The following is a 70,572-nucleotide window of genomic DNA, read 5'->3' on the forward strand; positions in this document are numbered from 1 at the left end:
AGATTTAAAAAAAAAAAATAAAGAGTGAATTTGTGTACACAAGTTGAGGAATGGTAAGCTTTTTACCCCCACCCAGTCACCCACCATTTATTGCTTTATTTGATTTCCTTTGATGACAGAAAAATCTGATCAATATTTTCTTTTTCACATGGATTATGCAGTTGTAGAGAGTTAATACAAAAGTTGCCCAAAAAAAAAAAGCGATTACGTTGCAGGATTTCGGTGGACATACAGAAGAAGACAACGATTTTTCTGTCATTTTGTTTCATACTGTAATTACATATCATTTTTTTATTAAATTTTTATCTTATGTTGGTAATGTCTCTGTAATCTGTATGCATAAATAACCTTGGAATACGACACTTCATCACGGGTTGCAATTTGCATACTTTTCTTTCCTTTCCTTTTTCCCTTCTTTTTATTAAATTTTTTTCTGTTTGTTTGTGAATCAAATTCATACATGACCTACTTGTTACTTCTCTATTTATTATATTTATTTATATTATTGCTATTAAGCCTTCCAAATTCAACTCCATTTTACAACTTTCTTCCTACAACCAACTATGAAATGGACCTCTCAGCAGAACACTTAAAGAAAAAATAAAAAAATAAAAAACAAGGACCTCTGAACTGAGCTGAACATTAGAAAACAAGGACTTAAAATGGAGTTTTGCTTTGTGTGTCGGTGGAGGCAGTCTCTATTATTTTTCATTAGGGAAGCTGTTAGAGGGTTATTTCACGGAAATCCATACTTATGGTGACAAATAGCACTGTATTAATGAAAAAGAAAATAGTTGTTGGATTATTTATTTCATGAATAAGACACCCTTCATGTTCTTACATAGCGGGGCCTCCCAAGGTGTCGGTCACTATATAATACTCACATTATTCTTTTCTTTTGTGGTTTTCTTTTTTTCTTTTGGTTTTAAGGGGGGTGTTTCGGCAGTGACTAATATTGAATAAAGTCTCTTATGTCACGTTTATGCCTTATTACTAGAAATAGTGGTATTTGCTATATAAAAGCTGGCCCCAACTGTAGTATCATTCCTTGATTGCCCAACAAATTATTCTCCCTCATCACTTCATATTTTTTTCTCAAGGGAAACAAAAGTCGTAGAACCTAACAACCCCACATTGAAACCGAGAGAATAAGACGTAACAAAATCATCACTTGAGACAGAAAGACCAACAAACAAAATACAGCACTAATAACTATTCAAGCTATTGTTCATTCGATCACAATCATATAGCAAGGGTTTATTAAATTTTCGATTCTTTCGAGTTAACTTGCTTGTAAGCTCAAACCTAAGTAAATTCAGGTGATCTGAGCTTAATAACGTTGGAAAATTTGCAAAAATCCTATGTGAAAATTAGTCACAAAATCAACTACTATGTATTTGTGTATAAATATATATTTAGTTTAATTTATTTTTAATATAAATTTTATATTTTAATATATCTTTCATACGAATAATTAATTTAATGACTGATTTTTTTGTGTACCCTAAATATAGTTGGAAAAATTTACTACTTCAAAACAAACCACCCCCCCCCCAAAATATCGATCTACTATGTCAAAACATGGAATAAACTAGAGAATTTTTTAATTAGATTTTTCTTTAAAAAATTGCTATATATTCATTTTATCAGGAATTTATTTTATAATACATAGTTAGATGCTACAACTAGTTTTAAGTTTTGTATCATTGTTTTTTTCCTACTAAACCCTATGACTTTGTGATTATTTGTCTAAACTTCTCGAATTTAGATATAAACTGTCGATTTTAATTACCTTTAACACGAGATTTTTTATTTAATAAAAACTAGCTTTTATTATTTGTGACGATCATAAAATTACTTTTTTTCAAAAATTTAAATTAATAGGATGAGATACATAAGTGATTGATGATATCTCTAATACACTTTCTTACAAAAAAGCTTCTTTTTGGAATCTTTCAGTCATAAAAATTTTTGATATTTTATCAAAAAATTATTTTTTCTAAAAATTTAAATTAATAGGATGAATAGTTATATCTTTATCGGTGACAGTTACCCAAAGCTTGCAATATAGAACTATTTTGTGGACATGTGGTTCTGATTATTCTTGGCTTCTAGTATTTACAGCAAAGGCACGTTTTACACTGCTTGAACAAAAGAAGGGAATGCTGTCATCCTTAGTTTTAAAGTCTAGCTTTGCGGGTTCCTCAAGTAACAGGATCCATGGCCAAATTAAATATCAAGTCACAATTTGTGAAGAAAACTATATATATGACCAAGTCTTAGATTTGATGTTGTAAAGAAAATTGCCACTCATCTCATGGATGCATGGTTCTTCTCCTATAAGCATGGTTGTTGCCTTGCACTTTGCTTGCTTCAAAAGGACATAATAAGAAGCAAAAGTTTATTTTATATAACTTTTATCACATATACTTTATAAATTTTAATTGTTCATATAGTACAATACTAATTGAAAGTAAGCTAAAGCCTAAAGGCGATTTTTTTTTTCATCATTTATCATGCATTAATGAATATATCAAAGCATTTTATTCTACCTTTTTTTTTCTTTCTTAATTTATAGTATTCCTCACTAACTCATCAAGCAATGTCACAAAGGCAAAGAATTGTGGCACGGTAGATAGCCATAGATTTTGGGAGAGTGATTTTTCAATCACAATTGACAACATATGTTATATAAAGTAAGGTCACTTATTGGTACGGGTGTACATGGACCGAGCCACATCGAATTTGGCTTAACTCAGACCCGACTCAAAATATAAACCGGCCCTAATTTTTAGATCCTAACTCGATTCTTGACTTGATGAAACCTACGCACCTTCGGGGCGGGTGAAAACCGGGTAAAAACCGGGTGAAAATTGGGTCTTTAGCATGTAAAAATCACCTAATCTCCAACCATTATTTCACAATTCACATAGTAAAATTCACTTAAAAAATATAACAAGAACCAACCCTTCTCTAAAATTAAAGCATAACCATAATCAATACTAATATTGTCTAATAAAACCAAATATTTAAATAATTACAAATAACACAATATTATGCATTCGTGTAAAGTCTTATGCATTTTAAATATAAAACATTAACTTATAATCTTATAATGACTAATAACATAAAATATTAAGGTTTACAATATTTAAATTCCACGTAAGAATAGCCATCATCCATCACTAATAATACAAAATATTAATTGTGTATGATGACCGAGTCACCGGACCGAATTCGAGTGACCCAAGCTATGGTCCGGATCGGACTCAAAATAATGACCGGATCTATTTTTGAGACCCTTACCCGATCTTAAACCCGATAAAATTACACTAAATTAACCCCTAAAGTATTTGGGGCCGAACCGGACCATATACACCCCTACTTATTGGCATCAAATATGTTGATGCAAATATCTACCATTCATTTTGTATACCTTCACGTAGGGACATACAATTGCAGGTTGAGAAATAATATCATTAGAAAGTAATGATATACTACATGCACATAAAAAAATCAGTTACTAATACTAATTAGTCATTATGTATAGAAATACATATTTAGTATTTTATAAAAAGTATTTATCATTGTACTGTAAATAAATTTCATTATTCGTCTATTTGATGATTTGATTATTATAATATAACAAATTTGATTATTTTGGTGACTAATTATTTAATTAAAAAATGTGTAAATTGATATATGTAAATAATAAATAAAAAATATTAGGTGAATAAGTTATTTTTATAATCAAGTTTAACGAAAATTTTTTTCTTCTTATGTGTCTCTTTTAATTAATTTTGATTATACCAATAAATTATAAGACCAACTTGGTCGAATTTAATTACCAAAGTAATTTGATCATGTAACATCATTTTATATAAATATATAATAGTTAATTTTAGTGGTTAATTTTAATATTTTTGTTCACACAAATAAAAATTAGTTGGTCGCTGATTAGTTGCCATTGGACAAAAAATTCTTAGAATAAATATTCAAAAGTCCTCTAAAATTATTTCTATATTATTTTAAAGGGAGACTAAGTTGTTTTAAAGTATATATTTTTGAGAATTTAATTATTTTATAATAACATTTGTTAATGACTTATTTATTCAACATACATGTTAGAAAATTGGTTAAAAGTAACAGAAAAACTAATTTATCTGACAAAAATAATTCTCAAAAATTTTTTAAAAATAAAAATTTATTAAAAACCAAAAGGTCCTATGTAAAATTTATTAAGGACTAATATGGGTATTCATTATTCAATCAAACTCTTCAAACCAAATAACTCGTCAAGGACAAAAGGGAGACCACCGTATGAATGATTAAATTGTACATTCTGACAAAATAAATAAATAAATTATTAATAAATAAATAAACTGAATGTACTGGAAAATCACTTATTTTTGTTGTCTCGGTTGTCACCTAGCACAGATCTTAATATTTGATGTAAGATTCGGTTATGTTATTTTCTCGATGGAATTACACAGGTTAAGAACGAAGCTATGTCACTTTGAATTAGAAACCCCCACGTACAGTAATTGTGTTTAATCACATGTGCAAGTTCATTTCATGGTGTGTGTGTTTTCAGTCTTTTATTATTATTATTATTATTATTATTATTATTATTATTATTATTATTATTATTGGTTGTGTTGTGTACTTCACTCCTTTGGTGTCTTTCTGTGTATTTTTATCTTTTATTTTCCGAAAATATGTGCTAGTAATGGAGGAAGACCTTATTCTATTCCTTTAATAACGAAAAGGAATAGGAAAAAGAATGGTGGAAGAAAATGTAACTAAAATATGATAATATGATTGGTTCAAAACCAAAAATTATTATTTTTTAAGCGGAACTGGATTCCCATCAAATTTTTTTGTACTAGATTCTTTTAGAAATTGTTTTTTCTTTTGAAGTTTAGTCTATTTCAGTAGCTTTGTCTACAATTTATCATCTTTGTTAATATTCGATCTTAAGTCTCAGATCTAAAATATCATGCTAATATAACTAATTGCTTTAACTCAATGTTGGAATAACAATTTATTTATTTAACAACTTTTTTATCTTAGTGATTTTAATCGTTTGGGGTAAAAAAGACTCCTCTATTTTTATCTCGAAGTTTTTTTCGGTTAAAATTTATCATAAAGAAAAAAAAAAATTGAAAAGTAAAAACGGAGTAATCAAATTGGGGGAAGAAAAGAAAAATACTACAGCTTAAAGGATCTAATACCTTTAAGTTTGGACTTTGGAGGGAATGAAGGATGTTATGTTAGGCCAATTTCTCTTTGTCAAAATTTAAAAGTAGAATAAATGGAGTTTATTTAGGTTTTATGTTTGCAGAATTTTATTTTTTTAAATTTATTATTCTAATATTTATTCCATTAACTTCATATGTTGAGCCATAATTTAATTATCAGAAACTAAATAAATAAATAATGGAGTCTTTTTCTTTGGACATAAATATTGATGATTTCAGACATGATGTATCTTTTTGGTGGGTACGGATTCGATTTGCTAACTTCTTTTGGACACTAAAACGCCAAAAATTTGTTTAACTTATTGATGCACCTAAATATCTACAAATGAAAATTTTACTTTTTATTGGGATTTATTTGGTAATCATATTAAAAAAGAGGGGTCATATTATAATTTTTTAACTTACACCTTTAGTTTTAGTTTTACCGTTTACTCATTAGATGATAGGGTCCGGATAACTGAACCTTATGCTTCTCATCTCCATTTCTGCTTCTCCCAATCTGAAAATAAGATTTAGGATGCTAAATGAAAAAAAAAAACGTGAAAAACACTAAAGTTAAAATGAGAGAAAAGAAACTGAGGTCTTTAACCTTTGAGACTCTCTTGAATCATGTTCTGACACTCTTTTATGGTTGTGCTGCCATTGTTGGATGAGTCAGTGCCAGTAAATAGTTTGTCATTCGAAGTGGTTGTGTTACTTTCACATGGAGGTATTTAATGAATGCTTTATATATAGTTACGTGAGAGTAAGGCAGGAAAGGCACCGCACGGATTTAGACGGTACAGATCTGGGCAAATGAAAAGGTCGCCTAGTAGTTGATGATAAGAGCACTACGATGGCGGCCGCAACGCAGATCTGGATTGTTTTTCTTTTCTGTTTGGTTGTTTTAATTTTGTTACCAAAAAAATTTAATAAAATTAACCTTGTTCCTCATGAGCCTGGCAACACCGAAATATCCAGCTCCCAAATCCTTTACAGCCTCGTATTTGTCCATAGTGATCACAATTAACCATCGAAACCCTCAATTGGATCCTCAACAGAGACACTAACGGAATTAAAATAAAATCAGAGGGTCATTCTGTCTATCAATTCGATCAAAAGGGTACCTAAAACTGGTCGCTTTTCACTAAATAGAAATTTGTTTGTTAATCTGTTTTGATTTTGTATAAAATTAGGGATAGAAAGAGAGAGAAAGAGAATACGATTAGAAAAATGATGGAGAAGAGAGAGGAATGAAATTGGAATCCATAGCTGCCGGCACCCTCAATCTATCTCTCCCTCTCTCTCAACCGTCCGATGGATTCGATCTTGGGCGCGATCAACGCCTGAGGTCTATCTCCTCTCGACGCACGACCTCTCCGATCCAACAATACCACTCTCCACACTGAATCTCCGCCTCCTCATCCAGCGACTAGAATCGCATTCCCTTCAGATCCGATCCAAGGTCTAATGCTACATCCTCTCCTACTGCAACAACTTTGAGTCACTCTTTTCTCTCGCCAATGACCTCGTTTTTCAGTCCCAGCTTTTCTCCGACGACCTCGCTGGAGTCCTCAAACTCATCTCCGACAAGATGGTTGATGCTGGGGTGCGCGAGATTGTAGCGAAGATTAGGGAGAAGAGGATGAAGAGAGGGCTGAAGGTGGCATTTAACATAACATGAGATACTTAATTCTAATTAATTTAAATTTACATATTTTTAATCTTTTGATATAAACCCACATATATTTCTGATATAATAACAATAACTATAAAAAAAATAATTTTTAAAGTAATTCCACTAACACAAAAGCTGCAAAATATACTAATTAGCCAATTATATTAAATTACATTTAGGATGATCTTCACTCTTGGACTAAAAAAATATAAAAAATCTAATGACTATTCAATAAAAATGCACACCAATAAACCAAACAAGTTTTTGGCGTTTTGGTGCACAAACCTGTTGGGCGTACTGAATTCGTGCCTCTCTTTGGTATCAATTTTTATTTTTGGTCAGATCTCTTTGGTAATTTCTGTATGAATTTAAGATTTTTCTTTTGATAATTTTTGTTTTTTTGATAATTGAATTTAAGGTTTCTATATACTATAGACCCACTTAATTTATTTTTGGTCATAGGCCCATTAAAGAATACTTAGATATTTTGCTTCAACATGGATTGTTAGGTGGCCCAAAAATGGTGTCTATCCAACAGAGGCTACACGCCTACACCAAAATTTTAAAGATAATATACATTAGTATGCATCTTAATACGTTGCATTGGAGGCGAGCTTTTGTACCGATGGCCTATTTGTTGGCTTCGTATAGCTACATTCTAGGTTCGATTCTCAATTGTAGTTGGGTGTGATAGAACCTGAATTGTGTGTGGGAGTGTGGTGTGTGTGAGTGGGTAATGTCTAGGATTGGAGACGGTTAAATCCATCAATAAAAAAAAAAAATACGTTGCATTGCATCGGATTCCAACCTTGGCAATGCCAAATAATTGATAAGAACCCTTAAGCATGTGAGGCGTGTGAGTGGATAGTATATGAGTTTGTGATATAATACCTAGAATTAAAATTTATCTTTTTGTAATATTTATTATAGGATATTATGTCTTTATTATTTTGATTTCTTAGTACTTATTAATACTCTTTTATATTGTATAATTTTTTATACAACCACACAGACCTTTTTTCCAATGCTGTCTCTTTCCCTTTCTAACACTCTAAATGAAACACAATCACAAAAAGCATTGGCGAGGAGTACATGCTTGAAAGATTCCTATTTGCTACAGATCCAAACCCAAATGTGATGCACATTTCATAACATAAAAGCAATAACTATCTCTTATTCATATAGCAGCTAAAAATGAATAATGTCTTGCTAAATATAACGAATTAATTACATTCTAATATACATAAATGTCAAAAGGATAATATAAAACAGCTCTTATTTGCATTACACAATCAAGAAGCAAATTAAACTCCATTATTCACATTAACAATGAAATAAATAACTATATTACTACACTCCCACGGTAACCACATATGATACAACTTCAGGTGCAGTCGAATTCAATATCACTGCACCATTCTGTGCAACATCTGTTTCAGATTTCAGCTCCATGTTATTATTTACATCTTGGTTTTGGCATTCTTCACTGCTTCCTTTGGTACCTTTGATTTCCCGAGACTGCACCTTGCTTTGTGTTCTTGTGATTGCTTTCTTTGAGATCACTTCTTTGTTAGTGTGACCCTTTCCCTTTGACTTGTTTGAATTTGAATCATTCTGTTGCTGCTGCTTCTCTTTCACTTTGGATTTTTCTTCTTCTGAGTTGTTGTTCTTCATAGTAGACTCTTTGTTCCTTCCAAGCTTCGGCGATCTTGGCCGTGTTGTTGGAATCTAATTCGCACACCAAATATAAACTCATAAGTAAGAGGATTCTCTAGAAAGAGTTAGAATCTAGAAGAAATGGTGATAAATTGTGTCATGAAACTCTTGAGTTTTACCAAATATAAAAGTTTAAGTTGATCACTTTTGGTTTTACCAAAGATCAAACTCTGGAGTTTTTGGACATAAAACTTTAATACCATATCATGAATACAGTCATCCCAAAAGTTTAAGCTGATAGGAGAAAGTAACATTAATAGTTATAACTCTTAACATTGGTTAACATCTAACCTTCTTGAGTTCAACTTTTGGAGGTGGTTCCTTATAGAAGATTGGCATTGGAGTGGCTTTGAATACCATGGTCTTCCTCAATTGCTTGATCTCTGCCTCTTGATTCTCCTTTGATTTTGCTTGCTGATTAGTCTTCTCTGCTTCCTTTGCTTGAATCTTCTCCTCTAACTTGGTGAAAAACTAAGCAAGAAAGACAAAGTTTAGTGATTCAGTATCTGGCAGTTAGTTATGATAATGGTAACAACATCATATCAATAAGGTTAAAGCAAGAACCTCCTTTCGCTTTTCGGCTCTTTCTTCTAATCTGAAGGAAAATCCAGAACCACTGGTCTTCTGACTAGGAGTAGCACTTCTGATAAACAATTACATGAACAAGAATGAGAAATTCAAGAACAAACATGACATAAAGTTTTCTCATTTCTCATGGTAATAGAGTACTACAACACATACGAAGTTGTGGAATGAGAATCATCATCCTCTTTGTTTGGTTTTGGTGTTTTCTCCGGATTTGAAATCTCATCAACGGGTCTGCAATAAAGTTAAAGAAAAGGAGTAATAGTCAATTAGTCTAATCTGTATAGTAATTAATGCAAAGCAATCTCATGAATAATTTTCATAATGTAAAGATTACAGTGCTGCCTCAGTTGTATGGTTCTTCTTGCTAACTGGAATAGTCCTTCCAAACTGTTATACAGAAAACAGAACGATGCAAGATCATGAAAATGAACAATTAAAGAAGGAAATCATGTTGGAAAGAAAAGAAGAAAAAGAAACTACCACAGAGGTTTTTGAATTAGGCATGGATGCCAATGAGGCCCTCCGGTTAGTTTTCGGCTTTTCGTCCTTCGCTTTAATTCCATGTTTTGGTTTTGTCCTAGTGTTTGAGGGATATCCATCAAAGCTTTTGAGCATGCCTTCTTCGCGGCCGAGTTTGGCTTTGGCCGGGAAAGAAAGGCTCTGAGAAAGGGTTGGCCTTTGTTTCTGAGAGATTGAAGTTGGAAGCTTCTTCAAGATTGGTTTATCCTTGGAAGATTTTTTGTTCTTGGAACCAACACTAGCTCTTCCACCACTTGCTTCCTTAGTATGTTTTGAAGCTTTACTTGCAGAACAAGTTATAGAGGCCTCAACAGCATCATTAGAATTGGGGCAATCTGATTCTGCTTCTATGGTTTTGGATAATTCATTTCCAACTTGGTTCTTTGTATTCTCCTTATTAGTTGTCATCCCAATTATGCGTTTCTCTATCTCCACAGCAACACCGTTTTCAGATTCCATTGAAGTAGTTGAAGGATGACCAACTGTTAATCTAAAATGTAAAAATAGTTTACATTACACTATAAGAATCAAGGCATTAAATGGAACTGTAGACACACTATGCTATTGCAATTCAACAAAATCTCAGAATTCAGAAATACAAGTTTAAGGATAACTTTCTCAGAACACCCCTACATATTATATTCACAATAATTTCAACTATAATGTAAATTCTTTAGCATCTGAATTAAGAAATACTGCAGCTGTTTTCATGAAAAGATCTAGCAGAAATCTGATAGGAATGTGAGGTATAAAAGGCTGGTTGATCTAATGTTTAAAAGCTCACATAATTGAATAAAAACAAGCATTCGATGGATCAAATCAGAACATAATACAAGACAAAATGTAACAAGAAGAAGAAAGTAATGATGAATATTGTAGAATACATACATTGGTGAATGGGGATTAGTAGAGAGAAGAGAGTAGAATATGATGATGCGGTTTGGTTCAAGAGCAAGAGAGGAAGTGGTTTGGTTTTGTGAACGAAGAGAAGAGAGAGAATGGATTTGTGTAATGAAGTGAAAGTGAAGTGGAACAGACACACAGGTTCAAGTGAGTGAGACATAATAATATGTAATTTAATTTAATTATTAGCTTAAGACGAAATGAATATTATACCCCTCCCCTATAGAATATGTCCTTTACTTTCCTCTGGTTTAACTGTCATTTCTCAGCCTCAATTTGGAAAGGCAACCCACACAAGCTCTTGTTCCTTATCCTTTTCCTTCATATTATTACCAACTTAATTTATACACTTACTTTCATGTATTTTTTTTTTTTTTTGAATATATCTACTTTTAATATTAAAATTATTGATACATAATGAGAGAAGATAAAAAATTTATCTTTTATAGAAATTATACAAAGAAAATATAATGTAAATATTATTTCTCTGATTTAAATACACTCTTGTCATAACTGTTATCCATCATAACTTTTGTCATGTCCATTATATGCCTTTAAATTTCACTTTTACTACTTTTAATTTATCATTATTATTGATTAAAAGAGTTAGTTTCTCAGCAAAATTCCAATATTTAAAACATGGAAAAAAGTCTGACTCAGAGAAAATTGATCGACAATGTCGGCATATGATGTTTTTGTACTAAGTGGAGAGAAGTATATATATATATATATATATATATATATATATATATATATATATATATATATATATATATATATATATATATATATATATATATATATTTGGAGGCATTAAATAAGTTGGTGAATTAAATAATCAATCATTCCATCCATTAATTCATTGATTGCTCTTATGGGTTTCTGAAACCAACTTTCTACAGGAGTGCGTTACTGGCAGCAGGCACCCTAAAGGCCTAATCATAAAATTGAGTGAAGATTACTGAACAATAATCATCCCCGGGGAGTCGGGGACTAGGGATGAACGCAGATCGAATCGAATCGGATCGGATCTAATATCCGCAGTTTTTAAATTTAAATCCGATTCGCACGTTTTTAAATTTGGATCTGATCTGCATATTTGCGGATCGAATTGAATATCGGATATATCCGCAAAATATAAAAATATTTTTAAAATTTTATTTTTACTAAAAAAATATCAATAAAATTCATTTTTTATATTTTTTAAATATGTTTACTTTTAAAATAATATTAAACATACTTTTTTTAAATAATACATTAAAATAATACAATATATATGATAATTATTGGTTGAAATAAAACATAAAAAAGAATATTTACTTATTTATTTCTTTAGTTTTTGGAGATACGCGGATATACGGATACCTACACAAAATCCGCAATCTAATCCTATTAGTATGCGGATCGGATCAATATCCACAATTTTCAGATCGAATTCGAATAAATACCGATCATCCAATCCATGAACATCCCTAAAAATGAACCTCTCCTCTATGATCTCTTTTATACTATGACTAATTCTCCCATGTGACCAACAGAAAAAAATCACAATAGTTAAGTAATGGTGTGTAATATCAGTCAGTCATAAACTACATGTTAAATTATTATATATATAAAATATTAAATTTTAAATTAATATTATAATTATTATAGATTAAACAAAATATTTATAAAATATAGAAAAAATGCTTTTAATTATACAATTTTTTTTATTCATTTAAATATATGAATGTAAATATATATTTAATTTGATTTCGAATAATTTTTATTAAAAAACAAAGAGGAAAAAAAATAATTCCTTCCGACTAAAGAGTAAAAGGAGGAATTCGTCCAAAAAAAAAATTTGTGTCTGATTAACTAGTTGGTGAGATAATAATTTATTAACGCGTGGTTCGAGAGAATGACAGTCGCACTGGGTGGTGCATGGCAATCGTCAGCTGGTGTCATAAGATGTTGGGTTAAGTTCTACAACAACGACAACTCTGTATCAATATTCTTAAAATATTAAAATTTTTAATTATATTACATATATAATTAGTTTTTATGAATTACTAATATTTAAAAAAATTATATAAATAATCAATTGTATATTATTATATCAGTAAAAGCAATAAATTTTTATGCTCATTATTACTTAAAAGACTAATTTAAATACATCAATCTGATTTAATAACTATGTAATATCAAAATTAAATTTATAAAAAAGTTAATTAATAAATGAGTTAATCGATAAATAAATCCTTGAGGATTTACATTTCGGACGGATTAGTCCTTAAAAAAAAGTACCAATAAAATTCTTTAAAATAACAAAAGTGAATAAGTAAGTTATAACCTTTTATTCTAATCACAAGGAAAAATTTAAAGATAGCATGTTTACATTTGTTATCTTAGAAGATTTTATTGATATTTTTTTAAGGGCTAATATGTTCAAAATATAAATTTTTAAGGATTTATTTGTCACTTGACTCAAAAATTTTAAACTACCATAATAGTCATGTATGTGTTTAAGATAATAAGAAATGTCATCTAAATGTTAAAAATTAGAGAAAAAGATAAATAGATAATTGATCTTTTGGCCCACAAATATTTAAGTTTGAGATTTTAAAAATATATTTAAGTCCCTAATATTTTTAAAATCTGGACAAATCAATTACTTTGTTCACTCGAGTCTGTCAGACCCAACGAAAAAATCAAATGTGACTTCTGTTATACTAACCGGGTCGATATACGGATGCACACATAGAAGAGTTTTTAAAATGAAACAAATGCACACATAGAAGAGTTTTTAAAATGAAACAAATTAGACCTAGAGATTGATATGTCCAAATTTTGAGAAGGTTAAGGACTTAAATTTATTTTCAAATTTTCAGAAATGTAAATGTCTATAGATTAAAAGGTCAATGATCTATTTGCCATTTTTTTTCAAAATTTGTTACCTAGCTTAATTTTTGGTGTAATATCTGAAAATGGGGTATTTAAATAAAATCTTAGAATATAGAAATGTATTTTTTGCAGAGTATGAAAAACTATATATATTTCTCGCAGATTGCAAAAAGTATTTTATGTTTTTTTAGCTTTTTATGATGTCTGAAACACATTAATATAATAGATTTACAGAATACATAATAACAACAGCCCTTCCCGCATCCTACAAGGAGTTGATGATGAGCAATAATAGCAGACAATAATGGATTTGAATCCTCTAAAGTTTGAATTTTACTTTAGAGAGTAAAGTGTGATCTCTCACCATTGATTTCGTAGGTGGGACCAATAATAAATATGAAAGAAAAACTATTCAAGGGTAGAAGATCAAACTTTACTCTCTAAAGTGAAATTCAAACTTTAGAGGATCCAAATCCGACAATAATTAACTTATCTCACCCGGTAAAAAAATCAGTGTCTTTATAATTAGGTAATAAATCACCCCTTCATCCCATATACGAGGTACATACCAAAATTTGTTTGACATAAATTTAATTTCCGTATTATGACATGGGTTCATTTTAGTTACTAGATGAGAGAATCGGTCTTGTCCTATGTTAAGTTGTTTGATGTGATTAGAAAGTAGATAGTACTAACATTAATACATTATGCAACACAAAACAATAATTGCATAGCATTTCATCTTAGCTGGCTGGCTATCACGTTGTGACAGCTCACGCGCGTTAGGTGGAGTACTTGACTACTTGTCAAGTGTGCCACCAATCATGTTGCTTTCTTCTGCCATGTCATTCCCAATCACTTTACCGCTGAAATTGTTAATGAGTTGTTGTGTAAATTTTATTTAATTTATTTTTAATAATAAATTTTAATTTTTTTAAAATTGTTGATTTTTATATTTTTTAAATTAAATATTAAATTTTTTATAAATAAGCATTATTTTTTAGACATCATAACCTTCACTTTAATAATTAATTAATTATACTTCTTTACAACATAACAAATTTTTTAGATAACTACAAAAAAAATCTAATCAACAACAAATCAATAAATATTATTGAATTATATTTTATATTAATTAATTGTTATTAATTAGTGATTATTTAAATTTTATTTTTTAAAAATATTTTAATAATTATTAATTCGATTTCGCTAAAAAATTAACTAGGAAGATAACTAACTAAAACCAACTAGTTGAAAAACAGAAAGTTTGTTATTAAAAAGAAAAAAGAAAAACTTCCCATTGTTTTAATTTTTTGAATTTTAAAATTAAAAATATAAAAAATTAACTTAAATTAACTTATGCTATAGTTGATTCTCTAAACTTTTTTTTATTAATTATAATTATTTAAAATTAACTAGATAAAAATTGTTTACCTATATGTAATCACAACATAAATATAATAGAGATGTGTCTTACAAAGTCTTTAAATAAAACAGATTCAATACATGTATAGTTTTGAAAAGAAGGAATCAATGAATTATGATTGTGATTATAAGGAATATAACAAGTCATTTGACATTTATATATATGATGCCATTATTGGTGATGATAAGTAGCATTCAAGACAAGAGCATGACAAGGTAATGAGACTTGTAATCTGTCTCTTGCATCTTAAAGGTAAAAAGGGCGTGAGGTACACGCGCGAACATGGCACTATGTTTTGCATGGATGAACCAAGAAAAAGATAGGTGGACGGTGGAGCCTTCATTCTTTGAGTTTCTATTTTCTATGGCACACTCACATGCCCCTCTTCGCCGTATCCATTTCTGTGTCACCATGTTTCTAACATATTACATAGGAATCCAAAGTCCCTTCAAATTAAATTTATCAACTTTTATATACATACATCATATGCAAATGCATTTGCATATGCGTATATATCTACAGAAGTTTATTTTATTTTGATTATTTTATGACAAGAGGAGGAAAGTTTTTTAACTATATAAAACAAAAACAATAATAATTAGTATACTATACTTTAGTATCCTCATCATCACACATGCTATTGGGATTTCTTCTTAAAACTTTGTGGCCGAATCTGTCAAAAACGTGGATTCAAATCTAAATATCAATAAACTAAAAAAGGTCATATATATTTTTATTTGTAAGAGTTATATCTTTATTCTTGCTTTCTGGCTTTTGTGCATTTAATTGATTTGTAACATGCAAGGGTGGTAGCAAATATAAAAGTAACATTAATCTTCCTTAGAAGAAAGATTATTTAAAATGTAATCACAATGGCACAAATCGTAATTCAATATTTGATAAATAATGTATTTTATATTTGATAAATTAACAGGATTATATATTTATATTTTAGAAAAAAAAAAAAAAATATATATATATATATATATATATACGATGATATTTTTAAAATTAAAAAACATAATATAACTTTATATATTAATGAATATATGTATTTTTTATTATATTTATATCTATTGAAACTATTTTAAATGTTAAAAGTAATTTTATGAAATATATTTTTTGTAATTTATTATTATTAAAAGTCACTTTCATTTTAATTTATTAAACATGTAGTTATTATAATTTTTTTAAAACCTATATTTAAAAACATAGCTAATTAAAACTACTTTTCAAGTGTAATGGGCTAATTATATATATGGAAGCATATTTTCTTGTTAGATGTGAATATTGATGGAGGAGATTTAAATGGCCATGTTGGGAGAGAAGTGATTGGATATGGGAGTATTCACAGAGGTCATGGTTTCGGGGTGATCAATGTCGAGGGTAAAATTATTTTGGACTTTTTCTCAATCTTTGATCTTCTCATCGCAAATACACATTTTAGAAAGAGAGACGAACATCTTATAACCTATAAGAGTGGCATGACAAGCTCTCAAATCGACTTCTTCTTGTTGAGAAGAGTCGACCGGAAATTTTGCATTAATTGTAAAATTATCCCGGGAGAGAGTTTGACAACACAACATAGGGTGCTCGTCATGGATTTTCGCGTTGAGCAAAAGTTGAGGAAAAGACATCATACGAAGAACCCAAGGACGAGGTGGTGGCGGATGAAAGGTGAGGAACAAAGAAGCTTCCTAAGACGGGTAGGAGAGGAGAGGCAAAGTGGGATGGAAATGAAAGCGCGGAAGAGATGTGGAGGGAGATGGCAGAAGTTATTAAAAGAACAGCAAAAGAAAGTTTTGGTGAATCTAAAGGAATAGGACCAAGAGACAAGGAGTCTTGGTGGTGGAATGTGAGTGTACAAAAAAAGATAAAGATAAAAAGGGAGTGCTTTAAAGAGTGGTCTTTATGTCCCAACACAGATAACTGGAAAAAATATAAGGTGGCTAATAAAGTCTAAAGAGACAAAAGTGGCTATAAGTGAAGCAAGAACAAGAGCATATGAGGGTCTCTACCAGTCTTTGGGCTCGAAAGAAGGAGAAAAAGGTATATATAGAATCGCAAAGAGCCGTGAAAGAAGAACGAGAGATTTTGATCATGTTAAGTGCATAAAGGATAAGGATGAAGAGGTGTTGACTCAAGAGGAGAAGATTAATGAAAGGTGGAAGAGCTACTTCTACAAGTTATTTAATGAGGGATAGAAGACTTTTCCGAGCCTTGGTCGGTTATGCACAAGAGAAGAAGATCAAAACTTTGACTACTATCGAAGGATTCGAGACTTCGAGGTAAAAGAGGCTCTAAAGCATATGAAAAATGGCAGGGCAGTAGGACCTGATAATATTTCGATTGGAGTTTGGAAGGGTCTTGGAGAAAAAGGCATCAACTGGTTAACCAAGTTTTTTAATGAGATTTTAAGGTCAAAGAAGATGCCTAATGAGTGGAGAAAGAGCACCTTGGTACCTATCTACAAGAATAAGGGGGATATAAAAAGTTGCGAAAACTATAGAGGGATCAAGCTTATGAGTCACACCATGAAGTTATGGGAAATGGTGATAGAACGGAGGTTGAGAAAAGAGACACAAGTAACAGAGAACCAATTTGGATTTATGTCAGGCAGATCTACCACTGAAGCGATATACCTATTAAGAAGGATGATGGAGAGGTATCGTAGTAATAAAAGGGATCTACATATGGTGTTTATTGATTTGGAAAAAGCGTATGATAGAGTACCAAGGGAGGTCTTATGGAAGGTTTTAGAAAAGAGGAGAGTAAGGATCGCATATATTCGTGCAATTAAAGACATGTATGATGGGACCACAACTAGTGTGAAGACTCAAGGTGGTGTGACAGAGAAATTTTCTATTGGTATAGGATTACACCAGGGATCATCCTTAAGTCCATACCTTTTCATGTTAGTCTTGGAAGTATTCACAGAGCACATCCAAGAGCTTGTGCCATGGTGCATACTTTTTACCGATGATATCGTCCTTATGGGAGAGTCAAGGGAAGACATAAATAAGAAGTTAGAGTTATGGAGAGAACCTCTAGAAGTGTATGGTCTGCGCATAAGCCGTAGCAAGACGGAATATATGGAATGTAAGTTCAGTTTGAGAAGGAAAAACCCTAATATAGAGGTGGAGATTGGAGAAAATATCCTACGAAAAGTTAAAAGTTTTAAGTATCTTGAGTGCATCTTACAGGATAATGGAGAGATTGAACAAGATGTAAATCATAGGATCCAAGCAGGTTGGTCAAAATGGCGGAGTGCATCTGGTTTTATATGCGACAAAAAAGTGCCTTTAAAACTTAAAGGTAAATTCTATCGCACCGCTATAAGACCGGTTATGCTTTATGGTACGGAGTGTTGGGCGGCTAAAGGGGAGCACGAGCATAAGTTGAGTGTGGTAGAGATGAAGATGTTGAGATGGATGAGTGGTCATATGCGATTGGATAAAATAAGAAACGAAGATATAAGGGAGAGAGTTGGAGTAGCACCCATTATGGAAAAGATGGTTGAATTGCGTCTCATGTGGTTTGGACATGTGAGAAAAAGACCGATAGAACATCCAATCAGGAGGGTGGATGAGATGGAAGATGGATAAGGGACAAAAGGCATAAGAGGACTTAAGAAGACCATCTATGAGGTGGTCAAACGAGATCTACATGTAGACGGTCTCTCTATTAACATGATACATGACAGAGTACAATGACATCGTTTGATTCATGTAGCTGATCCCATTTAATGGAACAAGACTTTGTTATTGTTGTTAATGATGTGAATATTATTGATGGAATAATGAAGTTTGGATTTGACAATGTGGTAAGCAATAGTCACCGCATCCATCAAATCTTTCAAGATAAAATTGAGGCCCAATGTGTACGTCAAAGAGAACATTAATCCTAATTGGATAGTTAATTAGATAGCCAAATCCCACTTATTGATGTGGCATAGAACTCATGATCCACTTTGACAAATACACTCTATCTAACATCTGGATGGTGAAAGGAGGATATATTTTTCACCGTAAACACCAAAAGGTGACCTGCAATATTATCATCACTTAACCTTCCACCATATTTTTATTAACTGGTTGTTCCGAGGTTTATCTAAAATCATTGTAATTTGGACTGAGATTCAGATTATTTTGAGTGAGATATTCTTTTTGTCTCATAATTTAGATTGAAGTCCAAATTACTTTAAATGAGATGTTTTTTGTTTCTTTTTACGAAATAATGTCGTTTAAACTTTTTAAAGAAGATATGTATGGTATTCGCAAGAAATTTCGATATTTAAATTAGTAAGAATTTTAGATAAATTTTTAATAAATTAAAAATGATAAATAGGAGACGAGAAGAATATTTATATAATTAAATGAGTGATTTTTTTTAGAATTGTTAAGATCTTATATTTAAATATATGAATACCGTTAAGATTTTGTATACTAAGTTAACTCTATAAAATCAAATACGTTGACAAAATAGATTTAGTCTTTGTATTTAAACTTTTTTGTTTTTAGAGATGACTAATAAATTATGGGCCAAAATATGAATACCAGTAATATTCACTATTTATTTAATTAGATATTGGAAAACTTGAAATTACCACGTCTTATCCATTTTAATATATACACGTTCAAAATTATTAATATATGTATTGATTATAGGAAGAAAAGGGCAAAAAGGATGGATAAAGGGAAGGTAGAGGTTATGATGATTTGGAGAAAGATGATATAGATATATCTGTATGGATACAAGTATACAACATATATATAACTACAAAAATGAGAGAAGGCATTAACCGGAGTTTAGTGTATCTTCCACTGTCCTCGTCAAAAAGGCATGCTGAATTATTGGTTGTTATACAAATGAGTCAAAAACTTAAGCGTGGGATGTTTCTATATATATTAACACAATGCGCATTGCACGAATACTTGCTCCTTAGTGTTCTCCTTTTCACAAAATAATAATAATTAAATAAAATAAAAACAAAAATGCAACAGGTCCACAATATTTCAAGGTAGTGATAGCTGTTACTGATCAGTGTGAGAAAATAAAATTAATTTTAATGATTAAGCAATTAAAAAAATTAGAAAAACTATGAAACTTTTAAAAAGGATCACTTTTATTGTGATAAATTAAAAATCAATTCTGATTATTTATAAGTTGAAAATAATAATTCAAGTTGATAAATATAAATATTACTAAAAAGTATATTAATTATAAAGTTTGATTATATTCAAAGATCAAAATAGTCACAAAAAAAAAAAAAAAAAAGATCAAAAGTTAATTATTTGATCAAAAGATTTTAATTTGAAGTTACTAACTTACAAGTCATAGATATGTATGTTGATAATATCACAAGTTGACATATTTGTAATGTAATTTTTACGTTTTTTTTTTCTAATAGTAATATCAGAATTTTAGGTTGAATTCTGGATCAATTTATTGAAAGATATCGTCTATAAAAATTGAGATTCAACAGTTCGATAACACACATCAACTTTGAAATGTGAAAAGTTCGTATGACAATAATGCTTACACAACAAGAAGTTAGATTAGCACATGATGACTCAAATGCTTTAGCAAATATTGTCAAAGGTAGTGAAGTTTCTAAAGCAATTATCAAAAAATAATTTTGAGGTAGAACTTGTGAAAAAACAAAATTAATTTTGATGATTAAACAAATTGATTTTAGTTAGAAGAAGCATGAAGCTTCAAGAAAAGATCACTTTCATTGTGATGCATCAGAAATCAATTTTAATTTGTCTACAAGTTAAAAATAATGATGCAAATTGATAAAAATAGATATTATTAGAAAGTGTATTAGTTATAAAGTTTAACCATATTGAAAGGTCTACAATTGATAAACATAAATTATCAACTTACAACTTATAAATATTTAAGTTGATAATTGTTCCTACCCTAACTCAATGCCATGGCCAGGCCCAACTAAGTTAAAGAGGCCTAATCCAAAGGCTTGGCCTCCGCTGATCTATCCGACCTCTTCCAAGAGGTCGGACTCGACATGAGCTGGCTAGTAACACTTATTCAAATAAGTAACTGCCTCCTTAAATCTCTTGCCCACTTCTAGAAGGCAGATCTCAACAATCCTAAGATAAAGGGATGATTATCCACCATTAGAAGTGGAGCTACTCCAACGGTGGTTATCGACACATCACCTATAAATACACTGACACTCTCAAGTATCTTTAAGTTCCAATACACTCTAAACCTGCTTAACGCCTTGCTAACTTAGACATCAAAGTGTTTTGCAGGTACCACCCCCTATCTCTTGGAACACACAACTCGGATAGCGGCTCCCTGACATAGGACAAGTCGGAGACCATCTTCCTTGAACGTTTGGGCCTTCCATTCGAGCCCAATCATCCAGTTCTAGGTAAGCCCCGGAACATTGGCGCCGTTGCCGGGGACCTGGAAAATCAACACATGATGGCGGACGACCAACATGAAGACGGACACACTGCATCTGAGTCTGACCCTGAGCATCAGGATGTAGTCAACAACGATCGAGCGATAATATCTCTGCAAGGTACGAGAGGACAGCACGGAGAAGGTCCCTCGAATACCAGGATCCAAAAAGAATCTTCTCTGAGGTTCATCAATCCGAAAAAAGATGGGCAACCCCACTCCGCTGACCTAATGGGGTTACTGCATGGCCACCAAGGTCGACTCGAGCAACTAGAGTAAGAGCTAGAATGACAACGTGAGGTGGAGCAAAGCCTAAGGAGAGAGATTGAGAAAAAAAGAGAGCTTGAAGAAAAGCTCTCAAGGCTGCAATCCAACATCCGAAATAAGGATTCCCGCAGAGATCGAGAAGACACCACGTTAGGAGAAGAGGACCCATTCATTGAAGACATCATGAGGGCTAAATTTTTCAGAAACTTTAAGAGCCCTGATATGGACCTGTATGATGGTACGACTGACCTGAAGCACCATCTCAGTAATTTCAAAAGTCGGATATACTTAGCCGACGCGTCGAACGCCACTCATTGTAAGGCTTTTCCGACAACTCTAACAAAGGCAGCCATGAAGTGGTTTGATGACCTTCCTCCCAGGTCGGTGATCAGCTTCGACGACCTTTCGCACAAATTTTTCACGCGTTTCTCAATCCAGAAAGATAAAGTCAAGCATGCACCCAGCCTGTTAGGAGTAAAACAGGAGGTTGGAGAACCCCTGAGAGACTACATAGAAAGGTTCAATAAAGCGTGCTTGAAATTCTAAGACCTACCTACTGAAACAGTGATAATGGGCCTAGTCAACGGACTCTGAGAAGGACCCTTCTCCCAGTCCATCTCAAAGAGACACCCGACCTTTTTAAGTGATGTACAAGAGCGAGCTGAGAAGTACATCAATATGGAAGAAAACGCCAGGCTACGAGAACCCAGCTGGCGACAAGGGCACCCCCCATCAATCAAAAGAAAAAGAGAGAGAGCCCAAGGAAAAGGAAGAATCGGATCTGAGAGGCCCAGAAGGTATCATTCCTACACTTCCCTACGAGTTTTCCTAGTCGACGTCTACAGGAAAATTTGTCATACTGAAAATCTACCTCCCCCGCGACCAATCAAGAACAAAAAGGGAGGGGGGAGGCGAAATGAATACTGTGAGTACCATAAATTATATGGTCACTCCACCAACGATTGCTACGACCTAAAAAATGTGATAGAAAAGCTGGTCAGGGAAGGTCGGTTAGACAGATATCTCATGAAAAGGTCGGACAATTACGGGAAAAGAAAAAAGAGACGATGAAGGTCATAGACGAAGAAGTCCGCTCCCACAAACCCCCGAACGACATATTCATATGATATCAGGAGGCTTTGCGGGATGATGGGTGACCAAATCAGCGCGAAAGAGGCATTTGAAAGAACTTTACCAAGTCGGAAATGAAGTACCCGACCTCCCAACCGTTTCTTTCACCAAAGAAGACGGACAAGGTATCGTCCCCAGGCACGACGATCCAGTAGTAATCACCATGATTCTCGCCAACGCTCATCTACACAGAACTCTGGTGGACCAAGGGAGCTCGGCGAACATCCTGTTCAAGCCAGCATTTGATAATTTGGGATTGGACGAGAAAGAGTTAAAGACCTACCGGACACTCTCTTCGGGTTAGGAGACACTCCCGTTAAGCCGCTGGGCTTCATTTCCCTACACAATACTTTTGGAACGGGGATGAAATCCAAGACCTTAAGCATCGACTTCATTATCGTCAATGTAGCTTCTGCCTACAACGCCTTAATAGGAAGAACAACCCTAAATTGGCTTGGAGCAGTGGTTTCTACCCCCCATCGTTGTATGAAGTTTCCAACATCGGAAGGGATCGCCACCATCAGAGGAGATCAAAAGTTGGCGAGAAAGTGTTACAATGAAAACCTTAACCTAAGAGGTAAAGGCAAAGAAGTCAATACCATTGAGCTCGGAGGAGTCCGAGTTAAAGAAGAACTACGACCACAGCCTGGAGAAAAGATCGAAGAGGTGCAGATCGGATAAGAGGTCAGAAAGAACACCAACATAGGAGCCAGTCTAACGAAAGAACTGAAGCAGAAGCTGACACAGCTCCTACAACAAAATTCCGATCTCTTTGCCTGGAAAGCTTCCGACATGCCTGGGATAGATCCCAAACTCATGTCACACAGATTGGCTGTTCATCCGGGATCCCGACCTGCCCAACAAAGAAGACGGAAGCTAGGAGCTGAGCGGGCTCAAGTGGTCGAAGAGCAAGTACAAGCCCTACTAGAAGCAGGCTTTATCAGAGAAGTCAAGTACCCAGCCTGGAGGATGTGTGTCGACTACACGGACCTTAACAAGGCGTGTCCAAAAGACCCATATCCTATACCAAATATTGATACCCTAGTGGACTCCAACTCAGGGTATCAATACTTGTCATTCATGGACGCTTACTCGGGGTATAATCGAATCCCGATGTACAAGCCAAACCAAGAGAAGACATCATTCATCACGCCCAGAGCAAATTATTGTTACGTGGTCATGCCATTTGGATTCAAAAATGCAGGGGCTACCTATCAAAGGCTGATGAATAAGGTGTTTGCACCTCATTTGGGAGAGTTGATGGAGGTGTATGTAGATGACATACTGGTGAAAACCGAGGATGACACCTGCCTCCTGGACGACCTCTCAAAAGTCTTCGGCACCATAAGAGCACACGGGATGAGACTAAATCCCGATAAGTGTACTTTTGCAGTGGAGACTGAAAAGTTTTTAGATTCATGCTAACACAAAGGGGAATTGAAGCTAACCCCGACAAGTGTAGAGCGGTCTTGGAAATGAAGAGTCTGACCTGCTTAAAGGAGGTCCAGCAGTTGAATGGCCGACTTGCAGCTTTATCCAGATTCTTGGCAGGATCAGCATTAAAATCCTTACCACTTTTTTCCTACTAAGAAAATGATGCCAATTTGAATGGACTCCTGAATGCGAGAAGGCATTCCAAGATTTCAAAAGGTACCTGAGCCAACCTTCAATTCTTACCCGGCCAAAAGCGGACGAAGAACTCGTGTTATACTTAGCTGTCGCAGAGAAGGCAGTGGCGTCAGCTTTAATACGAGAGGATGAGGTCGGATAACATCTTGTCTACTTCACAAACAAGGTGCTACAAGGCCCCGAACTAAAGTATCAAAAACTTGAAAAGTTCGCATGCGCCTTGATAGTAGCATCTAGAAGACTTCGGCCTTATTTTCAATCTCACACCATGAAAGTTCGGACGAACCACCCCATGAAGCAAATCCTTCAGAAAACAGATGTTGTGGACAGAATGGTTCAATGGGTTATAAAGCTATCCGAGTTTGACTTGAAGTACGAAATTTGAACAGCCATCAAAGCCCAATACCTCACTGACTTCGTGGCCAAATACGCAGGAGATCAAGAGGAGACCTCCACAACTTGGGAGTTGTATGTGGATGGCTCCTCCAATAAAATCAGAAGCGGTGCAAGAATAATACTGGCTAGCCAGGAAGGAACTTAAATAGAGGTCTCCTTGAAATTTGAGTTCCCAGCCTCCAACAATCAAGCAGAATATGAGCCCTGATTGCCGGACTGAAGTTAGCTAAAGAAGCCAGAGCAACCAAAGTAGTAGTCTTCAGTGGCTCTCAAGTCGTGACTTCTCAGATTAATGGAGAGTACTAGGCTAAAGACTCAAACATGAAAAGGTACTTAGAAAAAACTATGGAGTATCTTAGGTAATTTTCCAAAACTGAAGTCAGACATATAACTCGGGAGCTCAACAGCAGAGCAGACGCCCTCTCCAAGTTGGCAAGTACCAAGCCTGGTGGAAACAATAGAAGCCTAATTCAAGAAACTCTCCAAGAACCTTCAGTCACAAAGGTATATACCAAGCTAGACGTTTTAGAAGTTTTCAGATTAGATCTCGGTGACTTCTCTGATCGAATACTTGAAATTCGACATCTTACCGGAGGAACAAAAAGAGGACAAGAAGATTCGGAGGGAAGCACAGAATTACACATTGGTGAAAAGCGTCCTCTACAGAAGAGGAATATCTACACCATTGTTAAAGTGCGTCCCAACTTCTAAGACAGAAGAAATGTTGGATGAAGTACATAACGACATCTGCGGCAACCATCTCGGGGCAAGATCTTTAGCCAGAAAGGTTATCCGAGCTGGATTCTTCTAGCTGACTTTGCAAAAAGATGCCACCGACTTCGTGAGGAAGTGTCAACCATGCCAGATTCATGCCAACTTCCACGTCGCTCCCCCAAAAGATATATTAGTATAACTTCTCCATGGCCTTTTGCAAAATGGGGACTGGACCTACTCGGGCATTTTCCACAAGTGCCTGGACAAGTTAAATATCTCATGGTGGGAGTAGACTATTTCACGAAGTGGATTGAAGCAGAGCTTTTAGCCACCATCACAGTACAAAGAAGTCAGAAGTTTCTTTATAAGAATATCATTACTAGGTTTGGAGTCCCCAACTCCATCACCACGGATAATGGTACTCAATTTACCAATTCTACATTCATAAATTTGGTGTCTAGCATGAAGATTAAGCATTAGTTCACCTCGGTCAAGCACCTCCAAGCAAATGGGCAAGCCGAGGCTGCTAACAAAGTCATATTAGCAGGGCTTAAGAAAAGACTTCAAGAAGCAAAGGGAGCTTGGGCTGAAGAGCTCCTCCAAGTATTGTGGGCCTACCGAACTACACCTCATTCTACTACCGGAGAGACACCCTTTCGACTCGCCTATGGCATAGAAGCCATGATCCCTATAGAGATCAACGAGCAAAGTCTAAGGGTGAGATTTTACGATGAGGTCGGCAATGTTCAAGCTCACAAAGAAGAATTCGAGTTGCTCCCCGAAGTCCGAGAACAAGCCCAAATACGAGAAGCAGCGTTGAAGCAAAGGATGACGAACAGATACAACAAAAAGGTCATTTGAAGAAGCTTCGCCTCAGATGACTTGGTTCTGATTAGAAATGACATTGGCATAAACAAGTCGGGTGAAGAGAAGCTCGCTGCAAATTGGAAGAGACCCTACAAGATAATTGAAGTCTTAGGAAAAGGGTACTATAAGGTGTTCAATCTAGGACAATCAGAGCTTCCCAGATCGTGGCACGCTTGCAATATGAAGAGATATTACAGCTAGAAACAAACCTCACTCTCTGATGTACTCTTTTTCCCGACTTCATATTTTTTTCCCAAAAAAGGGTTTTTCTAGAGGGGTTTTAACGAGGTATCATAGCAAGGACTAGAGGGCAGAAATTCGAACCCCTTAGTAGCAAAAGCATCCTTATAAAGCCATACTACATTTAATAATAATATCTCTCCTTATATTATCTTCTTTCTCTTTAAAATTTTCACTTATCATTACTACGATACGTATTGACTTAAGCTCAACAAAGCGCAAGAATCTGTTGACTGACCTACATGGTCGGTAAGATGAAGCGACGAGGTACAAGTCAGTGTAAAGAGGTTATAAAAGTCGATCATGACAATCTCGGACACAATATAGCTAAAGACTTACAAGTCGGAAAGCCCGAGCAGAGTAAAATATATTGCAAGAATAACCTTAAGTTATATAAATGATTCAATAGGCAAAGCAAAATTGAACGTACGAGGTCAAAGTAATGAAAAACAAAGAGGTGCGAGAGTTCCTTTGGGAATCAATGATAAAATCTTTTCATAAAGACTTTGTGAAAGAAAAAAGATTACTTAGCAAAAGGTTTTCTTAGAACTTAAAAAGCTTCACATAGTCAAAGCTTTCTGTCCAAGGATCGAAACAAGGGTTTTTTACAAAAAACTTGTAAAAACCTTAAAATCATTCAACAAAACGCAAACGTCATCACAAGAATAGTAAAATAACTACTTTGTTAAAGGCCCTATCCAAAAGGACTAGAAACAAAAAATTGTTAAAAGATCTTATGAAAAAAAGATCAAATGTCAGGAACCATCAACACAAATATAAACAAACAAATATATAAAGAGTTCGTAAAAAGGACCCACAAGCCGGGCCTTAATAACCTCAATTACTTTGGACCAAGGAGGGGGTTTGAATCATCACCAGGAGGGGAGGACGAGCTTTGGTCGTAGATGTCGGAGGAACAGGAGGGATCTCTTGGCAGTAGAGGTCGAAGCAACCCCAGGTTGAGTAGACGAACTTGGCAGGGACCCCTCAGATAAATCAGCTTCACGAGGAGGGGACTCCACTAAACGCTGTCCAAAAGTCTTTAACTCGGAATCCGTAGCAGGACGAGGAGGAGATACTATGGCACCATCAACAACGACTTTGTCGGGGTGCAAAGGCAACAGATCCAAGTCGGGATCCAGAACCCGAAATTGCTTCTTTAGCACCTCAAACAACGCCTCAGTCCATTCAGTCACAGACTCCTCCAGGTCCTGGTATCCCTCCCTAAGCTTGTCCAGTTCCTCCGTCAATTCAATTTTATCCGAAAAAAGGCGAACGTAATTCTGTTCGGCCTTCTCCTTTAAACCCTCAGCCATGACGCATTGGCTCATCAACTTCTTCTCCCTCTCCTGGGACTGGGCAAGCTCCTCCCTCAGCCTTCCATTCTCCTCCTGCAGTCTTTTCTCGTCCTCTTGGTACATGACAATCATCCCTTGAAGATCCTCCAAAGACTTTTGAGTAGTGCTCAAGGGAGTTTTGTCAAGAATATCAAGAAGGGAGGTGCAGACCCCAGCAGTCCTGATTCCTCATCGGATTAAAATCTGGAGATGATTTGGGATAGCAACATCATCCATAGCAATTTGGCTATGGGAAAGGATGTGCTTTCTAGCAAATTTAGGACCATCAAAGCCGGCCTCCCCAACATTAGAGGCGCTGGCTTCCGAGGTCTTACGTTTTTTAGAAACAGGTTCCAAGGGAGGAGGAACTGGAGAGGTAGTCACAAAAGGAGGAGGAGGAGGAGGAGGAGTAGAGAGATTTACCGACTTGGCCTTACCAGAAGAAATCGCCCCAGCATCTGATGTCCGAGGAGAGGAGGTAGTGGACGTCCCACCTTCCTGCAACTGAGCAGCTCGGGCCCGAGCATTTCTCTTCGCCTCCTGAACCTTCTGGTAAGCTGCCGCCCCGCTTTTCTTCATTTTTTCTGGAAAACATAAAGTAAAAAGGGTTGAAAGCTACCTAGCTTGGTCCGAACAAAACTCGGAGATCCGAGAAAAAAATTTTTTTTGGTGTCAAGATTGGGAGCTCATCCCCAGGCCTCTCGAAAGAACCCCACCATAGCCTCCTCAACCTCATCCAAATCCACCAAATTGTACTTCTCTACAAGGGCAGCCTCTACCCAGTACAACTGAAAGTGGGGTTCATGGCTTTCATTAAGAAAAAACGGATGATGGCCCTCAACGGCGAAAACTTTGAAGAAGAAATTTTTTAAGTCATGAAACAATTCGTCAAAAATAGAGAACACCTTCCGACCTTGAATAGCTCGAAAGAAGACCCACTGTTGTTTGTTCTGAGCGCTAAAGGGCTTTGTCAAATGAAAAAGATAGAAAAAGACCTTTAAAGAAATCAGAAAGTCGAGCTCTCGGCTGACAAGTTGATAAATTTTCAGAAAATCCTAGAAATTAGGGTGGAGTTGGGTAGGAGCTACTTGGCAATGGGACAAAACTTCCATCTCAAAATCAGAAAAAGGGAATGCAACCCCCAAACGAGTGAAAAGGCAATCATACTAAAAATGAAATGAGGGTCAGACTCAGTAAGCCTCCCACAGCAAACTCTATCCTCTGGGTCTGGGGCTACTAACTCATACTTGGGTTCATCAGCTTCAAGGACACAAACCCTATGATGTTTCCTAAATTCAGTTATAAAAACATCATCTACTAGGGGACGTTCAAATAATACGGAAGAATCTACCCATCTCAACAAGGTTTCAGAAACTCAGGAAGACATTTCTCAAAAAAGGAAAAATATATAGGGAGATATACCTATAGTACACAAAAAAAAAAAAGAAACCATCAAAAACAGGTTTTGAACCAAGACAATTTCTTTCCAAAACAGAAACAGTTAATCACATCAAAGAAAGCCGTTTTAACAAAAAGGAAAGCACAAAAATTTAAAGATTCCAACTACAAACAATAAAGGTGCCACAGAGCTTACTCAAAAAACTTCTCCTCGATTAGTACACTTAAGACGCTACGAAAGCTAGTAAGGAATGAAGACAATGAGGAACTAACCTTCCTTGGAGAGAAGAACCGATAGCAATAATGGAAGAAACGTCGCAAGTACTGAAAATTTCAGGAACAGAGAAAGCGAGCACCAGAAGCACGAAGGTCTTCCGAGAGTAAAAATAAATCAGAAGAAAAAATTCAAAGAGGAGACGAAAGAAAAAGAAAAAGAGAAGGAGGGAAAGGTTTTATAGCATACTAGGGACATAATGGTAAAACGATGCGATCATTAAAAGAGAGCGCCATTACCAATGTAACCACCCCCCACGTGTAAATGCAAAACCCAAACGGACGCGACGTTTGACTAGATGTGACGGTTGAGAAAATTCAAAAATCACGTCGGTTTTTCGACTTGACAAGAAACACCGACTTGAGCATATCCGAGTTCAATTAAAACTCGAATCCAACTCATAACTAAGAGATTGGACTCGAGTAGGGGTACTGTTCATACCCTGACCCAATGCCATGGCCAGGCCCAACTAAGTTAAAGAGGCCCAATCCAAAGGGTTGGCCTCCATTGATCCATCCGACCTCTTCCAATAGAGGTCGGACTCGACATGAGCTGGCTAGTAACACTTATTCAAATAAGTAACTGCCCCCTTAAATCTCTAGCCCACTTCTAGAAGGAAGATCTCAACAACCCTAAGATAAAGGGATGGTTATCCACCATTAGAAGTGGAACTACTCCAACGGTGGTTATTGGCACATCACCTATAAATACACTAACACCCCTCAGGTATCTTTAAGTTCTAATACACTCTAAACCTGCTTAACCCCTTGCTAATTTAGGCATCGGAGTGTCTTGCAGGTACCACCCCCCATCTCTTGGAACACACAACTCAGACGGCGGCTCCCTAACATAGGACAAGTCGGATACCACATTCCTTGAACGTTTGGATCTTCCATTCGAGCCCAATTATCCGATTCTAGATAAGTCCCGGAACAATAATATTACAAGTTATCATATTTGCAATATAGTTTTACTATATGTGAATTAATATAAATATATGGTTTGGGTAGTTTAATTTGGTATGATAGAAGTAACAATGTAGGTGAGTATTAGAGAAAAATTTAAGGTGTTTTTTTTTTTATGTGTTGTGTGTCTCCATATTTATTTTATGAATAAAGCCGTTAGTCACTCTTTTAGTTAGAGAAAATTTATTTTATATTTTTGACGTCTTTTCTTTAAATTTGGATTGAGTATTTATATAATTATACTATTTAGTTTAATATGTTGGGTGAAATTGGACTTTGGATTACAATTTTATATATCTATGTCAGAAATTTAGTTTGGGTAGAGTGGTTACCTATTTAGGATTTTTTTAGAAGAGATTTGATTAAAATGGAATAGCATTATTAATTATCACTTTGTATTTCGTTAGAGATTTAGTTAGGACAGAGTAGTTATCTAATTTTATAACTTTGTTATATTACATTTTTTTAGTAAAATATTTAGTGCTCCTTTTATGTTAATTGTATAAATTTTAGGCTTCTTGTATAAATTTTAAACTTCTGCTTGCGCGCACTATCTTTTAACATGTGTTAGCGTGTCTATCAAAATTTGTGTTTTAACAAACAAAAATAAATGCATATCATTGTGTCTATATCTCTCTAATTAAACATAGTCTTAGTGTTTAAAGTATTTGACTAGTGTCTTTTAAATACGAAAATAGAGACACAAATACACACTAAAATACACAATTATTTTTTTTATTATATTTAGTGATGATGTATAAGACACATTGATATAAACCAAATATTATATTTAGGATCCGTTTGGATAGGCTCAAAAGTAACTTTTTTTTTTAATTTTTAACTTATGAAAAGTTATAGCATTAATGTTTGGTGTAAATATTAAAACTAAATTGTAGCTTTTTTTTTTAAAAAGCTATTTAAGTGTTTATGAAGAAGTTAAAAAAATAACTTCTCTTATTATAAAATTTTTTTTATTACTGTTCTTTTAAAATAAGCACTTTCAAGACTAAAAAACCAAATACAAAATAACTTATTTATAAACTATTTTTAATATAAATATTTATTATTTAAGTTCTTTTTTCAAAAAGAACTTAATTAAGCTTTTTACCCAAACTAAACCTTATTCATATATTGTATTCATCGTAACACTACTACCAACATTACTTTCTACCATCACTGCCATTAATTTTTTAATTTTAATCTAAATAATTATGAATTATCATCACAATCTCTAATCCAATAATCAAATCAATAATTTTTTATATATAAAAGTTTGAAATAGAGATTTAGAAAAAAAAAACTTTAACAAAATATAGAGTTATGAAAAAAAAAAAAACAGTAATATTACATATACAAGTCATTTTGACAACCAAGTACAACTAAGTTGGCCCAACTATAGTAAAAACTACTATTAAAATAAAACACGTGACACATGCTCCCGTGCTTCACTAGCGCACAATTAAGAGAGTTTACACTACATGTACAAGCCTTTTTATATTTTCTGTAACACACAAATTTTTGTTGGAGAGCACACAAATTTCAAAGTATAGCACACAAAAACTTGTACATAACACAAACTTATCATATAGCACACAAATTTTTACATATAACACACAAATTTTTGAACCATAGCACACAAATTTTTGCAGCACAAAAATTTAAGTGCTTATTCTTTTATTGAGTTCTTTTACACATTTATTTTTTCTCTCTTTTTTTTTCATGGTATATAAATCAATCACCATTCATTGCAAGTCAATGTTACATTACAGGTTCTATTTTTCAAAACACAAACACATACAAAAAGATGCTCTTGACAAACTTATCGATGTAGCATACAAATTGTTGCACATAGCACACATATTTTCGAAGCACAACGCACAAATTTTTGCTACATCAAAATTTATGTGTATATTCTTTTATTAAGTTCTGTTACACATTTATTTTTTCTCTCTCTTTTTTTTCATGGTGTGTAAACCGATCACCATTTATTGCAAGCCAATGTTACATTACAAGTTCTATTTCCCAAAAAGAAAAAAAAATACACACATAAAAAGGTATTGTTAACACTCTTTTTAAGTATGTCATAATGGCTTATGACTATTAACTCGGATGTGCAGTTCCAACATTTCTTGGTGGTTATGGTTAAGGTCTACCGAGAGTGCGACACGATAATCTCTTAGTGCACCCAACACATTTCCTCTGTGGTCATGGAATGTTGTACTTAGATGCAAGAGGTCCAGATCAGCTTTAAATGTAATGGCTCTTGAAAAGTTCAGTGATCACCTCGTCTTTCTTGCAGTTGTCCATCAACACTACAAATATCATATCACATTACATGTGAAAATCAAACAAAGTGAAATAACACAACCCTTTATTTTCACAGTACACAAATAATTGAAGCTAATAGCTTGATAGCTCACTCTAATTTGGCAGATATCATTAAATAAATTCTGGTTTATCATAGTACACAAATATTTAAACATAGCACACATTTTTGTTCAGCATATAGCACACAAATGCGCACATATGGCACAAAAACAGAATTATAGAATAACACTAATTTTTCAAACAACTCAATTGAAAACTAAGATGATCATAAATAACCATAATCAAGAAAAAACAAAAATATATACAATAGCACACAAATATCGAGTATAGAAAAACAACACAAGTAATCGAAGTTAATAGTCTGGTAGCTCACACTAATTTGTCAGAAATCATTAAACAAATTTTGGTTTATTACAGCACACAAATATTTAAGGATAATACATATTTTTGTTCAACATAGTATACAAATTCAAAACTATAGCACACAAATATTGAACATAGAAAAATAATATAAAAGGCATTCAAACCTTTTCAATTTCACTCAATAAAAAAGATGCATCAAATTCACAAAGAAGAAATTAAATAACAAGTCGTTGAAGAAGAAGAAGAAGAAGCGACGGTAGTGGTGACGGTGGATGACAACGGTGACAGCAGCAGCAACGACGACGATGGTGGTGGTGACAGTGGACGACAACAGTGGTGGTGGTGGTGGTGGTGATGGTGATAGCGGCAACGACAATGATGACGTTGGAGAAGGAGGAGGAGAAGGAGAAGGAGGAGGGCGCGTGACTGAAGTTTAAATTTTTAATAACTTGGTTAACTTGATTAAAGAAAACACTTGGACATCTAGCATTTTTGAAAAGAAAAATACAAGAAGAGTTCAACGGGTGAAGGTAGATTTAGAGGCGAGGCGAGACAACGAAAGCATCGGCACGAGCGACGGAGAAGAGAGGTGGGCCAAGGGCAACGCAGGAAACGACAAGTGAAGAGGGCAACGACGAATGTAGATTTGGAGGCAAGGTGAGGGAGGTGTCGACGCAAGCGAAGGAGGAAGAGAGGCGGCCGAAGATACGACGGTGATGGTGACGACAATAACGTTGAGAAGGAGATGGGAGTGGCGGCGGTAGAGGAAGAGAGAGAGAAGGCGGAAGAGAAGAGGAGAGGCAAACAAAGGAGGGAGGCAGTGGCGACGCCGATAATGGTGGCGGTAATAATGATAGAAGGAGAAAGCAGAGGTAGAAGGGAGATATAAAAGTGGAATGAATTGCAGAAGAAGAGAAAGAGTTACGAGGGTTAGAGTAAAAGATAAAATTAAAATTTTAAAAAATAATTAGATTTGTGTCTTATAAATTGTTTTCAGTATTACAATTTAAAGAAAATATACTAAATACATATATTTTATGTACATCTGTGTATAATCGTGTTTATTAAAATTTTGTATTTCAACAAATAAATGATGTACATTTACTATTGTGTCCATATCTCTGGTGCACACGCACATGAACATGGACACTTTCCTTGAGAGTGAGGAAAATTTAAGATCATGTATAAATATGTGGATTTGGAAAGTTAGCAGCTCTTGTTTTTCCACTTCAAATTGTTTTTGGTTCTAAATAAAATATAACCAAATTTTAGACTTTAATCGTAACTGCTAAATTGCAGCGAAATTCAGATTAGAATTTTTTATTTTTGGTTCTTTGTAGTGATATTTTGTGACATTTAGCACATCTAATTATAAATTAGTGTGCTTGTGTGGCTGAATGAAATACAATTGTCACCAAGTCAAAAACCAAAATCAAATTGCCAAAATCAAATTTTACTCATGATTTGCATTTACATGGTAAATCCCACATGAAAACCTATCAAAATTTTTACAGACTAAGCTTTACAATTGCAGGAGAAATTAAATTCACTGGAGAGTGGTGAATGTTAAATGCTAAGTTAACAAAAGAAAAATAAAAAATGGCCTATTTTTTTTGTCAACATACTGAAAGTGCTTCCCTAAATCCAATTCTAAAACTAGTGCTACCTTTTACACCAGTCTTTCCTAAATCTGTATCTCCTCTCTGCATCATTGCAACAAATTCATTGTAGTCTATTCTGCCATCCTGAAAGAGCACAACATGAACACAACAAAATTGTAAGAGATGAAAGAATTCGAGTTTCAGTATTGCATAAGCATACATTAAGTTTGACATCTAACTTGAAGTATGAAAGCCACATATGACCTAACACATTTCATGAGAATTCAAAATCAGGACAACAGAGGAAACAAGGTTTGGGATGTTGTTTTAAGGAGTACCTATAGTCCAAATCATCACTTAAAATAATGATAAAATGTTCAATTCTAGGTTCAAGATGGATGGATATAAGAAAAGATAAGATTTTGTTAAGAAGTTCCCATAACTAGAATGATATATCTATTTATTCTAATGTCCACCGGTAGTTTATTTCGATTGAAAAAAAGTTCAGTGAAGTTCACCACCATGCATTGTTATCTATTTGCTTAATGCAAGAAAATGGATGAGGATTTATGAGATGCAAAGCTTGAGTTTATGAGTAGAATGTACTGACGTTATTCTGATCAGCTTCTCGGATGATTTCATCCAAGCTGACATCCTCCATGCCAAATTCTTCACAAGCTTGTTGAAGCTCATCTTGAGTGATGTAGCCACTTCCATCTTTATCAAAGTATGAGAAAGCTGTGACCAAATGATCTTCTCTTTTGACTTTGTTTAAATGCATTGTTGCAGCTATGAATTCCCCATACTCAATTGTGCCACTGTTATCAACATCTGCCTGCAATCCAGAAACAAAATTCAGAAAAATGGTTAAATAATACAATACTAAAAACTAAACTCACTTAGAATGTTATCAATCCAAATATTCTGATAGGATAAGATGTTTGACCAACAAAGAAATTGATGAACTGTGAAGTAGTACTTACAGCTTGCATTAGATCGTAAATTTCTGATTCGCTGAGATTAGCACCAAACGTTCTCAGTCCAACCTTGAATTCTTCAAAAGTTATTTGACCACTGTTGTCCGTGTCTATCATCTTGAATATTTCTTTCAATCCTGAAATTTCTTCTTCAGAGAGATTCTCTGCAATAATCTACAGAGAATAACATGGAAAATGTTATACACGAGCACAATTTGACACTTCCATTTGTTAAGGTACTGACAATTGAAATGTTCAACTGTGCAAATAAAATTCAATATTTAACAGTATTAACGGTTATCAATTTATCATTCTCACGGTCATAGGACAGAATTGTAAAAGAGGAAAAACGTAATTACTCTGAGAGCCATTTTCTTGAGCTTGTTCATTGCAGAAAACTGCTTCAGGCGACTCAAAACCGTAGAATCTAAAGGCTTGTCTGGAGCAACTCCATTTTCTTGAATCCAAGGGTGACCTGCACAAAATCGGAACATTCTTTATCATTCATAAGATGGTAGGAAACCTCAATCAGTTAGTTCTCTTCTCACAAGTCAAGAGTGTGACAATACAAATATCTCTTCCAAAATCTTTGCATATATGAAAATCACATGTTAAATGTGATACCTATGCGGGTCAAATGTTTTAGTGCCTAATTAGTAATAGCAGTTCCTGTTTCACTTGTAGTTGTATCTCAATGGGATAAGAGGAAACTTACAAAGAACTTCATGAGCTGTAATCCGTTTTCTTGGATCTCTAACAAGCATGCTCCTCACCAAGTCTTTTGCACTTTCAGAGATACTCGGCCAAGGATCAGAAGAGAAATCAAGATCACCATTCAAAACCTCGTGAAATATCTCTTGCTCTGATTCTGTTATGAAGGAATGAAGTGAAACCAAGTAAATACAAAATGAAGTAAATTGATAGGATCGTCAAGGACAAAGTATCTTAAGAACTCTTACCGCCCCAAAATGGAGGGAATCCACATAAGAGAATGTATAGCATCACACCAGCACTCCAAACATCTGCTTCTGGGCCATAATGCTTGCACAGAACTTCGGGTGCAATATAGTAAGGACTTCCTACCACATCGGTGAATTTGTCTCCTGTTAACAAAGTGTGTTAGTGATAATTGCAAATAACAAAAACGAGTAAAACAATGCAGAAGATTTTAGCAATGGCAAACACAGAACACAAACTAATTATATTTAGCATGCAATGCATCTAGATTCTAGATTAAGAAGAATTTCATTCTTCAGGAATGCTATGCCTGTTTCATGAATCACATATTATTACAACAAATATGATTCACATCATTAGTTAATAAGACACAAAATTATGAGCAATGCTACCAACAAAACTTACTAATTTTTTGTCAACACTTGGCAAACTCTAAACACTAAACTAAATTCTAAACTCTAAATTCTAATAGTATAAAAATAAGGTGTCGTTGGCCAAAGTGTTGGCCCTCTAATATTTCTCTAAAATGATTCCTGCACAAGGGAGTAAACTATAGCTATGTAATTCCTTGCAGCAAACACGAGCTAAATCATCAATAGTATGTGCAAACAGGCATTAGCCTAATCCAGGAAACCCAATATGATCACCACACTAGTAGTAAGTAAAATTACAGTCAGAAAGACCTATTAATCTGTTATTCAGTCAGTGTGGCTTAACAATTTCACTTACAAAGCAAATTGTATTAGAACGGGAAAGCAAAATAACTAGAGATAATAAAAGCTATAAGGTTGTGTTTGGAATAGTTACCAAACACAGGCTAATAGAAGTAGAACAATGGGGAAGAGAAAGGACACATTTGGTAATACCTGGTTTGAAAAAAGCAGACATTCCAAAATCTATTGCCTTGAGGGTGGAATCTTCATGGACATCAACAAAAAGGAAATTTTCTGGCTTAAGGTCACGATGCATAACTCCAAGGGAGTGGCAAGCCTCCACAACACTGAGAATAGTCCTGACAAGCTTCGCCGCCTTCTTTTCCGTGTAATGGCCCCTTTCCACAATCCTATCAAAGAGCTCACCCCCTGCACACAACTCCATGACAACATGAACCGCAATGGCATCCTCGTAAGCCCCTTTGATGGAGACCACATTGGGGCTTCCCGCCAAGTGATGCATTATCTGAATCTCCCTCCTCACATCATCCACATCATCATCTGTAAGCAACTTCACTTTTGCAATGGACTTGCATGCATACTTGATTCCAGTAGCCTTCTCTACACAAAGAAAAGTTGTTCCATATTGTCCATGCCCAAGCTCAGCTCCCAAATGAAAGTACTCTTTAATGTGGCCGGTTTGTCTCGGCAGAACCGAGTCTGCTCGAAGCCCTGCACTTGCAGACCTCTTAGTACTTTGAAGTTTTGCTTTTGGTGTCTCTTCTGGTCTAACTACTACTTGCCTAGATTGCTGCTTATCCTCCTCTTGTTTGTAATAGTGTTGATGATGAGCATCAATCTTGATGGGCTGTGGAGCATTTTGTTGAACAGGTTGTGTGCATGAAGGAGGTTCTAGGATTGTGGTTGTTGGATTAGACCACCAGAATGGAGTGGAAGCAACATAGGAGAAGGAGAATAGTCCTTCCTTGGAATCTCTGGATCCAACACAATTGTTTCCCATTTCTGATAAGCATGTAAGAGAGCTAATTCTCTTTCAAGTATTGTGCAGTACAATGCTGAGAACAAGGAAAGAAGCAAGGTTTTTGAAGTGGGGAGAGAGAGAGAGAGAGAGAGAGAGAGAGGAAGGTTTCATTGGGCGACAGAGTCCAATGGAGCAAAATTGTGTGTGGAAGAGTCTCCATGAATATATTAAATTTTTTTTATTATTAATATGTGTGTGAATATGGAAAAGGTCGTGTTTAACTGTTTATGAAATGAAATTGGCAAGAAAGCAGAGAAGAAGAGAAGAAGAGGGAGAGAGTGCGAGTTACCGGTATTTTCTGTTAAGGAATGCTTCAAAACGCGTGCACTTGATCCAACGGCATTCAGGCAGTTCAGGGAGCTGACGTGGACGCTGGAGATTTCATTAAAATAGTCGCACTGGTCATGCGTAATTTGTGACTTTTGTGAAGGAGGCTTGCTGTATCCTGCCAAGCCGCCGTCCCTCGCCTGTTACTCTTTATTTTCATTACTCTCTTATTTTATGCTATGTACTTATTCAAAAATAATGTGTAGGGGTGTTATGGTCCGGCCTGACTTGATTAGAAGATTTGGTCCGGTTCTGAATTTTTCAGGGACTAATTTGGTGTGATTTTACCGGGTTTAGTGGGAAAGGGTAGACCTTATCATTATTTTCAGTTGGATCCGAGTCATAGTTCAGGTCACCCGAATTCAGTTCGGTGGTCCGATCATCATACACAATTAACATTTTGTGTTATTAGTGATAAATGATGGTTATTTTTATGTGGAATTTAAGTATTGTAAACCTTAATATTTTGTGTTATTAGTCATTATAAAACTATAAATTAATGTTTTATATTTAAAATGCATAAAATTTTAGACTAATACATAATATTATGTTATTTGTATTGATTTAAATATTTGGTATTATTAGACAATATTAATATTGATTGTGGTTATGCTTTAATTTTAAGAAAGGGTTGGTTCTTATTATATTTTTCTAAGTGAATTTTACCATGTCAAATAATGATTGGAGTCTTGAAAATTTGAATATTTTCACATGCTAACTTACAAGAAGGTAATGTTAATGACCCGATTTTCATCCAGTTTTTATCCGGTATAATCGTGACCCGAAAGTGTGTAAGTTTCATAGAGTTTAGGGCCGGGTTCGAATCTAACAAATAGACCCAGTATATATTTCGATCCAAATATGGATCACATTAAACCCGATTTCACCCGACCCATGAACACTCCTAATAATGTGTGTATCAAAATTCAGTTACCAAAGTAATTATTATGCATATACCTACATGTGTTATTTTATATAGCTAATTTGAGAGTTTTAGCTTGATTATTTTTTATTGTATTGTCATTTGTTATAATAATTTAGACGAATAACTCTATATGATTAGTAATAATTTGTATTTATATTTATCAAAATTTATACACATAAATTAATACCATTTATATTTATATTTTTTAAAATTTATTTATTAAAAATAATTTAATATTTGTATTGGTTAAATTAGAACACAAATACTAAAAATTACAGGACGAGAATTTCTCATTTAGGAGTAGGAAGACTTTTATAGTTCTACTTTACTAATACATTGGTAACTTAATACTTCAATATTTTATTTTAAAAATTTTAACGCCAAGTCCTAATGAAATTGTCAAATCCGCATAAACGATTAGCTGTAAGGAGAAGAGATCATTATCTAAGACGATTTTTTTTTTCTTTCATACTTATTTTAGTATTTTACAGACAACATATGTTAAGTGAAATTTGTTAATTCCTTACTAGCTTTCTCCTACCTTCCCTATCTTTTAATTATTTATTCGCTACAATTTTGGTTCTTTCTCCAGAAAAAAATTTGGTAATAAAAAAGTTTCAGTCATAATTAGTCAAAATTTTTTATAATATACTTCATTTATATCATTTAATAACAATTTTATTTTTTAGTCTACTCTTTTATCATTCTACGTATCATATTCTTATCAATTCTATTTATTATTAATATTAATTATAATATCATATTCCTTATTATTAGATATTCTTATAATCAATACTTAATATTTCCTTTTATAATTTGATTTTTATATTTAAGAATATAATAAAAATTAATAATAATTAATAACAGTTATGATTTATCATTGTAATTGATTCTTGTTCTGCTCCTTCGCCTAATAGAGATATGATAATATCACATAAATTCAATAGTTACTTGTAAAATAATTTATTAAATATTTAGTTTCTTCTAGTTACGCATTTATGTGCAAATGAGAAATGTCATCTGTGTGTCTCAGAATCTAGGATGTTTTAAACTTTTGTTTCTAAATTACAAAAGGTTAAACCACCAACCATAATCCTATTAATACCAGTGAGTTATGTCCTTCTAGAACCCTTTGTTTAGTTATAATTGGCCTACTTCGTTCCATCCCTAGCAGTCAGAAAGAGTGAACTTCGTGGAAGTATGTTTGAGAAGAGAAGTATTCAAATTCAAACCTACCCCACCCGTGTATATACATTTTTAAGGATAACTATTATTTAACGTCAAATAATATTATCTAATTTTTTTGGTGACCAAATATCATAAAGCTGGACTATAGAAGTGTCTCTCTACCCCAATTTCATTCCTCTAAACTTTAGCTTGATCACTAACATTCAATTTGATCAATTAAAATATATAATAATAAACTTGACAAATCCATATCGTAGGTTAACATATTTAATTAAGTTGAAAACTTATGCATTCATTAGTGAACCGTTCAGCACTGGCAGATGCAAGTTGATATCAAAACAACCTCAATACTTGTCAACATGTTCTATTGTTATTTAAGTGTATCTTGATCTTGATAAGCCGAATGAATGAGCCAACACGCTTTGTAATTTTGTATCATATATGTGGATATCGTTTCTAAAGTATGTATCTAGAAATGAAAATGAAAAAAAAAATTCACTAACTTAACAAGTGCTCTTGAATTATTCAATAGTTAAGCCATTAACAATCAGAATTAACAGAAAAAACTATATTCTAAAAAAAGGTATGATTACCCTGGGGAAAATGTGGTTTAGGGGATAAGAGAAAAGATAGGTAGTTGTGCCGCACTAAATTACAGCGAATTAATTAATACACAGAACGTGCGTTTCCTTTGCGGATCAAAGCAATCGATTTCGACCCACCAAGAAGTTGAATCTTAGAAAGGTGCAAGTCCACTAACAGGTCAAGAGTCAAACCACTTCATCATATTATCATTGGCACGTGCGCAACATTCATAATCCACTCGTTTTTAGGTGCCATGATTTAATCCAGGAATGCACTACTATACTAAATAGAACAGCTTTCACGTTATGACAATCCTAAGGTGTATTTTCTAATGTTTAACTAATGAAAAATTCAAAGAACAATAGAGGCTAGAGCTCTTTGAATGCATCCACTAAGAACATGGTTGAAAAGTGAATTGCTTAGCCATTCGCATTGCCAGTAACCAATATTGAATGCGAAAAGGGGAAGCCTACTCGTCCTCTTGTTAGTATTATTAATGGAAAGACACAGGATTTCAAAATCTAATACAGAACCATATATATATGTATCCAGAGCATTTCAATGTAAGGTGGAATGGCTTCACTCTAGTGCTTTAAACGTCTTTAGCCATTGCAGCAAAATCAGTTTCCGTCGATTCCTTATCCTTGGGTTTAGCGTGAGCTTCTTGCCCGTGATTATGCTCTTCAATAGGTATGCCTCGTCTATAAGATGATGAAGATGACGACTCTCCATCAAATATGCCTGGAGTGTTAGCAAACACATCAAATAAACCGTTCTTCATTTCTTCAGCTGCTCCAAAGAAACGACTGAGACCCCCAAAGATGCTTCGTTCCATGTCTTCGATACCACCAAAGATGCTTCGTTCCATGTGTTCAATATCGCTTCGCAGCCCAGGGAAGTCAAACACACCACTGACACCACGGTCTGAAGAAGCAAACCGACCTCCTCTTAGAACCTCATCTGTGACATCCTCTTCGGTATATTCTTTGTTTGATTGCACCACTTCAACAGGCCTGACAAATTGGAAAGAAGAAGTGAGATAAAAATTAACCAGCCAGGTTGTCAAGAGTCAGTAACAAGAACCTAATGCCAGAAAATACCAATCAATCTATGAAGCATGAAACTGTGAAATGCTGTTCATAAAACAATTCAATGTAAATGGAACAACTCTAGAAGCTTGTGCAGAAGTAAATGATCAAAAACTAAGTTTGATCTATACTCTATTGGTAAGCACTGTCCATGCTTCAAGGGTAAACTCTCTGGAGCAACTAGACCAAAGGTGAACCAAATTAGCACAGCTTTATAATTCATGTTCTGTATCATCAAATATCATCCATCGATGGGTGTATAGTAACAAGGCCAAATGTGGTTCTCGTGCATGAACTGAATTGCTTTAGATGCTGTCATGCCAAACAACATCCACAGGGTAATAGACGTCAACAACTTCATCTATATAGACCAAGTTTGAGAGAAGGCTCTTCACAAGTTCACTTTTCAGATATATATATCAATTGCTGGACCACCAAGTCATGAAACAAATCCCAAATATAAGATTCACATAAATACTAATTTTCCCAAGAGGAAGATGCAAACCACGATTCGAGAAATTTTGCGAGTCACTTAGGTGATTTGAATTGTGAAGGACTGAATCAACTTGGATCACACAATTCAAGCTTCCAAATATGAGATTCAATAACCATACTGCAGATTATATCTTAGAAAGATAATATTTAAAAAAAAAGACTTTTTAAAGCTAATCCTAACCCGTGCTTACTGTAGTTATCCACTTCTGAAACATTCATAACAGTGTACTATAACACAGAATGTTGTGTCAGATAGCTGTCTAGCCCCAAGGGCAGATATTTGAAAAGAAAAAAGATTGAGAAAATGGATGATGCATAACAAAGGCCTACTTATAAGTTTTTATAATGAACATTCTTGCTGTAATGTGATCATAAACACGTATCAGCAAGAAAAGGAAGGAATCCAATATTCAAGCCTAGTTGCAAGAAAACCCACGCCCTCAAATACATGGCCCCTTTTGAACTCTGCTAGGGTAGAGCTAAAGTTTTTCTGATTGCAATTTAATCAATTTTCATCAAACTGAGACAACTATATATCTAAACAAAATTTTTCTCTCAACTATTTCGAATTCCAAATATTAATTTTAAAACATTCATGAAATTAGCAAATGGAACGGGAAAAGAAATCCAGGAAGTGTATCTAACTCCTAAGAATAAAATGCAACTAACTTGACAATATTCATAGCAATAGCATATAACCTGCAGCAGTACCTGTTTAATACCTAATCAATTCATAAATCATAGAGCAATGGCACCTTGTTATAGCTTACTTAAAGTACCTCCAAATGAATCTATCTACACCAAGATTTCAGCTCTTACACCATTTCTTTTTAACAAGAAATAACAATAATAAACAGAAAACGAAAACCTAAATAGAGGCAAGCTAGGAGCTAAATTAGGATAACAAGAGATGGAAAAGGGGTAAAATCGCTTACTTTCCGACGCAATCCCTGAAAAGCTCTTCGGTTTTCTCGCACTTTTTGATGAACTTTCCCGGCTCTACCTCTTCAGTTTTGCACTGCGATCTCACGATTCTACGGGTGGAGCATTGCTCGCCGACGGCCACGGAACTGCTGCTGTTGGCGTTTACGTTGCCGTTGTCGCCGTCGTCGTCGTCCCTCCAGACCCATCCCATTTTTCTCTGTCGAACACTTCAGATTACAGATAGAATGAGAAGGTTCGTCGCATCTCTGGTTTGTGGCACTGTGTTGAAGACGGGGTTCACGGATTTTATTGGTGTGTCGTTGGGGCGGTTTCTTTCTCTGCAAGCACATGTGTCCACGTGTATTCTAGTTCTGGAAGCTGCCATAGCTTAGGCCTTAGTGGGTTGTATTCCTTTTTTTTTTTTCCGCAAAAATTGAAAGAAAATAAAGATTAAAGACGCTCATGTTATGGAAAGTTTTCAAATATGTTAGCCCTTAGCTGCACAAATTCTTTATAAATAATGCTGTACATCTAAGTTTTTTTGTTAATTTAATTTAATTAAGTTGATTTAATATAATAAAAATTAATTATGACTAACACTATTTTAAATTTTATTATTTAATTTAGTTAGACTTTAATTCATAAAAAAAATTTAGATATATAGTATTACTCATTTTTTATATATTTTTTAAATTTGGTATTAAAAATAGGATTTAACTAAGACACATGATAAAATTATTATTAGTAAAAAATTTTTAAATCTTTTTATTAATAAATACATTGAAAATTTATAATTTTTTATTTTTAACAAAAACTATTAATTTATAAACTTAACATGTGCTTTCAAAACACAAAATAGATAAATTCTTAAAAATAATAAATAAGAAATAAGTAATATTTGTTTCGAAGTGTTTATCCAAATTGTTTGTAGAAATTGGATCTGAGTTGATAGAGGTTCAAACTCTTAAAAGTTAAAATGTTCATCTGATGAGCAAATATTTTGAGTCAGAAGATTACCTTCTCTTTTTGGTAGAGCAGCAGAGTTCTTATTTCAGAATTCAGATGCAGTTCGTTATTTTAAACATTAAAATTATATTTTTATTTTAAAAACATTAACACTCCTTGTGCTTAAATTAATTTGCTACTAGTTGAGTAGAGAGCAAATTATTTATCTGTTTTAAAATTAAAGCAAGCCAGAAATTAGCGTCTTGCAGAGTTACAACAAGAAGTCAACAAGCAATGCCATTCTGAATAGTTCTCTTAAAGAGACGAGAAGAAATGGAATTCATACTCGATCTCTTAGGCTAAAGCACCAATTGCCTGCACCTACAAGATCATGGAAACCACATGCCTAATTTGGTTACCTTGAAACTTCAGCTCTTCTCTTAGCTTGTTCTCTATATCATTTCTTACTTCCTTATACACAGGTCAATGCAAGTAGGATTTGTTTAAAAAAAAACAATCCTTATTTATACTCAATTGTATCACATTATGCCGAATGTGTTGTAAGAATGAAGAAACAGACACACACCTGCTCAAGGATTGTCCCTGGGCTCAGCTTTTCTGATTAAAATGTTGCAAATGTCTTGACTAGTCACCAAAAGTTTTGATTAAAAAATGGTTACAGATGCATGTTGCTCCCTTTAATGCAAAATGCTCTATTAGAATAATTGTGTGATAAGGGAGATAATGACACAGCTCAAGTTCCGAGTTAAAGCACTACACTATGGACTTCACATATTAAAGCTCTAACCATAGAAGCACCAAGCTCACATGATTCATGATTCATGAGAAGTTTACAACAGTGTAATCTCCTTGGATTTTGGGGACGTATAGCCAATCTAGATTGAATTGACTAAGGTGGAGATAGCGTCACCAATTTTCTATCATAGCAGAAGGTTAAAAAAACAAGTATTAAAAATAAATAAAAAATGGAATGATCCCAAGCCTTCCATATGATCTCTTTCTATGTGAAACAAGCACCGTGCCTCTCTCTATACAGGTTGCAACCTCCACCTTACATGAAAGTCAGTCTTCCTATATTTGATTCAGGATAGTTTAAGCTGGAATCTCAACCTAGCTTCTTGCATTTCTTTCACCTTTTCGGCTGCTCGAGTTTTATATAGTTTCCAAGTATGCCACACCGTCTCCAAAAAAGTCCGTATCCAAAAAAGTCCGTATCCAATCTCGCACACTGCTGTTAAAGCACATCTTCCAGCCACCAGTGACTATAATCAAACTTAACATTCCTTACTTTTATATACTTTGGATGCTACTTATTCAAAGATTTCATATTGATCTTTGTTTCAATCAATTGCAGTTGGATAGCTGTTTCTATTAGAGAACATAAACTTCACACAAGTGTTGTAAAAAATCAATTTTTCGTTCAAGTCTGTCATCAAGTGAGAAAAACTACACAACCCAAAACATTCCATGATTTCAATAGCAATACAACAAAATGAACACTTTACAGGACCAAACAATGAAAGTTTTCAGCCTAGGAACTTGCAGCAGCATGGCATAAATTTATCTTCACTTTGTGAAAAAGAGAAGGAAGCAAAAGCAAATAACCAGCATATGCCATCTACATGATGTAATAAAGCCAGTATTCTTCACTAATGTACAGCATTGTTAGTCATACCACCAGACAAGAACAAAATCATTAGCAATTCATCCTTGGGAGTTAAAACTTCTCCTATAAAATCCTCTTCTGTAATTTCCTTCTCATTCATAGAATTGGAAAATTGTCATAGAACAGCTAAATTAATAAGTAATTAGATGGTGATGCTATAACATGTAAATTTCTAACCCTAACGATGAATATTAAGCATGTCCTTAGCCTCAGTTTGTTCCTCCAAGAGACCCTCACTGGCATACTTACTGAGAAGCTCCATCTTCTTCTTCTCCAGAACCATCTTCTCGATCTCCTTCTCATCCGGAAGCGGCACGTGCACCACGAATTCCCTCTCCTTCTCCTCTGCCCTCTCCCTCATCTCCCTCTCCCTCCTCTCTTCCTCCACCACCTCCTCCTCCTCCTCGTGCAGGATCTCCCTCGCAGCCGCGCTTACCATCGCCACCTCCCCACTCTTCACACTCTTTTGAGCCTCCTTCCTCACCTCCTCCAGCCGCATCCACTCCTCCGCCGCCTCGCGCCGCATCTTCTCCTCCGCAGGCCCCTCGAGACGCTCCAGCACGCCGTCCTCGTCATCCCTGTAACCGTAGTAGCTGGCATCGATTCTCTTGTAGATGTCGTACCGAGTGCGCCGCTTGCGAAGCTCAGGAGGCTTCTCGAAGAGCTCGCGGACGCCGGGGAGCTTCTTGGCGGCGCCGAAGTAGCGGTAGCCAGGGCCGCGGCCTCCGGGATTAGGGACGTCGACGATGTTGCCTTCAAGGTCAGTCATCTTGGCAGAGTGGCGGGCATAGTTAGGGCCTCCGAGCTCGACGATGCGGCGCTCCCAGTGAGACTTCTCGCGTATGAGTTTGTTGATCTCGTCGTTGAGGTCGCGAAGGCGATGCTCGCCAAGGCCTTCGTTCTGGATCTCGGCGACCTTGCGGCCGATCTCGCGCATGATCTGCTGGCGCCACTTGTCGGCTTCTGAGAGGTCGCGGCATTCAGAGGCCAGGAAGGGACGGCGCTCCTTGGGCTTCTTCTTCTCCTCTGCCTTGAGGGCGATGAACCTGTTCAGCATAGACTGCGCCTTCTCTTCATTACGAGCCATCTTCTTCCTCCTCCTTCTTTCTTCTTCTTCCCCCTTTGGCTTTCTGTGTTTCTTCTCTTCTCTGCAATACAATCGATCGGTATAGAATAGGGTTTCGGTACAAAGCAATTAGGGTTTAAAAATCAATTATCCTTTTCTTTTTGGTAGAGTTACCTTATTATCCTTTGAAAGTTGAAACACTTGTGCTCTTATATATCGGTCATGTAAATGAGACGTTAATTATTTTCCGTGTACAGTATAAATAAATAAAATATACTACAAAATGCAAAAATATTTTTTTTTATATAAATAAAATAAAATATTTATTTTATTCATAATTATGTGGAAACAAAGAAAATCGCCTACTAAAAAATTTAAGTCACCAAAAAATTATTTTATTTCTTTTGTTTATGTTTAAATGTGCAATATTAAGTCACCAAAAAAAAAATGTGCAATATTTAAGTCACCAAAAAATTTACAAGTCACCAAAAAAAAATGTGCAATATTTAATTAAGCAGAGTTTTTTGGCAGGGAATTAGGGATTGGGTTCTTGCACCTTTGAATATTACTGTCTCCGAAACATTTGGATTGGGTGCATCCAAATGTATTTTGAACATAAATTAAGCAACATAAAAAGAACAATTTAATATTACATATCACATATATGACGGACAATACTAGTCCTAGTAATCTTTTGTGGTTGGTACTAAGTTTAGGAGGCTCGAGCGGAATTCACACACTACCTTATGATGATGAATACACATAGCAAGTAAAAGAAAATAAAGTAATTTCCTAAGCCAAATGAAGTTGATAGTCGAAAATCATTAGATAAAAATTTAGTCGGAAGGCAAATGCATCTGAATTCTCCGCCATTCCCTAATGCAAGAAACAACAATATCGATGTTTTTCCTTCCTGCTTGGCTTTTTTGTATCATCTGAAGCCAACAAATCTTGGAATGTAGCTGTGTTCAATTGCTTGTTATCAAGTCTTGTATGGTTCAGCATTTCCCTGTCTTTCAAAGAATACCAATCAACGTGGCTTGCTTCAATTACTGATCTTGAAAGATTCTGCTCCGGTGAAGGTGAAGCTGGAACTACTTTATTATAGTTTACTTCTTTTAAGATAGCATTTGCTCCTGTGTGCCTTAAGCATCAAAAGAAACTAAAGGCATCAGTTATAATTATACATATAATCCATGATTAACAACTTGGCTTACAAAATCACCTTGAGTTTGGGATTTCAGAGTTAATCACAGGTTCTTCTTGTGAAGTTTCCCCCTGGATGTTGCTGTTTGGTACTTGGATAGCCTCGGTTTCTGGATTTTGTTTTGCAGAATTTGAATCAACTGTGCCTCCTTTTTCAATGTGGATGGACCCTTCACTAGCAAAGGTAGCAGAGGGCAAGAGGGAATGAAATTGAAAACCATGTTCTCTAACCACAGAAATAGCCTTCTCTAATGTTTCTAGAGCCTGTCTTACTTCTGAACTGATATATACATTCCTCTTGCCATGATCCTTCTTGTTATCCTCCTCCTCCTCCTCAATTTGTACTATCTCTTTATTATCTGCTTCTACAATCTCTTTGCTATCTACCTCTACAATCTCATCGGAATTGAAATTATTTGTATGTTGATCGGCTCTATCTCCGCCGTCGTGCTTACTTTGTATAAGATCATCAGCAGAATGAATGCTTGTAACTTGGGTAAGATCCTCCCCTTCCATAGTATTTGGTCCACTATTGCTGCTATAAAGAGCTTGATGAACTCTAACATACAATGGTTCCTCCAAGACCTTGCTAAGTTCATCATTTTTCATCATTGAAGCCACAGCCTATAACAATATTACAAGTTAACAGTGCTATGCATAAAGATTAAATCAGCTGAATCCAGTCTTATAACTAAAGAACTTAAAATATGATTGTATGATGAGTTGATGTCATTATTAGTTAGATGCCTCAAAATCAAAAGTGATGGAATGCCTAAGAAAGAAAAAGGTATATATAAGGAGAAAAAAGAGGGAAAAAAAATCCACAACCTTTTGATAAAGTCTGAAACCACTGCCGACGAGCTGCCTCGAAATGAAGTTTATGAGGGAAGGAGGTACAAAATCCAGCTTTATATCCAGGTTTGCTATTGTCCTACATAAATTTAGAAAGAACAAAACATATCTGATCACATAAACAACAACAAAAATGCAAAACCAAGGATTTTCGCATTAGCAATGAAAATATAAGGGAACTACGAATCGCATACTTTTACTAGAACTTTTTAGATGATTGAACACTCATGAGAACCAATGAAAATGCATTTGTGCAGTTTAGCAAAGTTCTTTACTAAAATTTATGAACACAATTACCTGCTTTACAAGGCTTCATAGAGAAAGAAACCTTAAGCATATGGAAAGCAGGTACAAAGAAAAAATTTCCAAGTTTTTTGCTTCCTCCATTGGAGTAACTTCTTAAGTACTGACTAAAAACTCACCGAAAGTAACTTCTTTCTGGTGTCACCTTCTGCAAAGCAAAGCCTCCAACTACATCAATTCTCACAGCATCCTTGGCATCAGGAATTACATCACTGTTGAAGCCAGTGATGCTTTTTGAGTCAGAAACCTGAAAGCAAATTAAGCAATAAGCATTAAGCATAAATTTCTTGAAAATTGGATCTACATTGGAAATAACTTCCTTAAAGAAAAGACAAAAAGAAGAAACAAAGAAAGAAGGGTCTAGGCGCATACCGAATTCAAAAGAACAACTACTAAGTCATCTTGATAGTACTCAAACAGATAATAGTGCACTATAGCCTCCCTTGTCGACAGCGGCCATGAAAGCTTCATCCTTTCTTCCAAAATTTAGAGCAATGTAAGAGTGACATAAAGCATTTTCTTTTGTCTTCTTTTCTCTATTTTAGGAAAATTAAAAGAAATTTATTGCTGCAAGGACAAACCTGACTAGTGATATTTGTTCCCCAATCTGGATCTTCTGCAAACATTCGGCTGCAGTAATTTTAAAGGTTGGAACAATAATATGAGGCCACCTGAGAAATAGAAATTGTGGATAGGATATCAGCTAAAAAGTATGACTCAGATTTTCATAGTGATACATTACTTAGAATCAAAATAATTTCTGTGGTGTACAGAAACATCCAAGGGCCATTTTTCTGAAAAATATTAGTGATACCTTATACAGAAATTCATGATTCTAAAGCACATATTGTACCATGATTCTTACCATTTGTTGTAAAGAGGTGTCTCCCATGAAAGGCATAAACCTGTAACAAAGAAAAGAATTCATCAAAATCCACATGTTGAAAAAATCACAATGCTAAGAACTTTGGTTGTTCTTATGGAACTCACAAACATCAACAGGCCCATCTACATAGCCTTCAGCTAGCAATGAATGAAACGGAGTTCCCTCCGGCCCTTCGCGATACATAACACGGAACTCTTCATTATCCTGTTTTATCTGTTTAAAGAAGTAAAATTACAACAATGCAAATTACTGATTTCAAGTTCTAGATCTAAAAGAATGGACAATAAAAATATAGCATAGTTGTAGTGTAGATAGCATACTTTCCAATCAGTGCGTGATGGTGTACTTGTACTAGACCCTTCACTATATTCAGAAACACTCCTCAACATATCAAGAAAGTTAGATAGCTCTGCTGTCTTGGTCTCTACTAAATTATCTCTATCTCCTGCAACAACCAAATATAGGAATAAATCATAATTAGCAAAACAAAATAATACAAACTTAACTGACTATAATACTAATAAACATTCAATCATTACAAAGCAAATAGGGGTAGGGAATGCTCTTAGTACCTTGTTGTTTTGAAGAATGCAAGAGTTGAGTCTGAACAAGGTTTTTGAGCATGTGATAATTTGTCAGATGAGGTGAGGCAAGAGTGTTGTCCAGCCTCTCCCTATACTCCACAGTCTCTCTTTTCTTCTCCATCTTCTTTGCATCTCCAAGGAAAAAAAAAAACACACAACAAAGTCCTTTTTACTCAAAAAGCCATTTGATAACAACCGCCACAACTTTTCAATTTTGTTACTGTGGTTTCTGAATATTCTCCAACATCACAGGAATCACTGTCGGTAACATATCAACCAACACATATAAAAATAGCATTTGTTGCACAAAATGGGTGGGTGCAAAAAGGTTTCTTTCACCCCATTATCATAAACGGAGTTATTAGTACTCGAAAGTAACAATTGAAACTCTGGAACTAGACCTGCATAATAAATGAAACTGGCCAAAGGGTGAGTAGTTACATCCACACCCACTCACCCATGAAATACAGCTAGCAGAATTTAATGAAACCACCACGTGAGTAAAACCAAACTCACATAATTTTTATGATAAGCTCAATTCACATAGTCAAGTACTAATAATAGTATCCAGGTAGTAAATTTTGATCAAAATTTAATATTGCACCTACATGAAACTTTGCTCAGTTTGGCTTTGAATGACAGAAAAAGAACTGGAATTTGCAGAAGCTGAATCAATGAAAGAATTAATGATTTGGTGATATGATAATTAGAAGAATATATAGAGGATATTTTCTTTATACTGGGGGCAACAAGCTAACAAGAACTGCACGGAATAGTAGAATCCCGTAACTCCCAACTAACTCTAATTATTATGAATACTGCTAAGCATTAGCTCCTTAATTACCCACTTTTAAGGCTTTAACTAGATGTATATTTACATGAGTTTGATTTTGAAAGTAAACAATCAACCTGTCTTTATTCATTTTCACAATAGCCAAAGCTATTTTTATTAAAATAAAAAAATATTTTGGCCTTCAAACTTTTTATTTTGAGACAATATGATTAAAAAATCTGTTAAATAGTAATGGAAATTAATTTTATGGGATTTTATTTTTAAGTTGTGAAGATTTTAAATTCTTATAAACTATTAATAAGTTTAATTTTAAAATATTTCTTCATCAGTGGTAGTTAAATGGAGAAAGACAAAAGAAAAAATATTAATGTTGATGATATTGATATTAGTGATGATGACTGTAGACAACATAACGATGATGATAAAATATAGTTACATAATAAAAATAATAGAGGTAGAAGTGATAAAGACGAGAATGAAGAAGGTGGTGGTAACAGTGATCATATTATTGAAAAGAACATTGTATAAGTTTAAACTTCTTTCCCTCAAAATACAAAATACAAATAAAACTCCGCAAATGAATTATATTGTCCCAAAATAAAAAAATTGAGAGTCAAAGTGTCTTTTTTTTTTTTTTATAGAAATTACCTTCTCTTTCATAAAAATAGACCGGGATAAAATTGAGTCTTTACTCTAATTTTGATGCCGTTCTAAAGTTTATATACAGTAGTTCAATCATATCTTTTTTTTGAATGACTATTTATACGATTAATGTAAAATATAGTTATTTTTATTAATATGACAATGAGCTTGTTTGGTGAACCTCTAAGAAAAGATTTCTTTTCGAGTTTTTTTTTTAAAGATCTTATAGAAAAATAAAGTAATTTTATGTTTGATTATTTTATGCAAAAAGATCTTTTTATCTATCAATTATGTTTAGGTATAACAATATAAAAGTACTTCTTTTGTTTATTATGCAAAACACTTCTTTTTTTTAAGAAAAAAATCTTTTAAAAAAATATAAATTATAACTTATTAAGAAAGATATTTTTATTTTTCTAGTATTTTTACTTTTACTACTAAAAATTTATCAAATACGCTAAAAAATAAAAAATATAATTTTTTTAATAAATTTTTTTTATCAATTTAATGACACCCAAACAAGTAAAATATGTAATTAGATTCACGTATAAAACTATTTTATACTGAAAATATATTTTAAAAAAATTTAAACTTTTTTATTAATAATAACTATAGCATATACTTTTTAAGATACAAAATTAAATTCTAATTTTAATGTTATCTTATATTATGTGAAGATAAGACAAGGTGTCGTTTTTTATATTAATATATTTCCCAGGATTTGTTAACTTCAATTAATTGGTGAAAACAACATTTGGATTTATATTGTATAATTTATAAACTTAGTCAAGCTTCTCCGTTGCTAGTTGCTACCATAATATCAGGGTTGGGATAAAAATAAAAGAGAAAAGAAATGTTACTAGCTTTTTAGAGAAAAAAAAAACAAAAGAAAAATGTTTTTTTGAATAAAAATATAGAAATTTTGTACAAATAAAAGAACAAAAAAATGAGTTGATAAAAAAAAGAAAAAGAAAAATAAAAAAGAAAGAAGAAAAAAAAAGAGAAAGTAGCACTAGGGAGGATAAAGATGGAAAACGTTTATTTTTTTTTTTAATCTTATTTTTTAGATTTATTTTAGATACTTAGTTAAAAATTTTGTTGAACAATAATTTGTTTCTCTAGTATTATTTCATATTGATATACATACTTTTTAATTAGATTTAATTTATATCATTTTCTTTATTAGAGATAAATTATCTCATTATGTTTCTCATGATAAGTCTATTATGTATTGTTACGTTGGGTAACCGAAAATTATTGGGCTGGACTCGCTGAGTTGGCCCAATCGTCTATGGAAGGAAGCCTTCGGGCGGATTCGCGTCTTCAGGGCCTCCGTCCGACTTGTGAATACGAGTGAATGGGGGTGATACCTGCAAAGACACTTCGATGCCTAAGTCAGCAAGGGCGGCGTGAGCAGGTCTAGAGAGTATTGGGGCTTAGAGATACCTGAGGGGTGTCAGTGTATTTATAGCGGTGATCCAATAACCACCGTTGAAGTAGTTCCACCTTTTAAGGTGGATAACCGTCCCTTTATCTTAGGAAAGTTGGGATATGGCTCCTGGAAGTGGGTTGAGAGATCTTAAGGGCAGTTACTCATTTGAGTGAGTGTTTATCTACCAGCTAATCTTCGTCCCCAACTTCTTCAGAGCAAGTCGTAGCGAGAACCGACTTCTTTAAGGGAAGGTCGGTGTGGGGTGAGGCTCAATCCTTTGGATTAGGTCTTTTCGTTTGGACCTGGGTCTTAGCGTTGGGCCAGGTATGAACAGTGCCCCTACTCGAGCCCAATTCCTTTCAAGACTTGGGTTCGAGTATTCTACTCGGGGTCGTAGCCGACTTGTGAAGGAACCGACGTGATTGTTTGAAACCAACATGACTTTCCGTGACTTTTGAATTTTCACAGTCGCGTCTAATCAAACGTCGCGTCCGTTAGAGTTCGTGTAACTACACGTAGGGATTAATTACCTTGGTAACGGTGCACCCATTAATGACCGCTTTCTGTTTTTACCATTATGCCTCTAACGTGTCTATAAATACTTTCCTTCTCTCTCGTTGTTTCGTTTATGCGATTTTTCAAATTTTCTTCTTATCTGTTCGTGGAGAATTCTTCATTTGAAGGCTTTCATCTTCCTCTACTTTGTTTCCAGACAAAGTTTAGTCTTTTCTCCTCTTCTCTTTTATGAAATGCTTCTGCTTGCATGCTTTTACTTTTTTAGAGAGAGGAGTTGATTCTGTAGGCTTCTGTTTGATTCCATGCCCCCGTAGAGACCCTGTTCTTGATCTTTTTCTTTTTTTCCTTTGTAGGTTTCACTAATCCTTTTTTAGGAAAAGAAATGTCTTCCATAGAAACTCTTGCTCAGTGGGTCGATGTCACGGTCTTAGGAGAGGAACCTTTGGTCGATACCGAATTTATCACCAACCTTCGTACTCACCACAGAATCTGTACTTCTGAGGAGGATGAGCCGAAGTATGAATTGGTGGTCCCGGGTCTGGAAGACCGGGTTTGTTTCGGGAGGGCTTCTGAAGTAGCCCCTCATTTTTTTTATTTGTATGAGAGTATGATCATCCGCCTGGGCGTTTTTCTCCCTTTTTCTGATTTTGAGGTTGCCGTTCTACGCCACTGCCGAGTTGCTCCTACCCAACTTCACCCCAACTCTTGGGGTTTTTTGAAAATCTACCAATTCATTAGCTATGGTTTGGACTTTCCGACGTCCCTGAGGATTTTCTTTTTTCTCTTTCATATGACCAAGCCGTTCAGTGGGCAAAATAATAAGCAACAATGGGTGTCTTTTCGAGCTATACAAGGTCGGAGAGTCTTCACCCTTTTTGATGAATCCTTCCATGACTTCAAAAATTATTTTTTCAAAGTTCAAGCTGTAGAGGGTCACCACCCCTTCTTCTTAGACGAGAGTTCTTCCCCTTGCTTTCCTCTGTACTGGCTAGAGGCCTCTCCCTGTGAGAAATATGGTTTGGATGATCTGGATGAGGTGGAGGCAGCCATTGTGGGGTTCCTCCGAGAAGTGTGGGGGAGGGCCCCATATCTGGATACCAAAAAATTTCTCCAGGGGTCGCCGACCTTTGTCCAGGCACAACTAGGTAGCTTTTATTTATCCACTTTGTTTCCGACTTGTTTTCACCGACTTGTTTTGCTGACTTTTTGGCTACTGATTGTTTTTTACAGAGATGAAGAAGAAGAATTCCAGGGAGTCTTACCAGAGAGTCCAGGAGGCCAAGGCAAGGTCCCGTGCCAGGACTGGCGGCGCCAGGGTAACTAGCTCTCCTCTTCCTCCCCCTCCCCCTTCTTCCCAAAAATTGGGGACTCCTTTTCGACCCATCGTTATTTCCTCCTCGGCTTCTTCTCAGCCGTCCCCTCCCTCCCGATCTTCCCCTGAGTCAGAGAAGAAGAAGCGCAAGACTTTAGAGTCTAGCTCTTCCTTTGAAGGTGAGGCTAAGGTGGATGCACCTCAATTTGTCCGAAAATACATATATCCACATACCCGCATAGGTATGGATGATGTTTCTATTTGGAACCACCTCACTATTCTGGCTCAGGAGAGTATCAGGGCGGCGGGGGTATGCACAAAGTTCCTTGATATGTTTGAGAAGACTCCTCTTAGCTCTCTGGGTTCAATCTTGAAGGTTGAAGAGTTGGAGGGGAGGCTTCTCATGTATCAGGAGCGGGAGAAGGAGCTGAGGGGGGAGGTTGCCAAGTTGAGGGAGGAAAGGGATGACCTTCGGGAGAAGGAGAGTAAGCTACAAGCCTAATGCAACATGGAGGAGGGCTTGAGGTTGAAAGCACAGGAGAGCTATTCGAGCTTATTCGAGGACCTTGTGGAGGTGAGGAAGGACTTGTTGAATGCTCGAAAGGCTTATGCCGAGTTGGAGGACTCCCTTGCTGATGGGGCCGAGGAAGCATGGAGGATTTTTAAGGAGCAGGTCGGAGTTCTTGCTCCCGACCTGGATCTATCTCCTTTGGATCCTGACAAGGTCGTTATTGATGGGGCTATAGTCTCTCCTCCTTCTCCCAAGTATGTCACCGATTTGGATTTAAAGACTCGGGGGCAGAGGATAATAGAGTCCCATCCTCGTTCCAAGGATGCTCCGAGTTCCTCGAAGGCTCACAGAACCTCCTCTCCGTCTCCTATGGATACTTCTCTCCCTGGACCTGATGGCCGACTACTCTTCCTGACTCTGGTGGTGATCCGACTACTCCCTTCGGTACTGGTGGTGATACTCTTTAAAAAATTTGTTGGCTATATGGGGGCCCGGCCTATGGGTCCCCCCTTTTTTAACTCTTTTTATGTTGTGGTGGTCCGTTGACATTTCTTGGCCTTTTAAGGCCGTAAACAAAATATTGTAGAAATACCCTTTTTGGATAAGGGTTAAGGTTGACAAAAAATATCCCTTTTTTGGATAAGGGTTCAAGTTACCTTTCTTTGTCTTGTTGTATGCATGCTTTTCTGAATTTAGGTTTTTTGAAAAACCACTTTGATTTGAAAAACCCTTTTTGCTGACTGTCCTTTCTTTTGAGTTTTCTTTAAAAACTTGGGACAGTCTTTTGTTTTGGATTTTTACTAGGTTTTTCGATCTCTTTTTGGTATTCCTTATACTCAAATTTTGATTTTATTGAGTTCTTATAACTTAGGTTATTTTTACAATGCGTTTTTTTTTTTTGCTTCTCGGTTTTCATTTCGACTTGTGAGTCAGAATGTTTCCGAGTTTCGCACGATCAACTTTTATAACCTCTTTACACCGACTTGTACCTCATCGTTTTATTCCGACGACTATGTAGGTCGGTCATGGGATTTTCACATTTTGTCGAGCTTAAGTCGGCACGTTTCGTAGAAAGAAAAACAAACGAGAAGGAATTTATAAGAGATATTGTAAAAGATCTTTATTTATTTGGGAAGGTACTTTCACTGCTACTAAGGGTTTTTGATAATCCATTCTCCCTTAGACTCTACTGTGATGCCTCGTTAAAAACCCTTCTTCAGAAAAAACCCTTTGATTTTTGGGAAAAAATCGTGAAGTTTGGGAAAAGAGTACATCAGGGAGTAGAGTTCGCATTTAACTATAGTACCTTTTCATGTTACAAGCATGCCACGACCTAGGTAACTCGGCTCCACTCAGGTCGGTCACTTTATAGTAGCCTTTTCCTAAGATTTCACTAATCTTGTATGGTCCCTTCCAATTGGCAGCAAGCTTTCCTTCCCCAGACTTGTTGACTCCAATGTCATTTCTGATTAAGACCAAGTCGTCTGGGGCGAAACTCCTTCGAATGACTTTTCTATTGTATCTCGTAGCCATCCTTTGTTTCAGCGCTGCTTCTCTTATCTGGGCTTGCTCTCGGACTTCGGGGAGCAATTCAAGCTCCTCTTTGTGCCCCTGTACATTTCCGACCTCATTATGGAGGATCACCCTTGGGCTTTGTTCGCTAATTTCTACTGGTATCATGGCTTCTACGCCATAGACAAGTCGGAAGGGTGTTTCTCCTGTGGCGGATTGTGGCGTCGTCCGGTAGGCCCATAACACTTGTGGGAGCTCACAGCCCAAGCTCCTTTTGCATCTTGTAGTCTTTTCTTTAGTCCCGCCAGTATGATTTTGTTGGCTACTTCCGCTTGTCCATTTGCTTGTGGATGTTCCACCGAGGTGAACTGGTGTTTTATTTTCATACTGGCTACTAGGCTTCTGAAGGTAGAGTCGGTGAATTGGGTTCCATTATCTGTGGTAATGGAATGAGGTATCCCATACCTTGTGATGATATTTTTGTAGAGGAACCTCCGACTTCTCTGGGCAGTGATAGTGGCCAATGGTTCTGCTTCTATCCACTTTGTGAAGTAGTCTATTCCCACAATTAAGTATTTAACTTGTCCTGGGGCCTGGGGAAAAGGTTCTAACAGATCCATCCCCCATTTTGCAAAGGGCCATGGAGAAGTTATACTGATTAGCTCCTCGGGAGGAGCCACGTGGAAATTTGCATGCATCTGGCATGGTTGGCACTTTTTCACAAATTCTGTGGCATCCTTCTGCAAAGTCGGCCAATAGAACCCAGCTCGGATTACTTTTTTTGCTAGCGACCTGGCTCCGAGGTGGTTTCCGCAGATCCCATTATGAACCTCTTCTAGTACTTCAGTTGTCCTTGAGGTCGGTACGCACTTTAGCAATGGTGTTGATATTCCTCTTTTATAGAGGGTATTTTTCACCAAAGTGTAGTATTGTGCTTCCCTCCGGATTTTCTTGGCCTCTTTCTCCTCTTTGGGGAGGATGTCGAATTTTAGGTATTCGACCAAGGGGTTCATCCACCCGAGGTTTAACCTGGTCACTTCAAGGACTTTCTGCTTGTCCTCTGTTTTCATCACAGAGGGTTCTTGGAGAGTTTCCTGGATCAAGCTTCTATTATTCTCCCCTGGTTTGGTACTGGCTAACTTGGAGAGGGCATCTGCTCTGCTATTCAGGTCCCGAGTTATGTGTCTGATCTCGGTTTCTGCAAAGCGCCCGAGAAGCTCCAGAGTTTTTTCCAAGTATCTTTTCATATTCGGGTCTTTAGCCTGATACTCTCCATTTATTTGGGAGGTCACTACTTAGGAATCGCTAAATATCAGCACCTGGGTTGCACCGACCTCTTCTGCTAGCTTTAATCCTGCAATCAGGGCTTCATATTCTGCCTGATTGTTGGAAGCTGAAAATTCAAATTTGAGGGAGACTTCTATCTGTGTTCCCCCTTCATTGGCTAGTATTATGCCTGCACCGCTTCCTATTTTGTTTGAGGATCCATCTACGTACAGTTCCCATGTAGTTGGCTTTTCCTCTTGATCTCCTGCATATTTCACTATAAAGTCGGTGAGGCATTGGGCTTTTACCGCTGTCTGAGTTTCGTACTTTAAGTCGAACTCGGAGAGCTCTATCGCCCACTGAACCATTCTCCCTACAACATCCGTCTTTTGGAGGATTTGCTTCATGGGTTGGTTCGTTTGGACTCTTATTGTATGGGCTTGGAAGTAGGGCCGTAACCTCTGCGAGGCTATTACTAAGGAGTACGCAAACTTCTCTAGTTTGTGGTACCTTAGTTCGGGACCCTGTAGAACTTTGCTGGTGAAGTATACTGGATGCTGTCCAACCTCATCCTCTCGTATTAGGGCCGACGCGACAGCTTTGTCTGCTACAGACAAATATAGGACAAGCTCTTCCTCCACTAGAGGTCAGGTGAGGATTGGAGGTTGGCTCAAGAACTTTTTGAACTCTTGAAACGCTTCTTCGCATTCTGGAGTCCACTCGAACTGGCATCCTTTTCTCAGCAGAGAGAACAGTGGAAGGGACCTTAATGCTGACCCTGCCAAGAACCTGGAAAGGGCTGCAAGTCGGCCATTTAGTTGTTGGACTTCTCTCAAGCAAGTCGCGCTTTTCAGTTCTAGGATAGCTTTGCACTTGTCAGGATTTGCCTCGATCCCTCTTTGGGTTAGCATAAATCCTAGGAATTTTCCAGCCTCCACCGCGAAGGTGTATTTTGTGGGATTTAGTCTCATCCCATGCACCCTTATGGTGTTGAAAACTTGCGTGAGGTCCATAAAAAGGTCGGCCTCTTCCCGGGTTTTTACCAGCATGTCGTCTACATAGACCTCCATTAAGTGCCCGAGGTGGGGAGCGAACACCTTGTTCATCAGCCTTTGGTACGTGGCCCCTGCGTTTTTTAATCCAAAAGGCATGACCACGTAGCAATAATTTGCTCTAGGTGTAGTGAACGATGTCTTTTCCTGGTCTGACTTGTACATCGGGATCTGGTTATATCCTGAGTAGGCATCCATAAACGACAAATATTGATACCCTGAGCTGGAGTCCACTAGAGTATCAATGCTTGGGAGCGGATATGGGTCCTTGGGACATGCCTTATTCAGGTCGGTATAGTCGACGCACATCCTCCGCTTGCCGTTTTGTTTCTTGACTAGCACTACATTTGCTAGCCATGTTGGATACTTAACTTCTCTGATGAAGCCGGCCTCTAAGAGTGCTTGTACTTGCTCTTCCACCGCTTGAGCTAGTTCTGGGCCGAGCTTACGCCTTCGCTGCTGTATAGGTCGAGACCCTGGGTGGACAGAGAGCCTGTAGGACATGAGCTCGGGGTCTATCCCTGGCATGTCAGAAGCTTTCCAGGCGAAGAGGTCAGAATTTTCTTTTAGGAGCTTTGTCAACTTTTGTTTTAAGCTTTCTTCCAGGTTGGCTCCTATGTTGGTATTTTTTCCTTCCTCTTCACCGACCTGTATTTCTTCAGTTTTTCCTCCTGGTTGTGGGCGCAGCTCTTCTTTGATTCTTGTGCCACCGAGCTCTATGGTGTGGACTTCCTTGCCTTTCCCTCTCAGGTTCAGGCTTTCATTGTAGCATTTTCTTGCCAGCTTCTGATCTCCTTGCACCGTTGCTATCCCTGCAAATGTCGAGAATTTCATGCAAAGTTGAGGGATAGACACCACCGCTCCGAGTCGATTTAGGGTAGCTCTGCCAATCAAGGCATTATATGCTGACCCCACGTCGAGGACTATAAAGTCTATGCTAAGAGTTTTGGATTTTTCCCCCTTTCCGAAGGTCGTGTGGAGGGGTAGAAATCCCAGTGGTTTTATTGGCGTGTCGCCTAATCCATATAAGGTGTCGGGGTAGACTCTTAACTCCTTTTCATCCAGCCCTAGCTTGTCGAACGCGGGCTTGAAAAGGATATCTGCCGAGCTCCCTTGGTCTACTAGAGTTCTGTGAAGGTGGGCGTTGGCTATGATCATGGTTATCACCACTGTATCATCATGTCCAGGGATTATTCCTTGCCCATCCTCCTTTGTGAATGAGATTGTGGGGAGGTCGGGTGATTCACTCCCGACCTAGTAAACTCGCTTAAGGTGTCTCTTGCGAGAGGACTTGGTGAGTCCTCCACCCGCGAATCCTCCCGAAATCATATGTATATGTCTCTCGGGCGTTTGTGGTGGTGGGTCTCTCCTGTCCCCGTCCTCTCACTTTCTCTTCCCGTGATTGTCCGACCTTTCCATGAGATATCTATCAAGTCGACCCTCTTTGGCCAGCTTTTCTATCACATTTTTAAGGTCGTAGCAATCATTTGTTGAATGACCATAGATCTTATGGTACTCGCAGTACTCGCCGCGACTTCCTCCCTTTTTATTTTTGATGGGCCTGGGAGGTGGCAGCCTTTCAGTGTTGCAGATCTCTCTGTATACATCCACCATGGAAACCTTTAGAGGAGTATAAGAGTGATATTTCCTTGGCCTGTCGAGACCGAGTTCTTCTTTCTTCTTGGGCTCTCTTTCCTTCTCTTTCGCAGAGTGGGAATGCCCAGGTCGCCAACTCGGCTCTCGTAGTCTGGCATTTTCCTCCATGTTGATGTACTTTTCTGCTCTTTCCTGTACATTGCTCAGGGAGGTGGGGTGCCTTTTTGATATGGACTGTGAGAAGGGACCTTCTCTAAGTCCATTCACTAACCCCATGATGACAGCTTCGGTGGTCAGGTCTTGAATCTCTAAACATGCTTTATTGAACCTTCCCATATAGTCCCGCAAAAGTTCTCCGACCTCCTGCTTTATTCCCAGGAGGCTCGGCGCATGTTTTACTTTATCCTTTTGGATGGAGAACCTCATCAAGAATTTTCTCGAGAGGTCCTCAAAGCTGGTGACCGACTTCGGTGGGAGGCTGTCGAACCACTTCATCGCCGCTTTTGACAAGGTAGTCGGAAAGGCTTTGCAGCGAGTTGCATCAGAAGCCTCAGCCAAATACATCCGACTTTTGAAATTGCTTAAGTGATGCTTCGGATCTGTGGTTCCGTCATAGAGGTTCATATCAGGGCTTTGGAAGTTTCTTGGAACTTTTGCCCTCATGATGTCCTCACTAAACGGATCTTCTCTTCCCAGGGGCGACTCTTCTCGGTCGCCACGGGAGTTCCGACTTTTCAGAGAAGATTCTAGTCTTAAGAGTTTTTCCTCTAACTCTTTTCGTCGCTCTATCTCTTCCCTGAGATTTCGCTCCACCTTTCGTTGTCGTTCTAACTCCTGTTCCAACTGTTCCAAACGACCTTGGTGGCCATGGACCAACCCCATGAGCTCGGTTGCGTGGGGTGGCCCTTCCTTTCCTGACTCTCGTCTGTCCGAGGAGCTTACCTTTGGATTTTTAAACCCAGAGGTGCCTTCTCGATGTTGATCGCTGGCTTCCTGGTGAGGAGTTGGATTCGCGTCGTTGTTTCCGGTGTCCAGGTTTTCCTGCTCGGAATCAGACGCTGTATGACCATCTTCTGGTGATTTGTCCGCTATTACTGGTTGATCTCTCGGGTCCCCGGCAACGGCACCAATGTTACGTTGGGTAACCGGAGATTATTGGGCTAGACTCGCTGGGTTGGCCCAATCGTCTATGGAAGGAAGCCTTAGGGCAGATTCGCGTCTTCAGGGCCTCCGTCCGACTTGTGAATACGAGTGAATGGGGGTGGTACCTACAAAGACACTCCGATGCCTAAGTCAGCAAGGGTGTGAGCAGGTCTACAGAGTATTGGGGCTTAGAGATACCTGAGGGGTGTCAGTGTATTTATAGCGGTGAGCCAATAACCACCATTGAAGTAGTTCCACCTTTTAAGGTGGATAACCGTCCCTTTATCTTAGGGAAGTTGGAATATGGCTCCTAGAAGTGGGTTGAGAGATCTTAGGAGCAGTTACTCATTTGAGTGAGTGTTTATCTGCCAGCTAATCTTCGTCCCCGACTTCTTCAGAACAAGTCGTAGCGAGAACCGACTTCTTTAGGGGAAGGTCGGTGTAGGGTGAGGCTCAATCCTTTGAATTGGGTCTTTTCGTTTGGACCTGGGTCTTAGCGTTGGGTCAGGTATGAACATGTATATTTTTAATAATATAATTTATTATTATTAAAGTTCGTACAATAATAAGATTTTGAAACATACATTAAATACAATTTTAAGATTATGCAAATAATTTTTAAATTTGTTTATACTTCCATAAGAATATAGAGATCAAGCACTCTTAAAATAAAAAATTAATAAAATAAAAAATAAAAATTTAATTACTTTTAAATTAAAATAATAAAATATACACATTATATAAATTATAAATCAATAATAATTATACTCTTATTTTACATTTTATAATTCTTCCCACTTTTCGAAGATTTTTTCCTGCAAGAATTTATTTCAAGTGTTAAGTATTTGTATAATTACATCTTTCAACAATACTATATTACAGAAAAGAATTTACTTTTCAATTTACAGAATATACTGGAGTTTTTATACATATCTATATGGACACCGACTTGACGCAAAAGAGAATAAAGGACCAGGTTTTGTTAGGTTAGGTTTGGCTGTTAACAGTTTTAAACTTTTAGTTAATAGTTACTACTTACTAGTTGTTACTATCTTGTTTGTAATTTGAGTGGACTCGGTCACTGATATTCTAAACATAGGATGTGTTTATGGAAGGTCTATGAAAAAATATCCATAAAATACGGATATTTTGCTAAATTATTCTGTCTTTATATTAAATACATTTTAGATATGACATTTATTTATAATTTTATACTCGTTCGACGCGCGTATCTGATTTATTTAACTGTATCTTAATAAGAAATAAAAAAAATTTTAAATACACCTAAATACCATCACGTGTCAGTATATTGAGTCTTATTTTTAATTTATATTCTTGAAATAAATTTATAAATAATATATATTATTATTTATTCAAATAAATTTATTTTAAATACTTTATATGATTAAAAGAAGACATTAAAATAATAAAAAATAAATATATTTTTTAATATCAATAAATTATCAAAATATCATTACGAGTTATCTAAAAAATACTTTATATTTTATATATATATGTGTTCTTGTATCTTTATAAATTTTGTGTGTCAATGTGTTTCATATCGTATCATTTCTATATCAGTATCAATATCCGTGTATCATAAAAAAATATTAAATTAATTATTTATATATAAATATAAAATGTCGAAAAATAAATACCTTAAATTAACAATTTATTTTTATACTATTAATATTAAAATTTAAAATTTAGTTTTTAATATTAGAATTAACTATTAATTAAAAATAATAAATTTTATTAATTATATAACATTATTCTAAAAAAATAATAACCTCATGTGAATGCATTTTTTTAAAAAATAATTATAATTTTATTTTTCGTCAAAATAAAAATTCTCTTATATATATTTTATAAGACTGCTAACTATTTTGACATGGGTGGCTAAAAGAGCTGTACCCAACTAAAAGAAATTTACCACAATATCAATAGTCAAAGCATCTGTCCATGGTAAATACTATAGTGCTTTTTGTTGAATTAAGAAATTAAGTAAATTAATTAGTGATGACAAACATTATTTTTGGCAAAATAAATAATTAGATTTGTTTAATTAATAAGTATATGTTGCTAATTATTTATTATATGTTGCAGGTCAAAATCTGATTTACAGCCCAACTTGAATGGAAAATAAAACAAGGCAAATGGGCTGAATGGTAAGTGTGAATAAAGACAAGCCCAAGTCATTCATTTCAAACAAAATTCATCAAAGAAGCATAGCAAAGCACCAACGGGCTGAAGTAGAGAAGAACCCGATTCAAGCCTGAAATTGTTTTTCAATTTTTCACCATCTTGCTCCAACCAAAGCAACGTTCCTCTCCTCTCTAATCAAGTCACATTAAGACTTCAGAAAAGTAAGAAAGAGAAAGAGAAGAAAAGCTTCCTCCATAAGCCACTAACCAAAGAAGCAAGAAAGAGAAAATCTAAGCTTGAAGCACAGAAGTTAAAGCAGAAAATCTAATCCAAATCAAACTTAGGTTAAAGGTAATCCATCTCATCTTGCATGCATCAGATCTTCATCCCTTCTTCCCCAACTCTCCGCACTATCCGAAAATGGCATTCAAAGAAAAGTTGTTCTCTGCCCTATTCTGCTTCACATCTACGGTCACAAGTGATACTTGGGGACCAAGTAGTTTTTCAATGGCTAAGATCAAGTTGACCATAAGAAGATTTCTATTGTTACTGCTTTGTGCCTTTCGGTCAAGGTAAGGAAGTCAGAGGGAAAGTTTCTTCTCTAAGGATTAAGGTGAAAAAGTGAGCTTATGGGTTGGTGAAGCTCAAGGCTCAAGGTGTTGATCTTGGAAGAAGAACTCAGCCACATGCAAGGAGATAAAAGAAGCTTGCTGTTCATTCAGAAAGCAAGGAGAGAAAACCAGTGAATAGAGGTTTTGTTCTGAGAGAGCTCTTTGAAGAAGTTCAACTAACTGGACAGTGTAACCTAATCAAAGGTGCATTCCGCCAGTATGAAGAACTGAATCAGAGGCTTGCTAATCTGGTTTTTCGCATAGCACAGAGGCTGTTGATGAAGTCAATCTCCTTCATGTTTTACTGATTGTAATGTACTTTTCTAAGTTTATCTTCCTGTAATTTCTTGAGAGAAAAGGCAGTGTGAGAAAGATTATGAAAAAGCCATGAGTGAAAAAGGCTGAGAGAAACACTTGAGAGAGAAGTCTAGAGTTTATTTCAGATTTCTTTAGGTTGATTAAGTGTCTTGTATCTTGTACCTGTGAGGTATCCCTTTCTTAGTTGGGTTAGCACTAAGAGTGAATAGTTAGGTATTAGCATAGCCAATGTCAAGTTAGATTAGAACTTGAGTGTGAAAGGATTGGGTCAATCCTGTGTTATTGGTGTATGTAATACTGTTAACTATAGTGAAATTCTTCCATAGTTGTGGAGGAGACTGGATGTAGGTTGCATAGCACAAGGCAACCGAACCAGGATACATGCTGGTGTTAGTTTTTCTCTTCTCTGCTGTGTTCTGTTTTCTGATATTCATGAGACAAAAATATATTGTCTCATAAATTTCCGCTGCTAAGTTAAAACAGAATCAGAATTGCAAATCTGTTTTAAAAGGGAAACAACACCAACGAAAAGGAAGGCATAGATTCAACCCCCTTCTCTAAGCCTACCACAACCTTCACTTTTGATATTGTACTTAATATACTAAAAATAAATAGATAATATTTAATAAATTTTAAATATTTTATTTTTTATTTTTAAAAGCAAGTTAGACAATTTAAATACTATAATAAAAAATATTATAAAATTTATCTATATATATAAATAAAAAACATTTATCACAAGATAGAGAAGGATCTTTAGATTTGACTTCCTCAATCAACTGCTTTGGTGATGTTGGATTGGGTCTAGAATCGGAGTCAAATTTGATTTACAATAGGGATGGACACGCTAGAGAAGGGTCTATGACAAGTGTGCAGAAAGTTGTATTTGCAAAACTTGCGCTGAAAACCGGTGTGGAGAAGATTGAGGGAGACCGAATCGGTGTTGAAGGAGAAAAGCTAAAGACTGACCATGGCAAAAGAGGTTCAACGTGGCAAGGAAAATGCACAACCCTGACACCACCTATGTTGGGTCGTGAGATCGAGGAAGAGTTGGTAGCAGAGAACCAAAACGCTACTCTCCCGGCGGTGATATTGAATGGAGGGACTGGTGGATTGGATGTGTATGTTGATGATGATGATGCAGAAGACATTGATGAAGGAACGCGTGATAGGGATGACATTGTGAATAATAGTGGCATGGGTTTCGGCACAAAGGGAACAACTTTGACAAAGAGACGGGGGAGCTATCGGAACACAATGAAGAAGTAGTTGGGAAGAGGGTGGTTGATGATGGTGGCTCGGACAAGAATGAAGGAAGTAAGGGAAACAGAAATAATATTTTGGAGGAGCAGATACTTGAAAATAGAAAAACTTGGGATCTTGCGTTGGAATCAGGTGCAATTTTATACTATGAAGAAGATGATATTATGGCTATTCTCCAAGCACAGAATGAAGAAATTGCTCAGAAAAGAATATTGGCAAAATAGAAAGAGAAAGCAAGACGCTGCAGGCCCAAAAAAAAGTTTGTAATAATTTATTAAAATAATTTGTTCTTGGAATGTTATGGGTTAATGGGTGATGGAAAATTGAGCATGGTCAAAAAACTCAAGAAAAATATAAGTTGAATACGTTGGGCTTGTTTGAGATTATGTGGCGGATAATGACGAAGTTTGATGTAATAAGAATTCGGAAGAGTGGTGCTGCGGGATGAGAATATGTTGAGTCGGTGGGTGCTTCAAGTAGTTTACTGTTAATTTTGGATGAAATAATGTTTAAAATGAGTCGTTGTCATAAAGGAGAGTTTTGGTTGTGTTGAAGGGGTCTTACTAAAAATAATTTCAATTATGTTTTCTGTGGTGTACGGAGTTCATACAAAAGAAGAGAAATTTGTTGTGGAAGAAAAATTGAGTTATATTGCAGAATTATACCAGCCTTTAGGGAGACTTCAACGAAACTGTGCAGGTGGAGAGGAGAAAAATTAACAGAGTTTTAATTAGAATTGAAATGACAGAATTTTAGTAAGATTGGAGTGGTTAATGAATACAAAATTAGAAGTACACTATAAAAAGGAAGAGCACAAAAAATGGTTGATGAATTTTTTTATATTTTTTTTAACTTTTTTATTTACTTGTTGTTGTTCTTACTTCACTTATTTTGTTGAACTCTCATTTCAAAAAAAAAAAAGTAGAGTCAACTTTATATCAATTAAATTGAGAATAATTTAGTCAAATTAATTAAATTATCTAACTGCTCTCATAAAAAAGTTAATTGCACTTGAATTAATTAACTTGAATTTTTAGCTCAGCACAGTATCATTATAGTTTTAGACTTGAGATTTGGGGATAAAAAAGACATTTGATATCTTAGTCTTAAAGCATTTCCTCAGCAAATGTGACTTGAAAGACACACAAAACCTAACACAGATGTAAACATTAATTTCTAGTTGAGTAAATCGCTTCTTCGTCGAAGAATCTGGACGCCCAAGTAATCAACTGGACCCCGAACCGCAACTTGAGGCTTTCCAACCTTCACGCGGATGGCAGAAATCTGTGGGAATTGTGTCAGAGTAGTTATTGCAATCTTTTGGGCCACTGACTCCAGAAGAATGTGAGCCTTCCCTTCAATAATTTCCTTAGCAATACTGGCTCATCAAAATTCGTTCATATATTGATTACTTAGATTAAAGTTGCTAAGAATGAAGAATGCTGAATTCATTGGCAAGTGACAAAGAGGTAATAACTGACCCATAGATTTCGGCGTAACTAACTGTATCTGACAAGTGATCAGATATGCCTGATGCCCTAAGATCCATCCAAGCATCTATGTTTACCAAGAATTTCTGACCCAGCACCCTTTCTTCGGCTAATGCGCCGTGAAAACCATGAAATGTGCATCCCCTCAGTATGAGTTTGTCTCCGGTTATCAACGCATCGGCATCCATCTTTGCTGAAAACAATGGGCTTCTTTCGAACAAGTATGCAGTACCTTCTTTCAGTCAGATCGGAAGAAAAAAAAGTAGGGCTAGGACTCTGATTGTATCAAACACCTACGCCTAAGCCCATCCAACTAGGGCCGTGAAACGGGCTAACCCAGCCCATTTAGATTCGACCCATTAAATCAGTAGGTTAAATGAGCTAGACGTTTAAACCCGCTTTATTCGTGAACCATAATTTTTCAGCCTGAACTGTTTATGGTCAGGCCGATAAGTTAAACAGGTCAGCCCGTTTATCCTTTTATTTAATTTTCTGAATAATATTTTGATAACAAATATCACTTTTAAATCAAAAACCTTAAACAAACAATATTTTTTAGTTGATTGGTCGGATTTTCGGATCGGATCGAGAGAAATATCGCCTAAAGGTACTACTTTTTTTGAAAAAAATATTAAAAAAAATTTAAACGGGCCACCCGTTTAGCCCGTCATTTTTTCAGGTTAATCGAGGCCAATCCGTTTAGCCCAAAATTAAACGGACTTAATTTTAAAGGTAAAGTCTGCCTATTTAAATGGGTAAACGGACTGCCCCGATGGATTTGGCCCATTTTGACAGCCCTACATCCAAGTTGAAGCGCTCAGGAAAATAAAATGACATTAACTAACTTGGTTAAACTCATTCGCTTAAACAAGCGTTGGATATTTAAATCTCATCTTGTGCATACAACAATTTATTGATCAATGACAAATTTTTAAATAAAACTCATATTCGCAACAGATAAATTTTTAGGAAAATACTATAGGCAACTAAAAAAATAAAATGACACGAGTCAGCCTAATGATACCATCCCAGGGCTTTACCCTTGCCCACTGAGTACTATAATGGTGATTATCTTTTATTGCTTATAAAAAAAATAGAGTATTAGAAGTAGAAATTTATTCAACGAGCAGTGATAAATTTGCTTCTCCACTCAAATGATCAAAATTTCACGGTGTAAACTATTTTTATTTATTTGTTTATTTGATCAAAGATTATACATTATTCTTCTACAGTTCTACATAATTAGAGATATTCGGTAAACAAACTCTTGGAGACCAACATCCACCGAGTTCAGAAATTCTCCTTCATGTCTTTAGAACCAACACAAAGAGCATGCCGTTCGGCCTTCCTAACAACCCTATTATGAATAATTCTGAAACAAAAAT

General features: G+C 35.7%; 8 protein-coding genes across 11 annotated transcripts in view; 2 read left to right on the top strand and 6 right to left on the bottom strand.

Annotated features, from left to right (window-relative positions):
* LOC107622999 (fasciclin-like arabinogalactan protein 15) overlaps positions 1-399 on the top strand; it is a 3,876-nt gene extending 3,477 nt beyond the window's left edge. The window contains exons 2-3 of the mRNA XM_021113080.2: positions 1-53; positions 162-399. The exon at positions 1-53 is cut by the window's left edge and continues 91 nt beyond it. The gene's annotated coding sequence lies outside the window, so the exon portion shown is untranslated. The remainder of the gene's footprint in view (positions 54-161) is intronic.
* Positions 400-8,067: 7,668 nt separating this feature from the next.
* Positions 8,068-10,804, bottom strand: LOC107623911 (TPX2 (targeting protein for Xklp2) protein family). 2 transcript variants are annotated; one of them, XM_021113470.2, is made up of 7 exons: positions 10,630-10,804; positions 9,703-10,223; positions 9,557-9,609; positions 9,376-9,453; positions 9,199-9,277; positions 8,926-9,105; positions 8,068-8,646 (listed from the first exon to the last, which is right to left on the bottom strand). In XM_021113470.2, exons 1-7 carry the CDS (start codon positions 10,802-10,804, stop codon positions 8,269-8,271), a joined length of 1,464 nt encoding a protein of 487 aa, XP_020969129.1. In that variant the 3' UTR covers positions 8,068-8,268. The 2 variants fall into 2 exon arrangements, with proteins under 2 accessions (XP_020969129.1, XP_016181798.1); XM_016326312.3 differs by having other exon boundaries at positions 9,703-10,231; positions 10,630-10,777.
* A 23,927-nt stretch (positions 10,805-34,731) lies between these two features.
* LOC107624350 (calcium-dependent protein kinase 26) lies at positions 34,732-38,844 on the bottom strand. The gene is made up of 7 exons (XM_016326851.3): positions 37,696-38,844; positions 36,832-36,975; positions 36,588-36,740; positions 36,232-36,347; positions 35,879-36,046; positions 35,506-35,730; positions 34,732-35,039 (listed from the first exon to the last, which is right to left on the bottom strand). Exons 1-7 carry the CDS (start codon positions 38,501-38,503, stop codon positions 34,911-34,913), a joined length of 1,743 nt encoding a protein of 580 aa, XP_016182337.1. The 5' UTR covers positions 38,504-38,844; the 3' UTR covers positions 34,732-34,910.
* A 3,082-nt stretch (positions 38,845-41,926) lies between these two features.
* LOC107623866 (Mal d 1-associated protein) lies at positions 41,927-44,514 on the bottom strand. Its single transcript, XM_016326259.3, has 2 exons — positions 44,068-44,514; positions 41,927-42,562 (listed from the first exon to the last, which is right to left on the bottom strand). The coding sequence occupies exons 1-2, from the start codon at positions 44,265-44,267 to the stop codon at positions 42,142-42,144; spliced, it is 621 nt and encodes a 206-aa protein (XP_016181745.1). The 5' UTR covers positions 44,268-44,514; the 3' UTR covers positions 41,927-42,141.
* A 2,232-nt stretch (positions 44,515-46,746) lies between these two features.
* LOC107624147 (pre-mRNA-splicing factor ISY1-like protein) lies at positions 46,747-47,946 on the bottom strand. The gene has a single exon (XM_016326613.3). The coding sequence runs from the start codon at positions 47,773-47,775 to the stop codon at positions 46,867-46,869; it is 909 nt and encodes a 302-aa protein (XP_016182099.1). The 5' UTR covers positions 47,776-47,946; the 3' UTR covers positions 46,747-46,866.
* Positions 47,947-48,236: 290 nt separating this feature from the next.
* On the bottom strand, positions 48,237-52,379 carry LOC107624083 (uncharacterized). 3 transcript variants are annotated; one of them, XM_016326529.3, is made up of 11 exons: positions 52,194-52,370; positions 51,574-51,717; positions 51,322-51,446; positions 51,106-51,214; positions 50,981-51,020; positions 50,697-50,786; positions 50,488-50,587; positions 50,235-50,362; positions 49,789-49,891; positions 48,980-49,584; positions 48,237-48,898 (listed from the first exon to the last, which is right to left on the bottom strand). In XM_016326529.3, exons 2-11 carry the CDS (start codon positions 51,704-51,706, stop codon positions 48,631-48,633), a joined length of 1,701 nt encoding a protein of 566 aa, XP_016182015.1. In that variant the 5' UTR covers positions 51,707-51,717; positions 52,194-52,370; the 3' UTR covers positions 48,237-48,630. The 3 variants fall into 3 exon arrangements, with proteins under 3 accessions (XP_016182015.1, XP_016182017.1, XP_016182016.1); XM_016326531.3 differs by having other exon boundaries at positions 48,379-48,898; positions 51,574-51,706; positions 52,194-52,379; XM_016326530.3 differs by having other exon boundaries at positions 48,379-48,898; positions 51,574-51,709; positions 52,194-52,318.
* A 3,379-nt stretch (positions 52,380-55,758) lies between these two features.
* LOC148581997 (uncharacterized) lies at positions 55,759-56,782 on the top strand. Its single transcript, XM_088494877.1, has 2 exons — positions 55,759-56,113; positions 56,199-56,782. The coding sequence occupies exons 1-2, from the start codon at positions 55,759-55,761 to the stop codon at positions 56,780-56,782; spliced, it is 939 nt and encodes a 312-aa protein (XP_088351003.1).
* An 11,987-nt stretch (positions 56,783-68,769) lies between these two features.
* On the bottom strand, positions 68,770-69,510 carry LOC107623191 (dihydroneopterin aldolase 1-like). The gene is made up of 2 exons (XM_016325363.3): positions 69,179-69,510; positions 68,770-69,075 (listed from the first exon to the last, which is right to left on the bottom strand). Exons 1-2 carry the CDS (start codon positions 69,373-69,375, stop codon positions 68,874-68,876), a joined length of 399 nt encoding a protein of 132 aa, XP_016180849.1. The 5' UTR covers positions 69,376-69,510; the 3' UTR covers positions 68,770-68,873.
* Between the last annotated feature and the right edge of the window lie 1,062 nt (positions 69,511-70,572).

The sequence above is a fragment of the Arachis ipaensis genome, chromosome B10 (assembly GCF_059453495.1).
Source record: "Arachis ipaensis isolate K30076 ecotype BB chromosome B10, ASM5945349v1, whole genome shotgun sequence".
In the NCBI taxonomy this organism is placed as follows: domain Eukaryota; kingdom Viridiplantae; phylum Streptophyta; class Magnoliopsida; order Fabales; family Fabaceae; genus Arachis; species Arachis ipaensis.

Excerpts from the sequence above, each read along its gene's own strand:
- LOC148581997 (XM_088494877.1), top strand. The coding sequence starts at position 55,759 with ATGACCAAGCCGTTCAGTGGGCAAAATAATAAGCAACAATGGGTGTCT. Across the intron at positions 56,114-56,198 it reads CTTTGTCCAGGCACAACTAG|AGATGAAGAAGAAGAATTCC; the intron begins GTAGCTTTTATT and ends TGTTTTTTACAG.
- LOC107624147 (XM_016326613.3), bottom strand. The coding sequence starts at position 47,775 with ATGGCTCGTAATGAAGAGAAGGCGCAGTCTATGCTGAACAGGTTCATC.
- LOC107623911 (XM_021113470.2), bottom strand. The coding sequence starts at position 10,804 with ATGTCTCACTCACTTGAACCTGTGTGTCTGTTCCACTTCACTTTCACT. Across the intron at positions 10,224-10,629 it reads ACTAATCCCCATTCACCAAT|TTGGTCATCCTTCAACTACT; the intron begins GTATGTATTCTA and ends TTAGATTAACAG. Across the intron at positions 9,278-9,375 it reads GATTCTCATTCCACAACTTC|AAGTGCTACTCCTAGTCAGA; the intron begins GTATGTGTTGTA and ends ATTGTTTATCAG.
- LOC107624083 (XM_016326529.3), bottom strand. The coding sequence starts at position 51,706 with ATGGAGAAGAAAAGAGAGACTGTGGAGTATAGGGAGAGGCTGGACAAC. Across the intron at positions 50,588-50,696 it reads GAACAAATATCACTAGTCAG|GATGAAGCTTTCATGGCCGC; the intron begins GTTTGTCCTTGC and ends TTTGGAAGAAAG. Across the intron at positions 50,363-50,487 it reads TAGTTGTTCTTTTGAATTCG|GTTTCTGACTCAAAAAGCAT; the intron begins GTATGCGCCTAG and ends ATTTGCTTTCAG.
- LOC107624350 (XM_016326851.3), bottom strand. The coding sequence starts at position 38,503 with ATGGGAAACAATTGTGTTGGATCCAGAGATTCCAAGGAAGGACTATTC. Across the intron at positions 36,976-37,695 it reads GTCTGCTTTTTTCAAACCAG|GAGACAAATTCACCGATGTG; the intron begins GTATTACCAAAT and ends CTTTGTTAACAG. Across the intron at positions 36,047-36,231 it reads TCAAGAAAATGGCTCTCAGA|ATTATTGCAGAGAATCTCTC; the intron begins GTAATTACGTTT and ends TATTCTCTGTAG.
- LOC107623866 (XM_016326259.3), bottom strand. The coding sequence starts at position 44,267 with ATGGGATGGGTCTGGAGGGACGACGACGACGGCGACAACGGCAACGTA. Across the intron at positions 42,563-44,067 it reads TTCAGGGATTGCGTCGGAAA|GCCTGTTGAAGTGGTGCAAT; the intron begins GTAAGCGATTTT and ends CCAATTTGTCAG.
- LOC107623191 (XM_016325363.3), bottom strand. The coding sequence starts at position 69,375 with ATGGATGCCGATGCGTTGATAACCGGAGACAAACTCATACTGAGGGGA. Across the intron at positions 69,076-69,178 it reads AGTTACGCCGAAATCTATGG|TATTGCTAAGGAAATTATTG; the intron begins GTCAGTTATTAC and ends TTGATGAGCCAG.